The following is a 72,089-nucleotide window of genomic DNA, read 5'->3' on the forward strand; positions in this document are numbered from 1 at the left end:
GTGCAAAATATCTCTGACTACAACACCCTGGCAGTATATCGGGATTTATGAATCCCAAAGTATGACCGAGAGAACAACCTAATTCTAGAAGGTATCGACCCCAATGACCGCACCATCAGGGCTCTACAGGCAAAAACCAGCGATCACGCAGGAAATGACGAGGAAAAGGCGATCGTGGCAGCGTATGGAAATACTTTTGCTATCCCTATTGGCAAAATGTTCGCACTAACTAGAGACTTACCCTTCTATCGAGCAGGCTTACACGACAGACTGCAGTTCGTACTGCACTTCGCACAGCACAGCGATATAATTAAAGATGCTGGTACAGCAGCATCTGGAAGCACAGCGGCAAAGGCCGCGGATTCCTCCTACAAGATCAGCAATATCTGCCTTGAATTTGACAAGTTGGTCAATGAAGACCTGGCCTCCGCGATGATGTTTCGATATAGCCGTTTAGCCCTGCCGTACGAGAGGATCCTCCGCAGAAAAGTAGTGACCATAAAAAAAAGCTGACACCTCCTACAACCTCCAGATCGACACTCCTACCAAGTCTCTGAAAGGCGTCCTACTGTTGTTCGTAGCCCGGGGAAAGTGAAGGCCTATAGCGGGGTCAACGAGGTCTTCTATAACTCTAAGATCGAGAAAATTGGCATCACTATTGAGGGTGAGCCTAACGAACTGTATAGTCACGCCATTCTCCCGAAAGATCACATGGAAAACGTCGTTGAACTTTTTGGTAGCCACGATTCGGATATGACCATTGGGCAGTTCTTCATGCAAGATAAGCGTTATTTATGGATAGCAGTCCGGATCACAGCCTACATGGTTCTGGCAGACCCCTACAAAGATTAAGCGATGGTATTACGGTTCATATGACGAAAAAAGCTGACGGGACCGGTGATATACGGTGTTACGTCTATCTATTAATGGATGCGCAATTGAATATCCTCGACGGTAGGTTTCATTCAGTAGAATATTAAGAGCATTAACATTGTTTTTGTAGGCCTTTGGTCTACAAAATAAACATGGAAAACATAGTAGTACTCGCAGGTGGAGCCATTATAAACGCATTGGCATTTTCAGGCTCAAATTATCTATTCAGCAAACTTAGTGGACATGGCGAGGCAGAACGTAAGAGGCATGATTTAGCGGTTGAGAAATCACAAGCTGCTCAAGCCCAATGGGTACGTGACAGACAGAGCAAAATTGACTGGTATAACCAGCAAAGAGAGCTTAAACGTCAAGCTGGGGAGAGTCTCAAGGAGCTCGACGAGGGTATAAGGGAATACTATATCGCGATGATTCACAAGGCCCCAAAATTGTCAGACTTCTATACCCCATGCAAACAGCAACAAGACGGGGAGCTGACGTTCATCGTAGGGTCCTTGGCCCTGCTGGGTTTTGCTGTGTACAAGTATATGTAAGGAATATTTTTGATAGGTATAATAAACATGTCAAAATCAAAGCATGTTGTTACTCCCGAGGAAGCAGGAAAGATAAGTCAAATCTACTACCAGCCCGAACATCTCTGGACCGGGAGAAAAGCGATCAAACTACTCAGCGAGCAGAGTAGTCTCTCCAAAAAGAAAGTTATTCACTGGCTATCGCGTCAACTCTTGTGGCTCATACATATTCGAGGGCCAAAACGTATTAACTACCCGCATTTCACCATTTCACCATCATCAAATGCATCAATTCGACCTCCTGTATATGCCACTTGACAAGCTGTATGGTAATACGTACAAATATATCCTGACAGGCATTGACGTGGCCTCAAGATATAAGGTAGCGAGGCTCCTAAGAACTAAGAGAGCTAGCGAGGTTGCAGACATGATCAAAGACATCTACAAGGCAGGACCTCTACGATATCAGAGCATATTCCAATGTGATAACGGCTCAGAATTCAAATCAAATGTGAGTACCCTGTTAGAATCCAAGGGTGTGGAAATCAAGCGGGAAACAACCAAATACCATCATACTTTCACGGCGTTTGTGGAGTCCTACAACAAAATGTTAGCGGAAAGACTCTTCAAGCCTCAAGATGCGCAGGAGCTGGTCAGTGACGAACAGAGTACCACCTGGGTGAAACACTTATACAATATTGTGAAAACCATGAACAACACCAAAACTACCATGATTGGTATGAAACCTTCAAAGGTCATTAAACTCGATGAAGTACCACTTGCGAAAAGCGAGGAATATCCCGAGGAAAAGCCTTTGCCTGACGATGGATTATACTTGTATCTGCTACAACTCGGCGAGGGACACAACGATGCTCGGAGACGCGCAACAGATGCCTATTGGAGCAAGAAAACGTACAGGTTGGATCATATCGTAACTGGTACGAGGTGGCTATACTACTTGACAGATGGGCCCGATCGATCTTTCGTATCAGAGCAGCTTATGCTAGTACCAGAGGGTGTTGAACTACCTCCCGAGCATGTGAAAGAATGGTAATATTTCTCGATTTTTGTATGTTCATAACATACAAAAACCATAAAAGTAATTATAACATATCAATATCATACAACCCTTCGAATAACTCACGCGTGGCGTCATCTGGTAAACTAAAATGATTGCGCCATGAATTCGCTACACCGAGATTATTATCCCTGAACCTTTCCCTTGTATGTACGGCATTTGGATCATCACATATTGGATGTCTCTCGATCATATCTGGATACATATCCCGTAGGGTACGGAGTTGATCATTTAATAAAGATCTACGTTGACAACGAATAATGTAATGAGGGTGTTGGCCCTTTTTTCCACATTCATTAGGATTGTTCTTGTCAATCACGCATATCTCATTATCATAGGGATAGCCGGTAGGAACATATCTATCACGAAGCTCCGCAATTTCAAATGTTCTTAGGTCGAGTTGATTTTCTCGCTCTTGAAGGTCATCGTTAAGCATCGCCAGGGCTTGACGATATTCATCGATTTCATTTTGTAATTTTTTGATACCCTTCATCGCAAGCCGTTTCATATTCTCAGGAGCCCTTGGTTTTCTAGATCTATGTACAATCTCCAATGAATCATCCAGGGTCACGAAAGCATCGTCTCCGGTTACTTCCTTGGACCATGCGTCTAACGCATGGTCTATGATCTGATTACGAGGCGTGGTTTTTACGTCTCTGTATGTTGCTCTTATATCAGCAATACCCAAAAACCTTCCCAAATCAGCACGCTTAAACATGGGTTGACCCTGGTTGTTTAATAATATCTCAATAGCTGTATCCAAAACTCGTAATGACATTTTATTTTAAATAATGGTTCCAACCAGGGTCCATATCATTAGGACAGATATGAAAAAATACCTATGGATTCTTTCTCTCTCCAGAACATCACGAAGCTCTTCTTGGAGAGCTTCCAGACTCCGCTCCAAATGTGGGATCCTATCCATTTCTTTATGGCAAGCAGCCAGCTGATTTTCCAATGTTCTGATATATGACATATTTATTTTAGAACACTCCAGGCTCTGGGAATTCTAATCTAATATACAAACACGCGTGCTTGGACCCCTTCAACTGAGCCTTAATAGGCTCCCAATCGCTAATCATATTCGTCTCTTGATCCAGCAAAACAAGATCACTTCTCTCGTGCGGATACCACATAAACAGCTGCTTTTTCTGTCTCCTCAGATTTTTGGGAATCGCGGTATACGATTGAGTAAGGAGCCAGAGGCTGTGCTTTCGATGTCTACCACTGATCGCTAATTCCAATAGCGGTTGTCGACGCTTATCCATTGATTCATCAGCGATCATATCGTTGACGATGAATAATGTTTCTTCACCTGCCAGCAGAGACGACATTTTCTCGATCCATTCAAATAACTGGTCCTTCCGTTCTATCAAAAACACATAATCATCCTTCCAAAGCGATGATTTTTCCAGATAAGTCTTGTTCCTCCGCAGGGTGGGGCAAAGGATTATAATATTATGAAAGCGACCCCTATATTCATTTTCCAGAAGGTCCAGGATTCGCTGCGTTTTTCCACATCCCGTGGGCCCACTAAAAATTGCCGTATGGGATTCCTTGATAATATCTAGCATTTTATTCTTCGTATATACCACGGGTATATATACGAAATTTACATGGTTTTGGGACTATACTCGCGGGCAACCACCCCTTGCTTACAGCCATCTCACGACTGCCTCGCCCTGCGGTGAAATATGCGATCATCTTCATAACGTCGGTCGTATCTAGCTTAGTACTAGGGCTCGAGATTCCTAAAAATCGCGTAAGCGAAAGTGAATCCAAGGTCTACAACACTTTCGTACACCATGTCTATAATCTCCTTTTGCTGAGGGGTAACATTCGAACTCATGGTTTATTATATGTCTATCGCATGTGGAAAATATCAATATCTGGCTTAGGCTCCTGCCTATCGCTTGGTTGCTGAGCCACTGCAGCAGGCTGCTGGGTAACCGCTGGTCTCTTATGGATAAAATAGTAGGCACCCGCGATACATGCGATCGCGAGTAGGCTTCCACTAATGTATACGCCACTTCCCATGGACTTGGAGATACCTGTGGTAGGTTCATGACTCTCTTGTGAAGTGCCTTTGTCCATGTTCTTCTTCAAGTCGGCCTTGTTCGTACGATTCCATTCCACAAGTCTCTTACCAGCAGCAACACGTCCTTCGTTTTTCTTAGTGATTACTTGATTAGTTTCCTCGGTCATTTCTTATACGTCTAAGACGTATAAGATTCACTTCTTTTTTACATTAAGATAGGGGGACTTCAATGGACTTTGAGAGCTGGGTGTGATTAATCGTATGGGCAGCTACCAACAGAGGCGCGAGGAATCGACCAAAGGCTGTGTACAGGACTATACCCAGGTCAGCCATGGATTCTTTTATACTAGATCCTGGCGTATACAAGGTTGCTGATGGTTTTAGTATACACACTTATCGCATGAGTACTGAGAGCTCTGGCAGTCTTGGCTACTTTCTCATGGAGGTCTCGTTCGACTACCTCTGCATGTATTTTCTCAATAACCTCGGGTGATGCTTTGTCCAAAAATGCCTCGGTACATTTTTTTCCTAAGAGGTGTGGCTTGTTTTTGCGGATATCCTTCAAAGCCTGGCGTTTGTCTATTTTTTGATCAACAGCCTCTAATGGTGTATCGACAACATCATCGAATATTTCTGCTAAGTTGTGAGCCATATTTATTAAACATCGATATTTCAAATAACCGATAATGATCACGATGTATGGGAGCAATATCGAGATCAGTAGTAATAACTCCATTGTTTTTATTTCTCCTTCAACCGATAGTGGCCTCGGGAAAGCGTTGTTATTTGATCCGCCTGAACGATCCGCTTATCATCAGCGGCATTAAGGGCAATTTTATTCACTTCCTGAGTGTATACATTATGACCTTTGTTATTAATACAACGCCAACTCTTGGAAATATCAATACGTTCCTCCAAACATCGTTGGTAATCTTCGGAAGTTATACATTTTTTGGTAACAGCACGTTTTACACCCTTGGCCTTACGATCACCCCCCTCTTTTGTAAGACTCCTGTATGCATAAGCTTTCGGTCTCAATGTGATGAATGAAGTCCTAATCTTACCGCCTAGCTCATCTTTAAATAAGCCGACTACTTTTTTGTTCTTCCCGATAGGGAGAGGTTGTCATCTTTCGTATAGGCACTGGTATCGAAGCGTGCCTCCACATCATCGGCAATATCCCGATAAAAATTATGGGTTCGAATGTGGTATACGAACGAGTCCGTGTCCATATATTGAAGCCTCAGTTTGCTAACATATTTTGGCTGCATGTAATTGTAGTGAAATTTGTACATGACAGGTTTCGACTGATCCAGAATGGCCTGGCCAATATACACCGGTTTATTCATTTTGATACTAACCTTACCCATCTCCACGCCTATGAGGTGACTGCTAAAGTACTTTCCACCCTTGAAATTTGGCTTCATTACGAGCTTCGTATATGTGGCTTCATTGGTGACTAGCTTGGAATTGCGATGGTTCCTGATATTCTCCATTGTCTTACCGAATACGCTTAAATTCATTAGCTTGTAGAAGTCCTTCTCGACCTCGTTCTTGGCGGCAGTCCTAAGCTTGGTGTTGTGATCAATATAACCTCGGAGCCATGCGCTTTGTTTAAATTGAATAACAAGGTGGACTTTCTTAAGCTCGAGCCCATGTTTCAGGGCTTGATGTAAGGCTGCGATGTGTACCACGTATTTCTTCTTATGTTCGAGATTTGGAATGAGCTTCTCAACTCTGTGAATCATCCTACGGTCCGGCAGGAATGGGAGCTCATTATGTTTATCGTGGAGCTCCTTCGGGTAATCAGCGTCAACCTCCAGCAAGTACCCATGTTTATTACCAGATACCAATTTCTCGATCTTCTTTTCATTTATTATCTCAATATTCGATACTCATTTAAAACCATGAGTGGGTAAAGGCTGTTGCATTGCACATCCGTACAGGTTGTTAGCATCGAGATACTGCAAATATGACGACTCTTTATCAGGATCATATTGATCGCCCATGTATTTGTTATTCGCTCTCGCGTACCGGTGTACAGCCTGGGTTATACCACCTCGAATACCCTTCTTAAACATTTATAACATATCAGGGTCCGTAAGGAGCTCCAGTTTAATTTCTGTGTACTTGAGTGCTGCCTTCCATGCGAGACCAGGTGCGCTGTAGAAGTGAGCAGGATCAAGCTTATAGTTCGCGTGGCTAGTGCTGCGAAAGTTCTGAAAGATATCGGTCAATAGCACTACATCCGTCACCAAATATACATCGTGGTAGTCACCCATGATAGTCTCTGGACCATTTAGAGTAATAGCATTCCACACTTTTTGAACGTGCTCGTATTCTTCATCATTAATCCCATTCATGTCTAACTTGCTATAGAAAGCCTCCAAAGGAGGTAGCTCAGTCTCCTCGAATTGTTGCCAGCTATTCATGTATGCATACGGATAAACACCTTTTTTACGCATGAGTTTAAAGATGTCATCCTCATTGAAATACCAACGGAGATTTTTGCATTGTTCATCATCGAGATTATTAACTAATTTCTCCAAGCTTGATGCCATAAATCGACAACTATCAATAAATCTGATCTCTATCTTCTTGTACGTTTCGCCGTCGCCATGCTCCATGCCTGCAATGGGTACTTTGATTTTTACATTGAACGATATATATTTTTCTGTATTCTCCGCGATGTAAGAAATATCCTGAGTATCATACTTTTCCCCCAATTCTCGAATGAATAAGTGGGCATCGTACCCTGATAGGTTGTGGAAGATCACAGGCACATGGCTTGGTATATTATATCTGCGGTTGCAGATCGCGTGCGCTGCACCCCTGTATAACCCCGTGTAGTGACAGTGGTCTCGAACTTTACGGCTATATCCATCGTTGTAAAATGATTTCATGCAAATATGACAACTCGTAGCGGAGTCGTGCTCCTTTTTTAGTATTTCCGTTAGTGGTAACACGTTCTGTTGATGGTAGGTGCAATAGAGTCGCTTTACCTCATTCTCTAGATGATCGACGAACTTCTGTACACAGTCTTCACCCCTGTAGACTTTCAGTGGATCTGGCACTTCTCCATAAGCAAAGGTGGAATACGTACACCACCCGCATGGTACATGCTTATTCAGCGTCTTGGTCTTAGTATCCCGAGCATTCTCTTTCATCGGGATCAGTAGTGATTCGAAGTCCGCATAGATGACGAAGGGTACTTTGAATTGCTGTTGACCATCTTGATAATATAACCATTTTTCATTTTCGCTGGGCATCGTGATCTTTACAGCTTCATTATCTTTGCAATATGCATAGTGTTTATCGCGGGATTCTATCGTTTGAAACCCCTGAAGGCAATTCAGACAAAAACTCATTTTTCCATGGTTCTTCGATATCTCGCTTTTTAGTAGTCTGGATAGATTTTTGATGGCCACGTAGTGGCTCTTCTTATCATCTGTTAGTAATAGCAAATTAGTCTGATTCTCACGTTCGTTAAATGCCGATCGCCGTAAGATATTAAAGCTCTTCCCTGTTGCAAAAAAGACGTTCACGGCAATGTCGGGATTATTCCGCTCGAATTTTGTGATATCTTTGATGGATGTTGGGAACTCAATACCCTGCCAGTTATACTGATCCACATAGGGTCGCAGCTTGCTGATTCTTTGATGGTTTGTACCTATCTCTTCTTGATGTATGGCGGCGATAATCGCATATTTGAAGAACTCCTCGTCATTATTTATAGGATTTATGATAGTTTTTTTCATCGACATCCATCCGGGTGTTTCGATATATGATGAACCTCTCGTCAACTTCAATTTAAGAAAATCTATATCAATGTTATTTATTCTACCGATGCTAAAGCCATTCTTGGGTAATGCAGGATTCTCCACATGCGTTTTAATTTGAGCAAACTTCGTATCTATCACTTCATCCACGTTTGTGCCCTGGAATATAGATGCCATGTTGTTGTGAAAGACCTTGTCTACTTCGATAAACTCGTTAGTACCATCAATTTCTTTTTCCCTAGTATCCATAGAGAGCACTGTATCTTTGCAGACCCCATTTCCTCTACCTGATTCTCTATCAAATTTTTTACATGTGATCGTATCATACCAAAATATCCATGGATATCTGTTCCATCTATGGCAGCTATGCGGTAACTCCTGAATGTTTAATGTAATGCATGGTTATGCTCCTGAGGCGTAAAATCTTGATTAGATTGCTCTGAATTATGATCTTCCCTTGCCTCTTGCTCAACCTCATCGTGAAGCGTTGCACCCGTGGTATAGTTTCATCACATTGTTTTTGAACGTGTTATATACGCTATTGACACCCTTCTTTATAGACTCCAGCACATAGTCCACTAGCCAATCAGACCACTCCCGCAGTTTACTTTTTACCACTGGACGAGTCCTCACCATCTCTTGGAGCTCGAAGATGTCCATGGCCTCTGGTGTTGGTAGAATAGTCACTGGTCTGACTGGGTTTCGTCGCTCGGCCCTCCTGAGTGGTCTCTGTGGTACATCCTCTGTGGAAGTTGGTGCTGGAGTGGCTTCTAATAAAGAAACAAGGTCTGCTTTGCGTAATTTTGAATAGCCCGTAAGCAGTCAGGGAAATCCTCTTAATTAAGCTGTACAGCTTAATTTGGATGTCAGCTTAATTAGGATGTGTCATACAGCTTAATTAGGTGACATACATCTAAATTAGGAGGTAGAAAAAGTTTTTCCCCGATTTCTCGAAAAATGTAAATTTTAGCAGAATCACCGCCGCAGCTCTTTCATCATCAGTTTGACCACTACATTATAAAAAAAGAATGGTATCTCCAGCACCCCGTGTTCAGAAGATATGGATAAAGAATGTTAGAAATCGCGAGTCCGGCGTCAAATAACGCGCCGGTCATGTAGTTTCATTTTAACTTGTTCGAATTCATAATGGCAGCAACCTGAAAAAAACCGTGTACCGCATCCTAGTTAGGATGCACGTCACGTGATACAGCCTATTTAAGCGGACATTTTTAAAACTTTAAATTTAGCGGATCTCCGGGGTGTTCCAAAAAACTAATGTATTGGAGATGTTTATATGCACGTAAATATTGGATTTATTGAGTTAGATAGATGCTAAAATTCAGTTAAATGTGTGTTTTCGACGATCAAAGTTTTGTACATCTTAATTAAGCTGTAGAGCGCCTAATTAGACTGTATGATACATCCTAATTAAGCTGACATCCAAATTAAGCTGTACAGCTTAATTAAGAGGATTTCCCTGACTGGTAAGCCCACGTGTTTTCGCAATTACGTGTAATTGTTTTACAGTATTTGAATTTAAATCCATCTCCTTTATTATATATATTTTTTTCAAACAGCAAAATTTCTAGCACGGTCATGATAATTTTTACTTATATTCTGTATAATAGCATATTGCGCAAGACGTCATATGATTTCGTTTATATGATTTTGTGTTAGTATTTAATATATCTATCATTTAATATTATTGGCAGATGATGTCATGTATCTTACATTTATATATTATTATGTGTTGGTTATTGGCAGATGATATCATTTCATATTATTTTGTGTTGGTTACTAACATTATTAGGAATTTCCCTTTGGTCGACGTCGACTGTGCCAGAACGAACATTTCTCTATCTCTATCGGCTCAAAAATGGCGGATTTATGCCCAAAATGAGCAAAAACGATCCTGAAATATGGCATACTATATTCCTCACAGCTGGATTATTACTATCTCGCTTGCGAGGATAGTATTGCTTTTCAACTCCTCACTATCTGCGACCTCTGGGTTCACGTTATGACGCCTTATCCAACTGAGCCATTACGCCTTGAGAAAAAATACTTAATTTGACGACTTTTATGTTAATCATTTGTAAAAGCGGATCGCGAAATAATGCAAAACAAGAAGCCCAGGGGCTTAAAGATTTCCGCCATTAGCCTAAAAGATTTTAAAATTTGAAGTTGATCTTGAAAACGGAGAATTATGGGGTAAACAAATCATTGAATATTCTCAATTATTAATGTAAATAACCTGCAATGTTAAAATACAACCAATAAATAAAATAAAATTCATGAATAATTAATTAGTTCTGCTGAATATAGCTTTAGTCTACGTGCTTGCAAAATTGTACAGAAAGAAATGACGTAACATCAACATTATAGGACGATCTTCATGCACGAGCTTTAACTTTCGATAGCATATAAACTTTAAAATAAAGTATTGTTCATTGGATAATAAAACAATCTGTTGCACTTATAGGATTCTTATTGGCTTAAAACTCATTTTAGCCTCGTTCTCAGAAAAAATCTTTAGCCTGGATAAGTTTCGGGCGTCCAGCCTAACTGCGCTGTCTCTATCTCTCTATCTATCTCCTCAGGCGATTTTAAAGATTCCGCCTTCGCTGGCGGAAATCAATGATTTATTGATGCGAAATACAAAAGTTTTTTAGATTATTTTTTTGCGAATTGATTCCTCTCAACAAAACAAAGATGTGTTGTGACTTTTAAGTTCTAAGAATAATCCTAATGAATTCCTCCATTATAAGGATTTCATAAGAATCTTTAAGCGTTAATTTCGAGAAATGGCCAAAAGCTCTCAGGGGTATGGAACCTAAAAATTTCACATGCAGGTGTCTAATAGATAAATATAAAAAGTCAGTAGTATCATAGCCATGCATCATATCCCTTATGCCGGGAACAGCTGTAAATCAATTTGTAGGTTTTGTGGAATCACCCCGTTAATATATTTCAAATAATATATTTTTTAACATTGATATAGGAGTTTTTGCAGCCCCTGCATCTTGTTAGTTAGAAACAGAAATGACGTCATTTTGCTAATTCAATATTTTCTTTAAATCTGGTCTGTATTTTCTTCCTAGTATCAAACACCTGGTAACCAACATTCTCTTTGTGTTTCTACCACAATAGTTGTTTCCAAATATGCTTTAAAACATGGGTAATTCTCGAATGTTTTTAACTGGAAAAACCCATTCTGCTTTTGTTTAAAAAAAAGGAAATAGAAATCTATAGTAGCAAGTATTTAAAAATTTAAATAGATTTACAGGATTTTCTCACATGATAAACCATGGTGGAGGTAGTATAAAATCAGGACCCAACACTGCTTGTAGGATTTGGTTTCCAGCGTTCCTAAATTCCTATTTTATTTTATTTGATTTAGCATATAACAAAGAATATAAAATTTGTCAGGAAGTTAATTTGTGGAAAAGGAAAAAGAAATAACTTTGATACGAATTTAATTTGTCTGATGACAAAAATTTTGTTGGACGTTTTTTTAAAATCGAGCAACAGAATAATTAGTTTCTTAATAGAATCACCGTAAACAAGGTAAGAAAGCCACTTAAACCTTGGTTTTATTTTCTAATAGAGACATGAAATAACTCCTGATATTTTGCATGGACATTTGGATGCAATGTTCATTGAAAGAAAAAAAACAAGAATATCAATTAGATGAAGGTACGTAGGCTTCTTTCTTTTATTGTTAGAATTATCTATGAGATAAATATAACAAGAGATAAATATTTTCCAGTTTTTACATAATTTTGCATGAGAAAACACCAAAAATTCCCCGAAAATCCGGTTTTTCACGATTTTCGGGTAAAACCCGAATAAATCTGAAAATCCGGCTAATCACGTTTCCAACATTTACAGAATTGTTCCCTATGATGAAGAAAAAGTTGTGTTGTAACTTCTAAGTTGTAAGTTCTAAGGATAAAAAATTATCGAAAGTTATTATACTTCATAGGGGTAGTTTTGAGTAATAGCCAATATCTACGGCTTCTAACAATTTAATATGCAGGTCCCTAATAGGTAAATACAAAAACTTAGTAAGTATCATAGCCATGCAGCATGGCAAAGAAGTTATTAAATAAACCGTCAACTATTTGAAATATGTAACCCCAACCGAATAGAGTTTAACTACACCTTGATCAACTATTTGAAATATGTGATTACCACGTTTACAAAACTTCTCAAAATGATAATGTATTAACTTCTAAAAAATTGGCATAAACCCATCTCTTTTACAGAATATGATCAGTTACGTAGTGGTACTTCACTGAGGTCATAAGTTTTATTACCGCTCAAGTTGAAATAAAAGGATTATTGAGTTGTCGAAGAAAACCCTGCCTTAAATGGCGCCCTTGAACAGCAAGTAATTTAAAGCGTAATTTGTCAGAAATCTATTTAATTTTTCCTTTGTAGGTATGCAAGTAAATAATCACGGAAGAGAAATGAATCATGTTGTAGCTGCATTAAAATACAAATCACAGCAGCCTGCTTTTTATACCTATGCAAAAGACCTGCTGCGCTACTTTGGTCAAAAAATTGTAAAGGCGAGAGTAATAATAATGTCTTTCGTAAACAAAATAAAAGAAACGAAAGTACACCAAGAAACGAAAATAGATTAATGGATAAAAGTTATACATTGAGTGAACATAGTGGTGAGAGCATCTCGTCTGTAAGTGTAGTATCTGTTTAACAATATTAAGTGTAGTGATGAGTTTGTTACACCATACAAGTGTAGAAAAGGTGTACATGTGTTACAAACACATGTACACCTTTTCTACACTTATGTATGTACACTTTTTCACACTTATGTATGTACACATTTTCACACTTTTGTATGTACACCTTTTCACACTTAATGTATGTAGTATGTACACCTTTTCACACTTAGGTATGTACACCTTTTTGCACTTATGTATATACACCTTTTTACACTTATGTATGTACACCTTTTCACACTTATGTATGTACACCTTTTCAGACTTATGTATACACACATTTTTACACTTATGTATAACTTTTCCCACTTAGGTATTCAAACATTCTCTTCCATCGCCGTCAGTCAAGAGAGAATGTGCGAAAAAATCTCGACAAGAATTAGAAATATTAAATGCTATTGTATGTTGTTTTTTGGATTATTTGTTAGCATAGTATGTAATATATACTTGATACACTTTCCATATCGTTTTTGCACACATTAAATCAATTTCAGCGGATTTGCTTTAGTTTTTCAAAATTATTGAAGCCGTTGGCGGGCGATGGTGTGCATCGCAACATAGACGAGCTAAAAAAAAATTGGGCAAATTTAGTCTAATTTAGCCATACATTTTTTATCGAAAATGGGAAAATGAAAGTTACACTAAGTCATTGTGAATTTGTGGGCAGTGTGAAGTTATGTAGCTAGTGCGGGATACCTTTTTAGAAAGCTAAAAGAACAATCTAACAGGTAAAGAAAAAATTAAGTTTGTGTCAGTACTTCTGAAAAATTACTGTTTTGACAAACTTTTGGTAAAAAATGTGCTGAAAGTGTAAAAAAGTGCTTTCTCTTTTGGAATGTAATGGACTTAATTCTTAATTTATTAGTATTGTTATTTACTGGTAGGGTCAAATATGCTGGGTATTTAAACCAAAAGGCGCCATAATGATATAACTTTACTTTTAATGTAAAAAATTGCTCGTTTTTAGTCTAAAATTTTCTGCAAAATATTTGTTTGTAATACCGTACGCAATGCCTCTTTTAGATAATCTTGTGTAGCTGCTGGGCTGAATGGGTAATATATACAAAAGTGCAAAAGTGGACAAACATGGATGGAATAGATAGCTATATACCTTAATATATACCTAGTAAGTAGGACAACCTATTGCTCCAACATTCACAAGCTAGGTAGTATTCATACGCAGAGTTCAAACAATTTTTCTGCCACAGTTATAGGTTATTTTTATTCTTTTTGTGATTTTGTTCAAACCTTTTAACTAGCTCTACATAGTTTGCTAGCTAGATGCTGCAATGGGACCACCATGGCTGGCTAAAGAAAGTTCCTAGACTAACTTTTATATGTTGTATAACTAGATGTAAAAATCAAGAAGGAGTTTGCTTGTGATATTTCTTTGAGAAAAAATATGTACAATTGAGATTGTTTATATTAAAATGTTTAAAAAGTAATCAATTCTTGCCTTTTTGTCTTATTGTGTGTTCCATTACATTATTTAATTTGATTTGGTGTTTTTGTTAGTTTTTTATCCTTTTATTTCACTTCAATAGGTTAGAACATTTGCATACGAGATGGAACAACCTGTTGCCGTGGAATTTTAATATTTCGACGATACTTCGAATGTATTTCACATCTTTATCAAGTCAGTAAAAAATATTTTACAAGTTCACGTTTATATAGGCTGCGGGAATTACAATGAAAATTAATTACGCAAGGGTACATTCAAACTAAGGGTGACAATTCTATAATAAGAGTTGGTAAAGGCTATTGATGTAACTTAAAATAGGTATGAATAATTAAAATAATACTGGTGCGTAGCGCATATATAATTACAATTTTTAATAAAATCTGTGAAAGTATATACATATTTACAAAAGTTTTTAAAAAAGGACGTAAAGAATAATAAATTGAAAAGTTCTCTGCGCGGTCGAACTATTACAAATACAATTAAATTATACTGACAGTTATAAATTATTGTATCCCGCTCCCTTCTTAGTAATCAAAGCGGAGACACTACATCACAAATACAAACAGTTGAATTAATTTAGATACATACGGGACATAGGTACTCTAACAGATAAATAGTTTACAAAATAAAACTGGAAAATCTCTCAGTAAAATTAACATAAAAGTAGGTTTTCCTACAATATGTCCAAAGCAATTAAGCTTGGTATATACTACCTAAAAATTAGGGTTTCAACACCGCGGTGGAGACCTAAGTACAAATTATCCGAAACACCCGTAAAATAAAAATAAATAAATAAATGCAATTAAAAGAAAAATCAATTTATTTAAAAACAATACGAAACATAAACGATACACTGGACTGAACGTTAGTAATAATCATTCACATTTCGATCATTAAGGCCATAGGGCGCAAAACTTTCAAGCTTATTTTGCCAATGCTGTTGCGCCTCAATGAATTCACAGTGTCAGCTCGGTCAATAATCTTGGCAACCATTGTGACCATCTGAAGCCAAATGTGAATGGAAAGATTGTTGTGGTACAGAAGAACCTGAACTATGCTTCCGAAAGCAACTTTTGTAATTATTAAAACGAAGGCGAAACTTGGTACTTGCGCTACCTACATATTGTATATCGCAGGTTTTGCATTCTACCAAGTAAACAACCATTTCGGAGTTACAGTTCAGGTCCCCCTTCCTTATATCAAATTTCTTGGACTTGCTTTTGTCACCAAAAGAAGAAGTAGTGTTTATGTAGTTACATACATCGCAGCGTTTAGCACAACATTTTCTACACCCGTTGGCTTTCTCCCTGATCTCAGGTAACTTTGCCCGCACAAGAAAGTCTTGCAAACTTTTCCCCTTTTTAAACCCCACAATAGGTACATTGCGAAAAACTTTGCGATGTTCTTCATTTGGTGTCAAAAGCAAGTGAATTTTAGATAACGTTCGCCTAATATTCATAAATGCTGGGTGGTAAGTAATGTTAAAAGGTGAATTTATTATCATTATTCCTAGTTTTGATAGTATTCAGCAAGTCATCTCGTCTGAATTTTCGAGCCCTAAGTACTTGCTTTCTCACCATCTTACTACTGTGACCTCTATCCTGCAACCATGATTCCAGCTAATTGCACCTCTTATCGAAAAGAGTTTAGGAAATTTTCGAGTCGCCAAGTTTGGGAGTTGGGGGCTGCAAGTCAGGGGCCAGGGATGTGCAAAAGTGTACGATCACCGATTTATTTGTCCGACAAATTCGATTTCTTTGGCCAATTTCACGCTGAAAAAATTTAGGAATTTCAAAGCAACTTAACTGCGAAAAGGCAACCATCCGTCAGTTTTTCCAATGCGCTGTGACCATGCTGTTTCATTCCAATTTGCAATCCGAAGAGTAAAGGTAATTGACAAAGTATTTTTTGTTGGTGGCAAGTTTTCATGTTCAAATGGGCAACAGGTGAAGAAAGTAACCACATGAAGTTAGCCTAGCAAAATTGTGCGTGATATATACCCTAGTTGTGTTAAATTTATATTCATATATTTAAGCTGTTTTATATTTATTTATAATAGTATAATATATTGGGGCTTTTAGTCTAAAACATAACTTTTTAAAAATGGTAATTTTTTACAGCTTTTTGGCCATTTTAGCTGTCTGAGAAGTTCTTAGCTCATTAGGACACTGTACACAGGGTAAGGCCACCCTCAAAATTGTAATTGGTTAGTGTCACCCAACCGACTTACTTTGAAAGGCGAAAGTCGAGTCGGGGAGTCGGTAAATTTGTAAAGAATAAACCAAACAATCCCCGAACAATCTTCGACATGCAACAAAATCCACCATTTACCTTTTCAGGAATTACGATTGTTACGTCCGAATGCTATTTCGATAGGGGACTAAACTCTGTTACACAGTGCTTATATTCCTGCTTCGCATTTATACGACAATACAAGCGAAAACCATGGGAAAGACGTTGACTGAGAAAAATGGTACTTGGAACGGAGGCTAAAAATACTAAAAGTACATTTAAAATGAATAACAAAATATGGCTGCGAAATATAGTATTTTTGTAATTTTTTCGGGAAATTTTTTTATCCAACCGACCGACTCACTTTTGTAATTAGAAATGACGCTAACCAAACATATTTTCGACCGTGACCTAATAACAGGCTGTTTACGGTCTGTTTATTTGAATCAAAGTGAGGATAGTTTTTTGGTATTATGCCTATACATTTGTGCGACACAGTATACCTGTACTAAACATTACGTTTGAAAAATATATATACACCCAAAACACCTTAATGCTGTGTGTGTGCATGACACGATTTACGATGTATATACTGCATACTTTTATTAACGGGCTTTACATGAATGTGTGGTACAATTTACAATTCGTATTAATCGCTCCGTCAGAAAAAAAGTTAAGTATGTTATGTGTGCAGTAAATCCACAAGCATATATAATATGCACCTGTAAAGTCATATTATATTTATACCCCTTTGGTCTAATGGCTATGACACTCATGCAAATGAGATATCCAGGTTCAAATCCTGGACAGGGCTAGAAAAAACATAATTATCTACAACAAACAGATAATAATAATGATTGTAAGGATAGTTGGTATTCTTTGAATTGTAGGGGGCAGTGTTAAATACATTCATCACTTTTATTTATAGAGCACAAAAACTCAATTGAGGGATATATCCATACAATCATTAACTGGGTTGTCATTTTGTCTAAAAAACAAAAAGTTTTTTAAACACATTTTTTATCTCAAATCTTACATACAGCGTGATGTTTACTTTTATTTCTGTACGTGATTTTTATTTCTAGATTTCTAGATCTGTGTGTATGGTGTGGAGGGTGAATATTAAAAACTGTCTAAGCAGCACAAGTGTTAATTTTTATGCTTGAAATGTTTTTACGAAAAGCTTCGTTAATAAAATCTTGTATATTGATGTGTGTTGATTTTTTACATTTATTCGACTTTTACTTGACGTATATTTTTTATAGGAAACGAATACATGTTTTTATTAGAAACTTCGCCTTGGCTAACTTAAAGGCAATGTTCAGCGTAATTACCCCAACCTCGTTAATTAACCCCTATGTTGCAGCTTTCAACGATTCGGTGATTTACGGTACCTGAACGCTAGTTTCTTGTAAAACAAAGTGTACGTAGGAATCCTACACAATACAATATTTACTTACTTTTCAATTTTTGTATTTTTCAGTGGTGACTTGGCGGTATCAGATAACGATTCGTCGTCTGACAAAATGATCAAGGTATCCTAAATGTTACCGGAAAATAGTATGTTGCATCCAAAGGTCCTGTCAAAACTTTGGCTAAATACATCCCATTTGCTTATCATTTAATTAAGCCGACAATTGCAAGCTTACCTTGTTCTCCTCATTTGTTTAATCAATAAAAGATTAGTCGATGTGTAAATTATTAAACTGCGTGTTGGTCTGGGGTCTTAACCCCTCAAGAAATCGATTGATCGAAAAGGAAAAACACGAGTACAGGAGATGCATTTCGTTCTGGATGATTTGAATCGGAGCTTTTTCAATCCAATTTAGTTTCCCAGATCTTACCAATCATGACATGACCCCAATTTGAGACCAAAATAAGTAAAAAAGACACTGGGGAGGAGGTTGATTTGCTCTACGCTAGATTGTGGACCCCGGGTTACTCAAAGCTAGAATTGACCTTATTTTTCCGGATCCCGTCGGCAAACCGGTGAATTAAAAAAAACAAAAACAAATTGTAGATGCAACTTCCCAACTCACTGCGTCGCAACTCGCTAACTTCCCAACTTTGCAACTCCCTGCGTAAGTGTAATCCATCGAAAAACTCTCCCTCTGAACAAATCGAATAAATTGTAATAGTTCGACCGCGCAGAGAACTTTTCAATTTATTATTCTTTACGTCCTTTTTTAAAAACTTTTGTAAATATGTATATACTTTCACAGATTTTATTAAAAATTGTAATTATATATGCGATACGCACCAGTATTATTTTAATTATTCATACCTATTTTAAGTTACATCAATAGCCTTTTGAAACCTATTGGGTGTTTTTTGAATACAGGCATAAATATAGATTGGCTGTTTATTTAGGCATTTACCGTTTTCTATCTTTTCAAACTCATAAGTTGGTGCCCCAAAGTTTTTTTATATTTCTTTATTCGCAACAGTTTATGCCTCACAATGCGTTCTTTTCTTTAGCAAAAGTAAAACCACAAAACTTGGTCCTTTTTGGCTTCCAGAAAGTTTGCTTTAATAGTAATAAAAATGCCCCCTAAAATAAAATGTCTAAAAAACTGCCCATTTTACTAAAGCACTGTGAGTACAGAAACATGTTGATTCTGTACTCACTGCTTTATTTCCTGTATACTAGCCTGAAATAATAAAGGGAATAAAATTTGTCGTTACAATAGGATTAAAATGCCTAAGCTTAGTATATTTGGAAGAATTTTCTTGGTTTGCCGGAAAATGTTAAAACATATGTTTACTTTGGCTGAGCATTCTTCTTAAAAAGTTAATTTCAAATCGACTTTACCCTGCTAGCGACAAAATCACTTACATGTCGGCCAAGGTAATTTTTACATATATATAAATAAAGTTTGGTTTAAAAACTTTCCTTGTGTACACAAGAGGTACATATCAGTAGCTAACAACCCAGTTTGTCTCGGGTATTGTGAAGGTCGGTCGACATACTAAAAACAGGTATCCAAGAAATAGTTAAGTGTGGGACAAAATTTTGTTCCCCAACTTTTTTTATGCAAAAAAAAAAAAAAATTTCTGAAGTTCTTTGAACATGTAGAACGTTTTTCCTATCAAGGCTAGGTGAAATTCTATAGTGGCCATGTTGAATTTAACAAAAATTTTTTTTAAAAAACGTGTTTTGTCACAGACCATAATTTTTTCTAAGTACTAATACACTTCAATTTAATGTCTTCTTCTACCTTCAACTACCTCTTTTAACTAAATTTATTTCCAGGATAACTTGAGAGGGCATCTGTTTTCATTAAAAAAGACATAAAATCTAAGCTTGTTGTGGTATCTGATAAACAAATGCAACTTAATAATTTTTTCAAAATTTCATTGATAAATGAATAAATTTTTGTTATCAAATCTCAGTTTTAAGGTTTCAGTGTGTTTAATGGGTATAAAGCTGTATCCAAATAAAAGTTAGCTAGCCTAAAATATGTTTACATTTTAACGGATCTCGCCCCAGTCCTAATTCAAAAAAATGTTTAGACATGCGCAGTCTGAGTTTCCGAAATATTGACCGCTGAAACAGCCGTGAACAGATATCAGATGAAATTATTAAATTTCCATATCCGAATGAAAAAAATATATCAAAATTGCATGTCCGAAAATTCCAGAATGATTTGAATTTATTCGGAGCTAAAGTAAACTTTTTTTCCCTTTTTTTAATAATTTTTGAATAATTTATGAAACAATACACGATAAACTATTTGGTAAATTATTCTAATTTTAGTAACTTTATGAAATACTTTAGCGAATGGTTTAACGTCTATCAGGGCCATTACATGCTCCTATCAAACTGTTCTATTTAGTGTGCGCACGGGATAAGCTGTGTAAAGTACAATCGCGTGCATACATATTGGGCAAATGGATTTTTTTACAAAAACTAACCCCTATATTTACAGACCCCCTCCCCCCTTTCTCAATGTTGAAATACCGTTACGGGGTACCCTGGCTCTCCAACATTGAGAAATAGGGGGAGGGGTGTTTTAAAACAAATTTTAAGCCTAATTTGTCCCAATATATTATGCACACGATTGCCAAAATTTTTCAAAAAATTGAAAATAGGTTCTCCTTGCAAATTGACAAGTCAAATTTTTTTTAGGGGCTAGGAAGCACACATCAACAATAGATTTGCATAAAAATAGTGTAAAAAGAGTCATGCTGTTGACACGCTACCAACACGCTACCAACATGCTACCGTCATCAATATAAGACATTTAACTGTGTATTAGGCAAAATTACACACGCTACTGCACGCTACCATCTAATAATTTAATATAAAAATATGTATTTATCATTTTATAAAAAAATTGATGGTAGCATGTGGTAGCGTGTTATTTTTCCGCAAAAAGCAACAGTAGCGTGTTAGTAGCGTGTTGGTAGCGTGTTAAAATTTTATATAGATTGTATTTTTGAAAGTTTTGTCTTGAGAATAACATAAAGACAGACTTTTCAAGACAATTTTTTGACTCTAAATTGCTTTAACGTCTTGTCACTCAGAGGTATATACACCTTGGCTTTGTATTTTAGTTTGTGTTTTCAACATAAGATAGGTACGCATAGATACTGGTATAAAAAAAACGCGCATTTACATATAAAAAACGCGCATTTACATATATATGTAGCCAAAAACTGTTTAACTAACCGTTTCCCTCTCAACTCCCCCTTGCTGATAAAGCACAGCTATTTCTGCAGAACGTCTTGGTAATATTTTTTGCGAAGCGAAATTGTAGAATACGTTTGCTACACGCGAGGTATGCCAAGAGAATTATTGAGATTCTCAAAAATTCGATAGAAAAAAATCATATAAAATCAGGGTAAAGAAATAAGAATGATATTTTTCACAAAAAGGTAGGTTATTTTTTTGTCTACTACAACAAATAAGTTTGGACCGGGCAGCTCTAATAAAAGTAAGCTAAAAATACCAATAAATAGGCTTTGTACCCCCTGCCCCCGTCTTTTGTACCCCCCCCGTAATTTCCCGATTTTCCGCTTGCCGGGAGCGAAAGACTGGGAAGTACAGTCAAGCAATCAGAAAGTTATCGATTTCGGAAATGAGAAGGCAAACGAAGCAGCTTGTGGGTTGCTTTTTTTCACGTAAAAATAACGGCACTAATTATGAAAACCGATTTCTAGAAGTCACGGTATCTGCTGCAATAAGTTTTGAAAACTCACGGGAAACAATAAACAAAAACAAACAATCTACAGAGACGAAAATAATTTATTAACTTTATCAAGATTTATGAAACAGCTTCAAAGTTTTGACAGAAAAACAATAGCAACGCGGTGTGACGTTTCGCTTTCTTCTTTTTATCTCACGTATTGAAAGATAACATCTCTCCTCGCTCTAATTGTGCGCAATCTAAAAAGAAACAGAAAACATTTTTATATAGTATATTATATTATATATATAGCAAAGTCTCTAAATACATTAAAATCCAGTGCCTTTGAGGGACGATATTTAGAGCTAAATTTCTAAACTACAAATATATATCATTTTTTTGGGACAGAGTGCTCAAAAAGTGTTTACTAGATACAATATGCTTGATATAATTAATAAAGTCATTTTGAGGCTTGTCTTCTTTTGGGGATTGGCAGTTCAGTCGGTAGAGCGTTCACTTCCTATTCATATGGGTTCAATCCCACGTAACAGTTGTTGCTTATTGAACAGAAATTTAAAAGTTTTCTGTAGCGCAAATGGAAGTTTTTTAACACTCTAAAACCGTCTATGTTGTACCTCCTGGAAAAAAATTGACAGGGTAAATTTATTGGAATTAATGAGGCTAGCCACATAAAATATAGATCACTACTTTTGTGGCCAAGACAACAGAATTGAAGGCACTGTTTTTCATTTGGAAAGTACAAATTGTATTTAAAAATTTGCCCAAGCTTGCCCTCATACTTATGGTTTTTTTGGCCAGTTGACACGCACACTAATCTACCATACTGAACACAAAAGTTACGAAAAACACGAAATTTGATTAAGGTCTATTATGTGGTTTCACATTCTTAAAGGGTCATTCAAGAGTATTTTTTACGTATCATAACTTAGCTATACCACATTATTGTAAGCTCATGAAACACAATGCAAACACATAGGGTTGTAAAGAAAATGATGAAGCCCTGAATATTTTTTAAATAATTTTATATATGTCTAAACTTAATGTCCCAAAAACAATAATTACATTAACGGTCACCACCATTATCGAACAAAAGTCCACCTGATCATTTGTGACTTCACACATCGTACATAGCTCACTTCTTGAAAAATTTACAAGGTTCGAGTTTTGAAGAATTTGACAACATGCGAAAGTAGATAAACAAAGTAGAACTTCCAGGTAAAGGCACTGTTTGATAAAATAGTTTAGATTTAGAACATATATCAGTAAAAAGACGCTAGTAGCAACAGTACAAAAGTTCTTAATCACAAATGAGCAAATACCTTAAAGAATGAAGAGGTATATTGAAGAGGGTGCTGATAAGCCGCAAACGCACGCATATACAAGGGCGAGTTCGGACGACTTGTTTGAATAAAATTGGCGGTTGTCCTCCGAAATCGCCCGGATGCAATTTCTTGTAACATACCATCATGCGGACGACAGTTGCAAGGAGGCGCTTGAAGAGAAAGGAGTTAATAAAGTTTATATATAAGTTATTTATAAAGTAAATTTTATCAAAAACCATCAAAAACAGTTCTTTTAAGAACTTCGCCACCACATAGTAAGTTTATTTTAATTTTTATTGTTTTTTGAACCATTAGTGGCTTATCGGCACCCTCGTGTATATTTTCCCCTGTTAGTTTTGGATTGGTGACTTAAATTTATTTCCACGATACAACAAAAAAAGAAGCAACTTGAGTTTTAGGAAATATTTAAAAATTGTATAATAAAATTTAAAAAGAAAGAGTTTTGTTAATACTATATGGATTGAATTTTCTTCTTCTGACTGTAGCTAGAGGTAGTTAAGCTAGGTAATGATTCCATTGAAGGATGACAGCATTTTCCATGGTGGTCACAGGCACCACAAAGTAATTTAGTTAGCTAGCTACATCAAACCAAGGAAAAAACGTAAAAATAACTTTCAAATCATCCATACCTTCGCAACTCACTTTTCTTCTGCTGTGTGAAAAGGATACCAAACATGCCAATTCAAGCTGATAATTTAGTACTTTAAAATCTTCTTTTTGATGAAGCCATAAACATAACATGTGTTTGCGTATTATAAACGTTTAAATTAATATAGTGTGCCTTCAGAGAAAAGGTACAAGCTTTTCAACTCGAATTATTAATAGGAATAGCATGCCAGCTAAGCCAATTATTATCAGGATTTGGTATAATCTACGTATTTGTGTTAGGTCTGTAAAAATACACGATAATTCAAAATAGCCGATATCTGTTTTATGATTGCTTGACTGTACTTCCCAGTCTTTCGCTCCCGGCAAGCGAAAAATCGGGAAATCACTGGGGGGCGGGGGGGGGGGGGGGTACGAAAGACGGGGGCAGGGAGTACAAAGCCTATTTATTGGCATTTTTAGCTAACTTTTATTAGAGCTGCTCGGTCCAAACTTATTTGTTGTAGTAGACAAAAAAATAACCTACCTTTCTGTGAAAAATATCATTCCTATTTCTTTACCCTGATTTTATATGATTTTTTTTCTATTGAAATTTTGAGAATCTCAATAATTCTCTTGGCATACCTCGCGTGTAGCAAACGTGTTCTACAATTTCGCTTCGCTCGCTCAATTGCTTTGCAAAAATTCAGACAATCGTGTGCGTGATTATTGGGACAAATGGATTTTTTTAACAAATCTAACCCTCTATATTTTACAGACCCCCCCTCTTTCTCAATTTTGAAATACCGTTACGGGGGCACCCTGGCTCTCCAAAATTGAGAAATGGGGGAGGGGTGTTTTAAAACAAATTTTAAGCCTAATTTGTCCCAATATATTATGCACAGGATTGTAGCTCCGTAATTTCATATTCCGATTGAAAAAAATATCAAAACTGCATGTTCGAAAATTTCAGAATGATTTGATTTTATTTAGAACTAAAGTAAACTATTTTTTTTTCTTCTTTTAATAATTTTTGAATAATTCATGATACACGATAAACTATTTGGTAAATTATTCTAGTTTTAGTAACAATAGTAGCTTTTTCTTTTACCGATCAATCATTGGATTGAGATTTTTCTCGATACATGGAATTTCTAAAAATTTAGCAGTGAAATCTGTCAGACAGACGATCGATACTTCTAGAGTCCATCAAAACATAGCTTTTGAAGACCGTAGAAGTAAACGACGAATTTGTTAATTTTGTTGGTATTTTTTTCGAGGTGAGATTAGAATTCCATCGAAAGTACGTCAATATTAAGCAGATATTCAGCAAGGTAAAATCGGATATCCGTAATTATTCAGTGGAGCTTGTGATATTCGACGACGCGCAGCGGAGTCGAATATAAACAAAGCGAGATTTAATAATTACGACATCCTATTTTACCGCGCTGAATATCTGTTTTATCATGCACCATTGGAGAGGAATCATTTATCTAAAGTAGCGAACCTCTCCATATTTTGTTTTTGTCTTTTTCGTTATTCTTGTTTGTTGTTTTAAAACGTTCGCGCTTCAGTTTTTTTCAGTTCTCCATCTGATTGCTTATCCCTTGTGTGCGACTATCGAGAACAATAAAAGATGAAGTGCGACATAATACATCCTTTGTTTGATAACTTTTTTATTTATAATTAGTTTTAACTCTCCATCTGATTGACATGCATTTTTTAAAGGAACTATATGTATAAAAGAAATATAAGTACCGGAGAGACTATTGGATATCTCCAGCAGATATTCGATATCGAATATCTGCTGAGATATTCGACTCTCAGCTAACGACTGCACGAATATCCAAAAATATTCTGTCAGACGCTCCCGCCTGAGGTGCATGATAAATTTCGTTATTTGACCTTTGAGTTTAAAACATTTCTTTAGAATCTTATAAAATAACAGTTTGAATATAACAAATCTCAACTAAAAACATATACACCCCTGCCAAGCCAGTGATTCACTGGCCTGATTAATTTATTATTCATAATTATGGAATTCTGTGATTCTGAAATATCCCTTCCGAATAAATTAAGGAATTACAATTATTCGAAAAAATAACTACTTTATTCGGAGAAACAACAAGTTTTTTGGAAAAATTTTCGCGAATCTACAAATTTAAAAATTTCCGCGAGATAAACTTTCGCGAAATCTGAAATTGGAAAGTTTTGGAGAGATAAACTTTCGCGATTCGTGATTTTTTATGTTCTTATAAAAAAAGTGGCCTATATTTCTTATGATAGAAAAGTGTTTTTTAACGATGTAATTTTCTTTCTAATGGTATGTAAAAACTTCTATTTACAAACTGGCTTTATCGTCAAAATCACAAAACAGATTAAACACATTTCTTTTTGCCAGTAACTCGGTTATAAGCCATACATATACATTTGAAACATCATCGCTTTTGTTTATTTCTAAGTTTATTCCAATCTCGTTCCCAGCGCCAGTTGTCTCTTTTTTATCGGGAGGGCGAGCCAAGTGAGGGCGAGTCAAGAAATAACTTTTAAAACCAGCGAATTTCTTTTAAATTTTAGTGGATAAACTTTCGCAAATCGACAATTTAGAAAGTTTGTACTGAATAAACTTTCGCGAATGGCCATTTTTGAAAGTTTCGCGAGACAAAGTTTCGCGAAAAAGGCCAAAAAACGAAATTCGCGAAAGTTTCTCTCGCAAAAGTTTCTCCGAAAAAAGTATGTTATGTTGAATTTTTTTCACAGGAATTTCAAAAATTTGACAAAAACAGAAACCTGTCAATCATAGCGGTATAACCATAGCTAACTTGCCATTTCGTCTTCTATTGTTCGTGTAATCCTAAAAAACGTTTTTCTGGAAAATTAAGAAAAATGTCCTAGAACGTTCAGGAATTTCTTCGTATATGAATTTGTATTCTCTGAAGTCACCATCAAGTCATTAAATGTAACCTACTATTTTGTCCCCTATTGATATACCATTTACGATATTTGATTTATTTTATTGATTCAAAATATATTCTGGAACAAAATTTTAATGCACTTGTATGTTTTATGTCACTGGAAGTTAAATTTTACTGACTACCCAAACAAAATAAGAAAAATGTGCACATAAACGTAACAATGTTTTATAAATCTTATGTAACTCTTTTAAATATGAAGGCTACATAAGGGCTTGGAGGAAAGAATACGGAAGGAGAAACAACTCTTTTAATTCTATTGAAACACTGCGTGAGGTTCTAGCAGGTGTCTGTATAGAAACTTAATTTGAAATTTTGGCGGTTGTGTGACTAAATTATTCGTGAATAACAATTCGCAACTATGATTGGTTATAAAAACAATAAGTTAATTTGATGATGAATTTGATAATATTATCAAAACAAGAAGCCATATTGAAATCGGTAAAATTTCTTTTGTTTTTATGTTAACATAATTAGAGAAGAAGCACATGCTCGACACTTTTGTAAACAAAAAGAAAAAGTTTATATCTCGTTTTAAAACAACGTTCTGTTATAAGAAGTTATTTCTTTAGTTAGAATAAACATTAATCCAGCACACATTTTGTCGGCACACGTCCGGCGCATATCTATCTATATTGTTTTTCATGATCAAAGTGGTATACTCAAGCCTGCAAAAATAGGTTAATATCATGGTTAAACGCTTATTTCCAAACGTAATGTTGAAGTTTTTAACAGCAATGTTTACCGACTTATATTAGGCACACTTTCCATACAATAATCTTGTGCCTGCAGCGTGTTACAGTCAGATTTCAATAGAAAAAAATTAGCCTCTATTAAAGGAGAATATGGAATTTGATCATTTTTTTGCGAAAAAGACTCGGTCGAGCACCTCACGCACTGATTCTTTTGAAATTAAAAACAATAGAAAATTCAATACATTTAAAGCGTACAGAAATGAAGTTGTTTCTCCTTCCGTATTCTTTCCTCCAAGATAAGGGTTATGAACCTTTTAGTCTTGATTGATTAAAAAAAATGGTCCTGTGCACCTCTGGTTTGCTCAGTCTGTCACTATAAAGTAATCTTCTCCAATTTCCTCTACAACTTCGTCATAAGAAGGTGGCAAATCGAATTCATTTTCTGGTATGTATTCTCCAGGATAATTAAGGTTTTGATTCCATTCCATATTCTCTTCATCGAATTCACTGTACGATGGCGCAGTTGGTTCGAGATACGTTTGCAATGCGTACTCAGGAAGGTTTGATTCGTTATATACTAAAAGCAAATTAGTATATTATTTTGATGCCCTACCTTAATGCAAAATCATTTGTTTTCACATGGGAGTTTGACCATAAACATTAAAGAAGGATGCGGCGCCGCTGCTGATTGATAGTTCGTGGTGTCAGAGTTTATTTTTTTAATATGGTCTGCTTGGTGAAAGAACTTCTTATTCAATTTTTACAAATACTTAATCAGTGTTCCGTGTATAGCTAGCATGACAAGTGAAATAATGTCCTTTGAACATGGTTTAGCGATATTTTTATAAAGTTTACGTAAAAAATAGTTTTGAAGTTGTAATTAAAACTCGATCAGTCTGCTATGAAATAGTATTGTTTTACTTTATTGAGTGTTGAATATCGTTTACAGTTCAGCATCTGTATAATAATAGCCGAACCCAGGGCCTGTAGCGTTTTTGATATGAAGATGAAACGCGTACGAGGCCCTGGTACAACAGACTTGAAATTCGCCCAAATTTAAGCATGCAGAGAAAGGTAATGTATGCGTGACGTTTCGGTCAAAGATGGCGTTTTGGTGGCGTGAATTTGTAAAGTGTTTTGCTGGGTTTTTGTAGCTTGAGGCACCTAGCTATACACCGTACTATTCCAGACTAGATACAACCCTTGTGACTTTCTAGTCATTTTGTGGTGTATCATACATGTAGTAAAAACTACAGCACTTATAAATATTGTAGAATAATTTACACCTGCTGCAAAAATAACAGATGAGAGTATGAGCAATGTTGGAGAAAATTCAGAGATCTTTAGAGGGCCGAAATGTTCCTGACCATAACAATTCAAATGTCAATAGTTTGAGGACAAGGACGTGATTGGAGTTTAATCAAAAGCATATGGAAAATCTTTAATTTTTTCAACTGTTAGCTAGCTAGCCACCAAATGCAATTATTAAAGATCAAGTAATATTTCTTGAAGATGTAGGAATGACTTAATACATTTTACGTGGTGTAATCTTTGAGAAGAATGCTGAAACAGATGTTGTTTAAGGATCTTTGTCTTAACAATAAAATGGAAGATGTGTTGTCATCATTTGTATTGGATGGTCATATGACCATTACTTGACCATGTATGACCAATACTTATACTTACTTATAATTAAGAATATCTATAACAACCAGATAACGGGAAAAACATTGACTAGAATAAAACATATATATATATATATATATATATATATATATATATATATATATATATATATATATATATATATATATATATATATATATATATATATATATATATATATATATATATATATATATATATATATATATATATATATATATATATATATATATATATATATATATATATATATATATATATATATATATATATATATATATATATATATATATATATATATATATATATATATATATATATATATATATATATATATATATATATATATATATATATATATATATATATATATATATATATATATATATATATATATATATATATATATATATATATATATATATATATATATATATATATATATATATATATATATATATATATATATATATATATATATATATATATATATATATATATATAGCAAACGCATTTTGCAGAATAGGCAGTGACCAACCAAAAGGGTGCATATATGTTTTATTCTGTAGTGCTACATCCAACATACATGTTGTATAATACAAAAGTTAGTTTCGACAATTTACTTATTTCCTGGGATAATTATTTTTAGCTCTTAAAGTCACTGGAGATTTGTTTGTACAGCTACATGTCATAGATACATGTTGGTGACAATACACTGGTTGACGTGCTGCAACATTCCATCATTAGGGTTTTTCCTTCACCCTGAGGTATATATATATAGTAAGAATTCTGTTTTACTTTCTTGCTAAGAAGAACATTAAGGTAAGTCATCTATGTATTCCATTTTACATATGATGATCACGTTTTGTACAATTAAACTTGTGTAACACAATAGAATTTGTGGGGAATGAAGCTGTTTTTACTTGTACTATCAGGCTTGGTTTAGTTTGTTTTGATAGACTAGTTGCGAACAGAAAATTTTTGCCACCTTTCGCCAACCAGTGGTAAGAAAAATTATGCTGTGCCTCCAGACTGTACAGATACATCAAAAATCAAAAACCAAATTTATTATTTTCTTAACTGTGGTGCAAAGTGCAAAGTTGAACCTGTATTTACATCATTAAATGCTAAAAATACTTATGCTCAAGCTCATATTCTGTTTTGTCTGCAAGGTGTTCATGAAGGATGTGATGATAATATTAAAGCCAACCATTTTTGTAATTCTGGTTAAAACAATTCAGTATCCCCTAGTTAAGCCTACTTTAGCATATAGCAGACTGTGCATGTCTGGAATAGCTAACATTACGCTATTAGCCATTTCCTAGACATGCTGACGAGCCCTGATATTAAGCGAAACAGTCTTAAAATATTTGAATTTAAACTGTTGTTTTTAATTTTCATACACTTTTTTGAAGCCCTTTAAAAGATGGTTTGTTATTTTCTTGTCCATTCAAAACTTTAGAGCAAAAAACGTCTCTAACAAAGCTAATAATTTGGACATTATTTAGGTCGTTTTTAATGCGTAGAGGCTTAAAATAGCGAAAGCCCATAACCCCAGCTGTTTTGGGCGCAGCAAATTGCTGCGCTTTTTTTGCTTCGCAAAAAATGTGACTAACATGTTAAAAATGTTGGATCCGCCCCTACGAAGTTTCTTTACTTTTTAGCATATGAAACAAAAATAAATTTTTTAGTTTTTTTAAGATTAAGTATTGTGTCCCAACAAAAGTTGAGAGTACCTGTTACTTTCTTTCGCAGGACAGAATGTTCGTCGCACTTTTCCATTTTAGTTGTCAGCTGCCTTTTTCACCATCAGTGAGGAAACAAAAGTAATGTTTAAAACTTTTGATAAATTTTATAAACTTGTAAACGATGCAAGGAAGTCAATGATAACGTGATTATAAATATTTTCTACGTAAACAAGTAACCAAAATCTTCGTAATTCTCATCGCCATATTTATTGTTGATAAAAAATTGCGGTGCTTGCAAAAAAAACTTCTGCATTAATTATCTTTTTAACATAACTTAGAAAGCCGTACACGCAATCTCATTGGTTGATCAAGTTTGTTGTACCAGGGCATCGTACGCGTTTCATCTTCATATCAAAAAACGCTACAGGCCCTGGGTTCGAGGTTTGTCGTCTGTCTGTTACGGAAACACGAAATGCGATATATATAAAGGACGGGAGACCCCGTTGATGTTTCCTCGGGTTGACGACTAGTCTCTATATTTTGTCTGTCTGTCCGCAAGAGAAGTGTTGTACAACGGGCACACGAGATAGCGTGTAATTAAAAGACGAGCTATCCCTTGAATTGCTCCACGCGTTAACCACTAGTTATCTTATAATCTAATCCCTATAGCCATCGTCTGTCTGTTTGTCGGTCTGTTACAGAAACACGAAATGCGATATATAAAAGACGGGCGACGCGTGGATTTTTCCACGGGTTGACGACTAGTCTCTATAATAATAGTCATATTTTGTCTGTTTGTCACCAAGAAAAGTGTCGTGTCGTGTAATTTAAAGACATACGACCCCTTGAATTTTACCCGTATGGTCTGTCACCCAAAATGGTATGTAGCAAGACACACGAATTAGTGTAAATAAAGGACGGGCGAACTCGTGGATTTGTACACGGACCACCGACTTGTTTTCCAAAACGAGCGACTAAAAACAATAAAAATCTCGTTGTCAATGATTACACACTTTTTGTTGAATATAAATGATGTTTACCGGTAAGTCCTTCTGAAATTCGAAATCTATTTTTATCCCATATAACCATGAAAATTATCTAAAAATGTTGCCAGGAAGATATAGATATTTAGTTACGTCACATAGTTTATGGTAGTTATTTTTTTTACTTAGTTGATTTTAGGATTTAAAAATCTATTATTTTTTACAATTTACATCGTTGATGCCACAAAATAGTTTTGTGTTCAAAATTTACAAAATGATTTTCCCTTGATGAAATAAAGCTGTGTCGTGAGATTCAAGTTGAGTGATAAGGTTCTGAGGACCTAAACATTTGGACATGATGGTGTCTAATAGATAAATATAAAAACTCAGTAAATATCATAACTATGCAGCATAGCAAAAAAAATCACCTTATTCTAGGAAGAATCATCCTTGCTTTATTGAAAAAGAACCCACGGAAAGAAAAATTTCGCGATTTAGACCTTCTTTCGTGAAAATCGTTATTTCCCTTTACTCGCAAAATTTTGGGCAGGTAACGAAAAATTTTAACCAACGAAATAAAAGTCCGAAAAGTATTTTTATCGGACGTATATTCTTACCCGATTAAACTTTTAGCCAAATTATTTTTTCCTGGAAATTTAACCGATCTCAAGTGAAATTTAAAACCACATTCACATCTATGAACATTCGACCCCTATGTGAAAAATACATAGATGTGAATGCAGCTTAACCGAGTTTTATTGCAGGTCCATCATAAACTTGTAATGCACCTATCTAAAAAGAGCTTATCGAGTATTCTTGTGGAAAAGTATTACGATTTACCTCCTATCCCTTCCTGTCTGTCTTCTTCAGGTGCGCTGGGTGTTTTCAATGGTATTGTTCCGATAGTAATTGGAAATTTAGCTTCTGGATATCCGTCAATTTTCAGATGAATTGAGTAATTAAGTTTTAAAGCTTTTGTCAACAAATTTGTTGCTTGCGTTTTTTCAGGAACAGGTATCAATACAATTTTTTGATAGACCCGGCCCGTCAGTCGTTTTTCGTCTGTAATGTAAAAACATGTATTTATCCACAATCATTCGTACATTTATTCAATATAAAAACATGATCCACAATCATTCGTACATTTATTCAATCGCTCGTTGTTATTTCAAAATCAGACTTACCATTAACAACAGTGATTAAAGTTTTGGTTGAATGTCTTCTTCCGTTTACTTTCGGATTAAACAAAACATATTTAATCATTCTGGTTTTGATATTACCCATTTCTCTCGCCACGACATCTCTGTATTTTATAGTTATTTGGATATTTTCCCCGGGACAGTAGACTTTCCTGTGTATCGTCAGGAGGAGTGATCGTCAGGAGGAGTGCTAAAAACGAACGGGAACAGAGATGAAGATATCATTACTCTTGTTTCGTTTTTTCACTCGCACCCTTCGTACTGGGTACAAAAGTGAAATATTGTTGACGAACTGCAGTTTGAATAAAAATCTTAAACCACTCTAAGCTGACATACCTTCTTTGCGCCCACTTTTTTTAGCGAAGAAACCTCCCATTTTCCAAAGTCCTTGCTGAAGTGGAACGGTGCTGTTAACCGCATTGGCATCAATTACTTCCTTGATAAAAATTGGTTTCGTCACTGTCATTTCTTTAGGTGTCAAAATTTTCAATCCTTTTAGCACTATCTGCGCTGAAGAGGAAATAAGTAACAATATAATCTTTAAAGGGAGGTAAATCTGCTAGTGGGCATTTCTCCGCGGCTCTCTTTGGCATTTAAGAAGACATTTTAACAACAACCTCCATCAGTCTGATGATAAACTTAACATAAATGTTGTCTGTGTCAATTAAAAATGCCTCGAATGATGACTGCCAGGAATAATTGTCCTGGCGTCAGCATTTTTATTAGAAGATCTATTTAACTTTGATGTTTTAAAAGATTTTCTAACAATTCAGCTTTAAACTAGCAATTTACCTCGTCGCCAGAGTCTTGTGGCCCCTAATCCGTTATTATATTACGGAGTGGCCAACAATGACCTTGGGACAGGCTGGTCATGTAATACAAAATGCCCAGTTATATGTACGCATTAAGGTTACTGTAAAGGAAAAAACTCACTTGATGAGTAGTCTCAGAAAAACCCTTATAATTTATCAATAATTTATTGTTTCTGAATGTTTGATGAAAGACTTTTTTGATGGTGTTATTTTCGTGAGATGTTAATTTTCCAAAAAGAAAATATAATGAATTAAACACACACCATTTTTTTTTCACCGTATTTTTTAAAATGACTTCTTTTTCCAAATGCGTGGTCGCAGACTTCTCGTTTTTGCATTATTACATTCAGCATAAATTAAATTCAAAAAGGTTCCCCTTTTTTTGGTAACAACGTCGTTATGAAATTATTTGTAATTATATATAATCATTCAAAAAAAATGCATATTATTTTCCTTCTATCGTCATAATTCGCTAATCAGTAACTTATACAAAAAAAATCCGGGAACCTTTTGTGCATAATTTATTCAGCTTTCCATTACCGAAAATTTCAATGAGCCAATAGGAAGCTTTCGGAAAAAGAGACCTCAAACGTAAAGGCATGTATGCAAAAATTTACTAACGAGATATTTGTTTTTAAAGATTTTCGTAGGTGTTATGAAAACTTTTTCTTTATGCTGAATATGCGTGCACGCGTTCAGAATTATTAACAGATAGAATTCAGGGTTACTCCTTAACTTTGATTTTTTTTAATGATTTTTCATACGACAACATTTATATATATAGACTTATTTAGACTTATATAGACTTATATAGATATATAGAGATATATAGATATATATAGACGCAGACTACTTTCCAGGCATTTGGCCTGGAAAGTAGTCTGCGAAAAATAAAATTTCCACAACAATACTTAAGAGGAAAACGAAGACGCTCCACCATATATAAATAAAAACAAGAACGAAATTCTTTTTGCTACGCTAATGACACGCCAGCGTAGAAAAATATGGTTTCGGAAACACTCCGAAAGAACGTAAATTTCCCGATTCCGTTTGTTGTTAATTGTCTCCGCGCCAAAAGTGCACAGGAGGTTGCCGTTTCTGGTAATAATTTTTTTTAACTGCAGCTATTTCTTTTTTCGAAGAATTAGATTTACTCATACATTATTTTTTTTATTTTGCTTTTTCTCACTGAGTGACTTTCTTATCCCCCGTTTTTTTTTGTTTTCTTTTTTTTTTTTTTTTTGTTTGTTTTTTTTTTTGTTTTTTTTTTTTTTTTGGGGGGGGGGGGGGTACTGAATTACTGAATTTCGCAAATTTTAGGTGGGGCTTGTGGTTTTTCTTCTTTCTGTCAGTTAGTTTACCCCAGACTGACCCATCGAAAATTGACTTTTTCGAGGAATTTTCCATTCAAAAAGATCTCACAAATCAATTTTGAAAAATAATTGCGTAGTGCGTAACAAATATTATTGCCTATCTGAATAGCAAAATGTCGTGTCTAACTTCGTAACTTAACAATTTAATAGACAGCTTCTTGTAAACTTTATTCGCGAGGTTGTTTACGTATATCATACGTCTTGTTTAATATGGGCAAAAGGCCTATATTAAACAATATATTTGTTTCTCTTAAAATTTATGAGCTGTAGCTAGCTAGCTGCGCTGTGTACTATATAGGTACCTAGCTAACGTGACATCCTGAGACAGCTTTACTTAAATTGCTCAATTCTGAAATCTATATCTATATAGAAATCTATATAAAAGTATAGCTATAACAACATCATTCTTTATGTCTAGATTAGAAAAGATTTCTGACGGTAAAACTTTAGAAATTTTTCGTCCGAAATTTTTGTCTGCCGAAAGTTTTTTGTCCGAAAATTTTGTTTTTTCTAATTTTTTTAAAAAAGGACCAGTGCATAGAAATTATATATAGGGTAATTAGAAAATCGTTAAAAACTGTATTTTTTGAACTTGTTATTTTCGTTATTTTCACATTTGGCTGAGGTTCTATCTATAAGTTGAATCCTGATGACCCTTTTTTAGATCTTGATTGAATATATGTACACTATAATTCCTTCTTTTTGTGTCATTTCCAGTACTCATTAATTGTGAAATTTGGTTAAAATTTGCTCAAAAGACTTACCTATACATTACCCATACAGGACACGCAATAATAGCAGTAATTTATTAGTGAAGTGTACATCTTGTGTAAATATTCATGATAAATAATAAATAAATAAAGGAATAAAATTTGTGATATGACAAATTTATGAGAGCTTTCTTCATTTAAAGGCAATGCCAAAAAAGCGCAATAGAGTTTACATTTTAGTGCCTCAATTAATGCACATTCCATGCGCCTGGTTAGAGTACGTCAAATAAGCTCATCGTATTTAGCTACCAACACGAGTTTCTATGTTTACGTTTCTACAAGATTCTTGCACATTCCCGGAAAATATCAACAAAATCGACAGCCAAAAAAATGCAGACCTCGAAAAAAGTCAAATTATGGTTAAAAACTTGTGTACTGTAGCTACTAGCAAATTTTCACTAATATGAGTTCTAAATCTAAACTACATGCAAGTTATATATTTTAATTTCAAGTTCAAAATATGCCTCCACCTGAAAATAAAGTTTAAAATTGACTGCTTCACGGCTTACCGCCTGCATTATTTTGCCTGACGATTTGTGCAAGAGGGTTGGGGATTATAATCAACACACGTAACAATGAAATTCAGCTGCATGGTTTTTAGTTAACAAAATGTGACAGATAATTTAGCTAATTTGCCTGCATAAGATTTAAAGAAAACACAGCCAGTTTCTCACCAATATATTTATAAAAATAGACTCAAACATTGACTAACAACATTTAGTTTTGTACCCAAGTAGGATAATGGATTTAACAACATCGATATATATATGGCTACTAGCTATTAATTAAGATGTTCACGTAATTTGGACGGTACACGCTAACTACCACTTCTGCAGGGGAAAACAAAAACCTCACATATATCAATTTAATTATCGAAATAAACTTGCTATATATCATGCAGAAAGGCATATCTTTTTCAACATATTTCTCAAACGAGCCTCCCTTAAGTTGATGGAAAACTTTAGCTAGTCTTTTTAACCACTCCACAAAAATAAATCGACTGGCATATTTGCTTTATTCTTGTTTATATAAAAACTCCTGCGCGGGGCAGAAATTGTTTTTACAGGGCAAAAACTGTTTATAAATTATTTTTTGGGTATCATTATCATAAATTATAAGCCATCATATGACCAGCCTGTTCCAGGGCCTTTTCGCCGCTATTAACCTAATATCACCAAGGCAAAATGCCCGGGGAACGAGGTTGCTAGCAACTTATTAAGGCGCCAATTAAAATTCATATATACGCCTTTATTGGTGCTTTTTTGATAAGAAAGATAGCTTTTTATCAATTTCATAGGGCGATAAACAAAAAAGAAAAGGCAAAAAACAAAAATTAAAAAAATAAAAATTCGAAAAATTGTGAAGCGTAAATGGGCGTAACTACTCCAAGAAAATATTAATGCCCCGAACGTGAATCAGTGGTTAAAGCAAAGGCTGAAAACTATTTCAACTATTTATCACCACCTGCAAACCACAGATATAAAACTTCAAGAAAAAAAGCAATAATATATATCGATATTCAAAAAACATGTTTGAAATTTTTTCCAAACAACATTTTTCTTTGATTTCTGTCGCCGCTACGCGGGGCGGAATCTTTAAAATCGCCTGATGGAAGATAGATATATAGATATACATCTAGAGACAGCACAGAGCCTGGACGCTGCTAAGTTTGTGTCCAGGCTAAAACCTTGAAAAATTTTCATATTTTCGAAAGCCAATGAAGATGCTTTATTTTAATCTATGTCAATTTAATGACCAATCTGAACAGAGATTGTGTACTCTTCGTGTGGCAAGAACATTTTGTGTACGGCCATGACTAAAAGTGCTTACATTTTGTTGGTCACCCCGTTGCCACTTGCTGGTCTCTGATGGTTTGGTCGTAGCTGGGGAGCTAAGCACATTTTTTAAAATCGTGTATTTTATCAGGTAAGAATTATTTTATATTAAGTGAGAAAGGTGTGCTGGCTAGCTAGCTATCTCAATTTTCGGTGCTGACATACCCCTTTTAATAGTCGTGAAATTACTTATATACTCACTATTGTATAATAACATCGTATAGAGCCAGATAGCTAGCTAGCTACACAAAATAGTGCTTTGATTAGAGTTCCTATTTTCTTAAAGAGCCAGCAACAAAAAGCCTTTGTCCTGCTTTGCGTAATTTTTCCATTACTGGAAACCCGACTCACCCGACTCCTGTTCTTATGGGGAAAAGGGGGGCTAAGAAAAACTTCCAAGCATTACTTTGTGGGGCTACTTCTGTCAGATAAAAAGGTATATTCGCACAGGATTTTTTTTATATGTTTTGCAGAAAAGTTCTAGAAACATGACAAAAGTTTATTGTTGCTGCACCGAACAGTCAGGGTGAACTGATGATTAACCTGTAACAATATATATATATATTTAGCTGATACAGGATTAGACGCCACGCATAGTATAATTAGCCGTTAAAAGCTTCCTCGTGTTCTTTACAGCTAACTGTTGAAGAGTCCTAGAGTATTTAATGCTCATTTTGAGCTACGCAGACTCAATTAGGGTCTGCGCTCTGCCAGACAACTCCCTGCAACATTCAACAGCCCACACAGTGTGCCATCTCCCTTATTTCCCTCACATGGGTGGTTAACGTAGGGCTATCGTAGCATTCACTCGCCCATATTGAATTGCTGTCAAGGGGAATCGAACCCCATTCTCCCGCACAAAGTGCCAGAGTTAGAACCACTAAGCTACGGTGCCATTGAAAACGGCTAATTATTCTGTTACTGGCTAATATTCAGTTCTCCTTGAGTGCCTAATTTTCTTGAAAATCTTTCTTGAACTCACTCAAAGTATCACAAAATATTTTTCTAAGATTTCTTAGAAAAGACTTGATTTTTAAAAATCTCACGAAAAGGACCATCGATTTATCAAATCCGCAAGTTTATTGTGTGTTTACCCTTTTTTGTTTCAACTTGTTGAATTTAAAAAAAATTTCAGAAGTATTCAAAAAAAATTTCAGAAGTATTTCCAGAAAAATGCAACTAATCAGACTCTCCGAAAAGAAATTCAAATTTGAGAATTCGAATCAAAAAATTCAATAAATTCAATTAAATTTTGTTGAATTCAATAAATTGATTTCAACAAAATAAATCCTGTATTGTCCACAGGTTTCAAAATCATGGATCGCTGCTTAATATGTTACTTGTTTAACATAAATATCAAAAACCAGCTTGATTAAATTTATATACATATATTTATATATATAAAATATACCTTGTGCATCACATGGCATTGATTTGTATCTTTTTAATAAATTTCCTTTTCAAATCAAAGAGGCAAAGAGAGGTTAAAGAGGCAATAATTAAACAACCTAATGACATTTCAGTTCATGGCAAAATTGTATTCTTGTTTCTCATTTTTAAAACGTACTTTCTTTTTCAGATCAGCTGTTATCAAACCATGCACCATCAGCATTTAAATAAATCTTCAACAGGAGAGTAAATTCTGAAGGCCTAAATACTAAAATATTTAAATGCTAATATGTATTTATTGCTGAATTAATTAACAATGAACTACTTCCTTCATTCAAATGGAGCTCGTTCCAAAGTTATTATATTCGAATCGTCAAGTTTATACATAACAAGATTTGTATTGAAATTTCCAGAATTTCCTGATCAGTTTTAAAAATATCCAGTTAAAGTTTTAACTGTTATTTTAGAATACTTCATATAGCTATGTAAAAATTTTATTTTATTTTTTATTTGTTAGATTGTATTTTAACATTGCAGGTTAGTTACAATAGTAATTGAGAATTGGTATACTCAGTGATTTGTTTACCCCATAATTCTCCGTTTTCAAGGTCCACTTCAAATTTCAATATCTTTCAGGCTATTGACGGAAATCTTCAAGCCGCCGGGCTTCTTGTTTCATATTAAAATCAGCTAACAAAAGTTTCAGGGGCATTTGGCAACCGTTCTAAGGTTATTACTGAAAGTGTGCCAGGTAGGGCGTTCTGTCCCTGCCCCGTCCTGAATAAGGTTAACCAGTTTGGTCCTTCAGAAAAAATTGCGTAAATTTAAATTACCTTGAATCTTAAATAATATGCCAATGCGGCGTGTGTAGGACGTCTAAGCGGGTTTCAAAAAATTGTTGTTCTTCTAATTAAAATTAAAAATTCATTCATCATCATTCAAGAATCACAAAATTTAACGGAAAAGCAAGGTAACACAATAATACAGACTTTTGGTGTTACTTACTTATTTAAATAGTAAAGAAGATGGTTTGACATGATTAGAAATCTAAGGGAGAGCAAAACATGTTATCATTTTTTTTAACGCGTGTTTAAATAAATGGTATACAACACGTTACTTAGAATTTGCGATGACACGCTTTATTAAACGAGAAAAAAGCTTAACCAACAGCCTATCTAGCCCACAAACAATTAAAAAACTAAATGACAATAAATTCTTCACAACCACCTGAATGACCATCAAACACCAACAACCAAACTACATTCACTTTTTTTAATAAGAAACTTGTTTACAAGAAATCTACATGTAGAACCTCAAAAAATTAAGAAACTTTTACGACTCATGGTTAAACATTATGAACGTCTACATTTTAGCTCAGTCTGGTTGTTCTTATTTTTTCACACTTTTTCAGCCTCAAATGTCTGTTTTATGTGCTCTTCCAAAAAATAGGGAAATTATATGATCAGACTTACGAATTTTGGTGTTGGAAAAAATATTTGTTTATAATAAATGGAAAATTTAGTCTGGGTACTTTCTTAATGCGTCCATAACTTTAGATTGTAGATGACGGCTGATAGTCGATGTTATTAGGAAAGGTACGCAGTCGATTGCACCATTAACATTGTTTGAGAAAGCTACTATCAAAAAACATATAACTAAGGGTAGTATGCTTATTGTCAAATTGGGTTGCGCCGGTAATCATGAAGTGACTTGGAGATCACAACTTTACTTAAATCGAATTGCGGAAGGAACGATAAGGTTGTCTGCTGGAATATTGTTCAACGGGTTAACATTTCAAGGTGTGGAAGAAGCATTTGAAACTGCCAATGTTAACTTTATAAGTAGGTTGCAGTTCCATGAACTTCAGCGAAGATTTTTATTCCCAGCAATTAATAGTATTATTACGCATTATCAGGAAGCCACACTTGTTAGACTCGTTACACTTGAGAGTGTCGATTTAATTGGATGGTCGCTGTGACTCACCTGGATTTAGTGCGAAATAAGGTACATACAGCCTCATGACAAATGAAGTGGTGAACTTTTTCATTTCACACGTTCGTTTAGCAGGGAACTCGACACGCATGGAAAAACATGGACTTGCTGCGTGCTTGGAATTTATCGACGAGGCCGATTTTCGTGGACACTTTCTTTTTTTTTATTTCTTGCACTTCGTCCCAAACATTGTTTAGCTACTTAGGAAGCTAATCAGGCAAATTGTTTATTGTCAAAGTATTTATTTCATTAAACTATTATTTATCACTTATTCGCCGCAAACAAATTGTTTAGTAATTTGGACAATTTTGGGGGCGATTGTTTAAAGTTGAGATTGTTAAAAACAAGTGTAGGTCACTAAAGTCAAAAATCAACGACCTATTTTGAAGCCCTTTTAATCAAGGATTTAAGTTATTTTAGATCATTTAAATTATTTTTAAAATTATTATTATTACTATTATTCACCAAAGATAGCCTCTTTAGTTCCTAATGGTACTGTTATTAATGAGGGTCCTGCGAACCAGGTTCTAGGTGCATTCAAAGCTCCGACTTGAGCTACAGAAGGCGTTTTTTCACTTTCATAGTCGCTGGTATAAGTCGGCCAGGGTTCGAACCTAAGTCCTTCCGCACTGGAGGCGAACGCTCTACCACGAAGCCACCAGTTTGATAAATTTTAAGCACAAAAACTTTGAAATGTTTAATTGCATAATAGCATTATTCTTAGACCTTTCTTAAATTTTGGAAGTTGAGCCTCTCTGATTCTTCTTGCATTAGATGTTCTTACCTTATGTAAATAGAAAAGAAGATGAAAATAAAAAATTTAAGAGATATATAAATATATGCGAAATTTTAGTGTGCATTATAAAATGCGCGAAATAAAACTCACAAAAATCTCATAAATAAAGTTAGCTGACAATGAAGTTAGCTGAAAAATTGCTGTTAACAAACATAGTACCTGTTATATTATATTTAATGTCACCATTTTTTTCAATCACTGATGATGGCAGTTGTTCTGGGAGTTGAGAACTGAATGCGTACTTGTACTTTCCAGCAGGATGCTCCACATTACTATTCCCACGACTTCTCGGATTTCCAAATAAAGTAATCTCGTTGTTGTATACTTGATCTTTGCATGTGTCTCCACTCGTACATCGAGCCTTTCCTAAACAATGCAACAACAATAATCTTAATGCTGCATAGTTAGAAAGGCGCAAAACCTAGTTGCAAATGTTAATTTATACAGAATGGGGAGGGCGGTGCCCCTTTTTCCTAAAAATGTGATGATACACATTCTATAGCAAAGCATACAATTAATAAGTGCACCTGTCTCTACATTAATAAGAGCTGTATATTTGTAATACTCGTGTGTTCTTCCTGCAATGTTTTAGAAACCAGAGGGGTTAAAATAGCATTATTTTAAAGGGACTACAAAACAATCTGTTGGCTTTTGAATTTAGTAACTTCCACGACAGTCGAGCTTATGACAAGGAGAAGTTTAACGAGCAATGAGAAGACCAAACAGCATCTTAAATCTGAATAAAACTGAAAACGACAGAAAATAATTTACTCTATATAAACACTTCCATTGCTTTTAAATCAATTTTTTGGGTAAAAGAATCTTTGGACTTTTTTGATCTGGCTAGCTAGCTATTTTCTTTTAAATTCTGCACAGAATGATACTATATTCTTGCATATAAAGCCAGTTGAGGAAACAACAATGATAGATCTTTTTTGAGGCATTAATTACAAAACAGCCAAATAGTCCCTCGTGTTGACTTTGCTTCCGCATCAAAATTAACCTTTGACTAACAGTTTTGTATTACATTTATATATATATATATATATATATATATATATATATATATATATATATATATATATATATATATATATATATATATATATATATATATATATATATATATATATATATATATATATATATATATATATATATATATATATATATATATATATATATATATATATATATATATATATATATATATATATATATATATATATATATATATATATATATATATATATATATATATATATATATATGATTAATATAACTAGATACAAAGCAATTTTGCAAATATTTTGTTAATCTCAAGCTAAATTCAGCAAATTTGATAACGATTTTTTTTGACGTTGTTGGTTTATGTTAATTGAACAACAAATTAAGAACTTACAGAGGGGTTCGAATCAGCCATCCCCCAGCATTGAGGAGTCCCCAAATGGCATGAATAAGGTTAACACGCCATTTCGAATATGAGCCCTGTAATATTAATCACTAGTCGATGAGGCCCATGGAGAAATCCACTTAGGCAGGACAATGAAAAAATAATTTTTTTGGTTTTTTGCTGACGTCAGCAGTGCAGATACAAAAAAATTGATGCAATTTCGTTGCCTGTCTGTGATGTGTAGAGGTTAAAACGCTGAAAAAAAATTTGTAGAGGATCATATGTTTTCGACAAACGCCTAAGGGGATATAAGGTTTTGAAAATTTTGCTGACATCAGCAATGGCCCGTCAAAACCCAAAAATTTTTTTTAGAAATTTGTATACCTGTTGCCTTTATCGTATAGATCTTGAAACGCTGATCAAGAAAATGTATAGGATCGTGTACATTAGCACTTTTGACAAATGGTTGCAAGGATATCAGGGTTAAAAGGTTTTTTGATGACGTCATCAACCGGTCCATTCCGAAACGGATTTTGGGACCCAGGTTTGGAAAACTTAGACATAAGTTTTTCGGCGATATCAAAGGAAAATGACGATATCCACTTTGCCTGTTACAAACAGACACAGTCTCTGTATTATTATAACAGATTAAATAAGCTCACGAGTTACAAATAACTAATGCGACATAGTTTTAACTTTTTTGTTTTGACCACTCACGCGTATTAAAGCAATCACGATGCTTGATTTTGTTAAAAATCAACCCAAGATTATATATTTTAACGTTTTTTAGCCATGTACAAATCTTAAACATAATAATTTTAGGATTTTAGCTACGAACGTAGATTTTAAGGGAGCATCCTAAACCCAGCTGACTAACTAGCTGTATTTATTTCCATTCTTTTAAGGTTATTTTTCAATTTGATAGAAGCGCTTTTTCCTATCCTTTATTTTGGTGTTCTCTTTATTGATCTGATTTTACTCAGCTGCAACTGGAGTTGTCAGCTACATCTGACTAAGTGAAAGTAGGCAAACACAGTTGGCTGCAAAAAGATTTTCAAAAAATCTTATGCTAAATGCAGTTACTTAACTGCATTCAGCTACACCTTTTACTGTGATATAATTTATTTCAGCTAAAGGTGCGGAAAGGTTATATTTGAAAAATATATTATACCACAAACGCTGTGAATGCGTCACTGGATTTCCTACACATCGTATACCTGCCCTAAAGCGCTCCATCTGGATGCTCTGCAGGGTTTACCTGCACTCAAACACTCATACACGCAATGCGAATCAAATACGAAATGATGAAGACGTGCTTTTAAAGCTAATCCGCCGCACTGACTAAGATTGTAGGGACAATTTGTGTCGAAAATTGAAGTCTACGATAACAGAAGTTGCGAAGTTTTAGATTTCTTTGAAAGCACTTTGGAAAAAAGGTTAAAGTGTCAAATGAAAGGCTACCTGCTACGACCGGAGAATATGGAGAGCGAAATCTATGAACGCTAGAAACACAAGAAACCAAATGAAGTGGCAAACGTCCATATACAAGCAATTATGTCCCTGCCTACCATTTATTAACTCAACTCAACTCGTTTATACTCCATTTGATAGTACAGAGTGTTCTATTTGATTTAACGTGCTTATTTTTCCTGCGTAGACTTTACTTCAGTTGTGAAATTTTATTTCTAGCCTGTTAGTTTCATAAACAGACATTTGCTGTTTATTCTTTCTCAAAATCTGGCAGTTTTAGCTAATTTTATTTTTATTGCTTATATAATATATATTCTTACCTTACTATACTTTAATTTTTATTTTTAAAGACAGGACGTTTGTTAATAGCAATATTATATATATTGAAAATCTATATCCTGTATAATACTAATACTAATAATACTAATAATACTAATACTAATAATACTAATAATACTAATAATACTAATAATACTAATAATACTAATAATACTAATAATACTAATAATACTAATAATACTAATAATACTAATAATACTAATAATACTAATAATACCAATAATACTAATAATACTACTACTAATAATAATAATAATAATTAAAAAATGTCATTAAAATGTCATTGATAACGAAACAATATTCTGTCATCTATCCTGCTGTCAGAGTACTGGTCAATGGTGTAGAATGTTGAGTTATACTGGATACATGACACGTACTTTCTATGCGACGCTATCTTGATTAAGCGACTCCACATAAAACCTACGAGCACTTAACTAAAAAGGATAGAGATGGTGTTACATACTTACACCTTCAAAATTAAAATATGAAGTTTAAATGAAACAAACAGCGAGTAAAAGTGACAAATCGGCGTGGTTGTCAATTCACAACCCAGACAATGAAAATCTGCAGAGAATTGGAAGATAATTCTAGCAAAAATAAATTATTCACTTGAATATAGATATTTCAGATTATGCGATAACCAAAGTAAAACCGCACCAAAAATCAGGCTAACTCGAAATTGGGGTGGACGATCATACCGTCGGAAAGAGAATTTGATCATACGAATCTATACTTGATAACAGAAGTTCTAGTAAAGTTTACGAACGTCTATGTGCAATAGATGTTCTTGGATTAGAAGAAAATGAGAGCATTGTTACATCAAGCGAAGTCTACGTTAAATTTAAAAATTAACTTCAGAAATCACTTGAGGGCTGGTATGAAACAGGTCTTTTTGGAAATCCAAATAACAGAGACAAACAAAATAGGTGCCTGGGTAGACGTAGATAATTAATTTGCTACGGAGGTAAAGAGGAATCCAGAATTACTACAACAATACAACAAGATCATGAAGAAATATCTAAAAAAGGGAAATTGGTCTCTGCAGCTGCAGTAATTGAGAATAAGTTTTACATTCCCCACCGACCAGTTTCTTGAGAAAATTCCGAGACAACTAGAGTCTCGCATTGTTTATGATATTTTTGAAAGAAACATTGATTGAAGATTGGTCCGCAGCTACAAACTGTATTTGGAACATCATTGTAACCGATTCCACATACTGAGGCTTTTGATTTTATTGGGTCATTGATGAAATGAGCATAGTGAAAACGTTAACGTTTTGTCCTTACGCAAGAACAGAGTTACGCTAACCAGAATCTGAGAATTCTAGACAATGACTGTTGAAGTTACAAAACGAGGCATACTGAAGATGGAACGCTGGATCGATTTACTTTTGGCTTCCACGGTCAAATTTCAGATTCGAGCAGTCCTTCAATAAGGTTAATCTTCCTGTTTTCGGAGATGCAGTTGGTGATGAATTGTCTGCAGCACTTTACGCATTGGTTTACGAACAATCAGGAGTTATCCGAAGGGTTGCTTACTTATGAATGTCGTTCGTCTAAGAAAGGTACTCCATTTAGAGAGAATAGAATCTCATAAAGAAGCAAATCTGTTGAAAAGTACTAAATACGCGTGAAATACATTGCCATAACAGAATTCATTGAATAGACAGATAACGTATTTGTATTACATTATTGGATGAGAGAAAGTAGATGCTATAAGTAATTTGTGAGTAATCAAGTTCCGAAAATCAGAAAAAAGCAAAAACATAGCCTACAGGCATGTACTAATAGACGAGAGTTCTCCTGATTTGGGCAGTGTCATGTGTAGGTAATGGTTTTGTTTGAAAACTACTAGGTTATATGGGAAAGGGCGCAAGAATTTGTCTAATCTTAGAGGAAGGTCAAATCAATGATCTTCAAATCTTCATAACGAACAGAAAACGATCAAACATTAAACGACCCCTCTTCAAAAATAGGATAAATAAGAGTGACTTCTTTTTATCTTATACTTTAACGTGTAAAAGGTGGCCCTAACAACACGAGACGCATTTTAGATGACATTGTGGTCACAGAGGTGTATATTAACATACCTTTGGCAAATACTATCAACCTAACCATTTGAATCGGTGATGCTAATTTTAGCTTTACATGCCCGCTAATCATTTCGCCAGCAAAATATGTATCTTTATTTCCATCAAGTTTTACGATAAATTTTTTTAATTTTCCCATCGTCTTTTCGACTAAAACAGAAACAAAAATTGTTAAAAAAATGTCAGATGTGGATAACCGTGACTCAAACTATTATTCAAAACTCGTTCTCATTTCCTGTCTCGAAAAAACAAAAATAAAAAACAAAATAAAAGAGCTAAAGTCACCACGGTAATAATATTTTAATCATCCATTTAAAAACAACGCTGTTTTATGCTAAAAACGTCAAATTACCGCCACACCCGGTAAAATTGTTTTTATTAACAATAAAATTGATAAAGTAGTCGAGTGAACAAGTAAACTTTTAATTTATTTTTAAGTTTATGCTGCTTTGATCTACAATTTGTGGATTTACCTGGTTTGTTATTTAAATTAAAAGTTTTTTATTACTGCAACTTAGTAACTGAAAAAAATTTATGAAGTGTTGCGAAACAAAACGTTTTTTAATTATTCCGTTCCTATTTACGAGAAGGAGTTAAACTTTTTTCCGAAAAAAGACAATGTTCATTTAGCTTTCTGAAGGTAACATTAGCCTCTTCTTTATACAACAAAATGTTATCGCAAGTTTTCTCTTCTCGTTCATTATTTGTACAGTAAATGAAAATAAAAACAAAGAAACATACCTAAAATTATAGTCTTACGTTTACTTACGCGACAATTACTTATCACTGTGCTTCTACAAAATAAAAACAGAATGAACGATTGGTATTTGTCGAAAATTTCAACGATGGAGTGCTCTAATGATATATAAACACGCTTTCACGTGAAACGTCATAATTTGCTAAAAGAAAGCAAATTGGCAGATTAATAGCTCAGCACTTTTGTTACGTAAGAATTGATAATCGTAGAGAATGGGACGATATAATAACCCCTATTAATTTACTTGTTTCCCTGAAGCTTAATGCTCACTAGGCGTCTAATGGCGTTTAGTTGAGTCCAGCATGTTCTAGACGCAAATAGATAGACACATGCAAAAAAAGTTGTTTATCAAGAATACAAATTTGGTGAAAATGGAGTCTGAGTGGGTTATGCGATTTAGAAAATGTATTTTTTTTTCTACTTAAGAGAGACACGAAAACTAAAAAAGGAAAAAAGGAGAAAGGAGAACGACAAAATAAACTTTTTTGGATATGAAAAAGGCAGTTTCTTGGGATAATTCCTTCACTTTACAGGACAGAGAATAACTCCTAACTTTTTGAGAAACTGTTTTCAATTGTCCAAGAACATATAACTTAGAAGAACGCATTTTAAACATGCTTTCTCTTGTTTACGATGCGGTAAACTTTGATCATTAGACGCAAAGAATTCAACGTGTCTAGTACCGTCTAGAAGTCAAACTCGCTAGGCATCTAGTCGTGTCTCGATCAGTCTATATAATAATGTAGCTATGTCATACCTCGACAGTTAACCCTATTCGGTCCGGGGTTTTTCGAACATATTATAACAAGGGGAGAGCGAATTCCGCCCCCACTCAATAACTTTTATAAGCTTGTCCAAATTTAATCAAACTCTGCACACTTATAGTACGTCACGAAAGGCACAAAATGGTAGCAAAATCTTTTGCTTATGTCAGCACGTTTTCTGTAATGTTATCAAAAGTTTGAAATTTGATCAAAATACGAAAATCCGTTTTTCGGAATTTTCGGGTGAAATCCGAAAAAGTTTCGGGTAGTAGGGACTCTTAGGAAGTAGAACAGGTGTAACTTTGCATTTCACTCGTAAGCCAAAATAAAATCGAGAAAGCGTTGTGGTGAATTAGATAGTTTTTTAATTCACAGCTAATGATAAGATTTTAAAAAAGTTCCCTGTTACTCATTAAGTTATTTGACATACATTCAGAATCAGTATTTGTTTGCCAACCACTTTTTCTGACATACTCATTTTAAAAATAACACGATTTATGACAAAAATTTACTGATCATGCAATACTTTAATTTTGACATTTGACTCGGCGTTTCAGATTATTTTTATAAAATACTCAAAACAAACATGTCTGAATATATATTTTAAACCCTTTATCGCTCATTTAATGTCCCTGTTTTATAAATCGCACTATTAATGCCCCTTCCCCCTCTAATCAAAAAGGAATTTTTCAATTCAGGAAAATTCTCTTAATACATGGCTGTTATTTAATTTCATTTCATAATTTCATTCAGTGGTCTCTACAATAAAACACATATCGCAAGTGAGTAACTGTTTTTTGTCGGTAGATGCTTGTTTGCAAAACATTGTAACATTTTTTCTTCTGGATCCTGGATAAAAAGACACTTACTAAACATTTTTTGTGTTATGTCGTAGATAAAAAGGGTGAATTTTTTTGCTTAATTCACCATAATTAACCGTTTTTACTGAAAAATTACCTTTGTACAAGCTAACACGTTCAAATATTTTAGTTCACTGATCCGATTTTACATTTAGCGAATAGCTAAAATTTCAAGTCGTGAAGTTGGGTAGTTAGTACGGTGGCCCATGCTTGCCACTATTGTCGAGCAGCAGAAATAAATCACTACTGCGCAGTAAAAACAATTCTACTGCGCAGTAGTCATACTTCTACTGCGCAGTAGAAAACATTCCAGTGCGCAGTGCAGACAAAACACTTTGTTACGTCGATTATACGGAACAGCAGAAAGCCTGATGACAAAGAAGATATTTTTACATATATGCGACAGAAATTTTATATACTTTGTTTGTAAATGTTCATGAAGACTAAATATCATTGTTTCAAACACCCAAACAATTTATTTCATGTGTTTTGAATGCGTTTAGATGCGATATGGATGTAGCAGTCGAAAAAGTAAGGTTTATCTCTTTATAATTATAATCTGATTATATTCTAATATATTTTGATAGCAGAATTTAATGATTCACACATTTAAATGTTTAGGTATGTGAATTTCTTGCTTCTCGGGGCATAAATGAAAGCATTATTACCGTGGCCGATAAGTGCATAAAAAAATCTTTGTTGCATAAATTTAAAAAAGGCGTAAAAATAATGTTATATGCATAAAAATAATGTTAAATGCATAAAAATAATGTTAAATGTGTAAAAATAATGTTATATACGTAAAAATAATGTTAAATGTGTAAAAATAATGTTAAATGCATAAAAATAATGTTAAATGTGTAAAAATAATGTTAAATGCATAAAAATAATGTTATATGCATAAAAATAATGTTAAATGCATAAAAATAATGTTAAATGTGTAAAAATAATGTTATATGCATAAAAATAATGTTAAATGCATAAAAATAATGTTAAATGTGTAAAAATAATGTTAAATGCGTAAAAATAATGTTATATGCATAAAAATAATGTTAAATGCATAAAAATAATGTTAAATGTGTAAAAATAATGTTATATACGTAAAAATAATGTTAAATGTGTAAAAATAATGTTAAATGCATAAAAATAATGTTAAATGTGTAAAAATAATGTTAAATGCATAAAAATAATGTTATATGCATAAAAATAATGTTATATACGTAAAAATAATGTTAAATGTGTAAAAATAATGTTAAATGCATAAAAATAATGTTAAATGTGTAAAAATAATGTTAAATGCGTAAAAATAATGCTTCGCAACCACTTCTTAAATTGCGAGTGGCTACGTCTGAAGCGGCTGGACGTACTGCAACCTCGTCCCCAGGACTTGACTATTTTTTTAATAATGAATCAAGACCCGTGCAAAGACAAGAACTCTAAACTGTTTAAGCGAAAAGACGCTGATACACATACTCCTTGTTTTAATTTTTTTTAAACGTGTACAGAACATTGACAAAAGTTGATAGACCAATAAGAACTCGTTGCAATGGTCTATGGCTTGGTTCCGAAACAAAGAAGACGTGCGTTTACAACGTTCTATGGAGACAAATGAAGAGTAACGCGTTTCAAACGAAGATAATGCTATCTTTAGATAACACGAGTTATCTTAAGTTAGCAAAAATATCGTCAAATTGTATTATTAACAGCTCTAATCTCAAGATAACTACAACGTAAAGATATAAATATAACATTAATATGTTATCTTAAGATTACTCGAGTTAATTACAATCAGGATATTAATGTGAATACGCACGCATTCCAAAGTCACATTAATAGAGTTATCTTAAGATAACGTTTGTTATCTTAAGATAACTGTATTAATGTGACTTTGGAATGCCATACTTTCTCCGTATTATTATAGAGATTTTAATAACAAGATCATGGCAGACGAAAACTGGATATAAGATTTTTTTACGGAATGAGATTATTTTTATGTATATAACATTTTTTACACATATTACATTTTTTCTACGTATATAACATTTTTTTTTACGCATGTAAGATTTTTTTTACATATATAACATTTTTTTTACGCATTTTTAAAATTTACGCAACAAAGATTTTTTTTATGCACTTGTCGGCCACGGTACATTATAGACAATTTCAAAATAAATAAGGTAAAATAAATTCAATTTTTGTTTATTGCTAAATAATGCTATCGTTTTTTTGTTTGTTTATCTTTTTACCTACATATAATCAGTTTCAGCCTATTGACACCCCTTGTTCAATGTTTTTGAAAAAGGTGTAGGTACAAATCTCATACATATATTATTCAATTGTTTATTTTGCTTCTAGATGAATGGAGAAGCAGTGCTCATTTCTTCCGACGACAACCTACGGAATGATTTGGGTTTGAAAGCCATGGGTGACATTTATTTTGTGATGAAAAGTAACAGTGGTGAATCAACAAGTCACAGAAATGAGTTAGTGCGAAACATTACGGAGTTTCATACCGCGCAAGTCTGGGCGCTAGCAAAGCGCTTTGTAGGGACAAATTTTTGTCATGTTTTCATTTGTCTCGATAGCCCAAATAATTTTCATGGTCAGTTTTTCACAACTATTCTGGTTAGTGCTGCGAAAAGAGGCAGAAATGCAAAATCCTGCCTTATGGTTCTTCAAATAACTTTTTACTTTAACTGACGTTTTGCTTTTTTATTAACACGTTAAAATGGTGTTGCTAACCCTCTTTGTGGTATATTGACATGGGTAAGATGTTGGAATCGGAGAAAACTTAATTTACTGACTTTTAAAGAGACGCAAGAGAAGACATATTGTTGATGTTGGTTTTAGGGGTTAGCTTTCTGAAGTTGCAAGCTACATATACCATACATTTTGTGTTGTGGGGAATAAAGTAATGGTTAAAACGAAACACTATTCTATCATTATCAGTGTACTTTGGCAAGAAGAAATAAAAATTACAGCTAGCTATAGAAAGACTTAAAGGAAGTTTTTTTACAGTAAGCTATAGCTAGCTAGCTATATATGGATCTGCAAGTTTGACATGGATTAACGTGGAAAAGCATTTGATAAAGGAATTATTTGCAAAGTATAGCTAACTAGTTATATAAAAAAGAGCATAGATGAAATCGACTGAAAATAAAATGCACACTTCAATGATATAATGACTGGCTTTGACTTTTCGTTAGAAATTATTGTATATAAATATTACATAGCTAGCTAGGAAGGGATATATATATAATAGCATGTTACACTATATTACTGTGTTCTTAATTTTGGTAAAATGCAAGAATAAATTTAGGCAAGGTCCACTTTTACAATTTTGTGATAGCTATAGTAATTTTGGTACATTGACATAAGAAAAATGTGGCAACCAAAAATATTTGACGAAAAAAGTTAAAGTCACTAAATTTGTTTAAAAAGTTGTTTTCCATTAGATGTGTTTATTTTAACCACAGTACGTTATTTTATTTTATATTTCGCAGCGGTCAAAACTTTGTACTTTACAGATTAAAATTATTCCAATGCAAGCGTAGCAATTTTTAAGGCTAAGTTGGTGTTTGAACTGCACTGTTAAGTTGAGTGATATTAGAAATTAGTTTTTATGATCCTATTTTTAGCATCTGGGCACTTACCAACCTATATATCTGATTACTGTATGAATAAGGCTACGATATATATGAGTGGCCCAGTGTGACCCCTAGCTAACAAAAACTACAACGAGACAGATACAGCCAGCTTTTTGACAATTTTTAATTTGGTTTATAAAAAATATAGGGAACTCCGCCCTGGTTAGTTAAATAAAGTTTCTAGCAAACACAAAATAAGAAATTTTGGAATTGTTTTTTAATATTATAGCTAGCTAGGTATCTGTTTAATGAGCATGAAACTATTACTTTAGAAAAAAAACCCATTGTTTTCTTTACTGTGTTTAATGAGCTACATTATTTTGGCTGTACTACTATCTATATAAATCTTGAATGACATGCTAGCAATGCCTCTTTGATCAACACTGTGATATTTTTAAGACAATATTAAAACTTGTGATGTAACTAGCTACCAAAATAAGGTTTCTTTCTCTTTTGACTGCCAACTTTTCATGATGAGTGTACCCCACAACTTGAAGCAATTATAATAACCAAGTTTAGGTCTTGAACTTTCATAATATACAATCTTATGTCAATACTGAGTATTCTTCCTTTTAAATAATTGTAAAATCAATATATCGCGCCAGTTTAAAAAGTAAAAATACAAAAGAAAAAGTGAATAATTCTCTTCGTACTGCATGTTTTTCTTAGCAAATGCCTTACGCTCTGCGAGGGATATAAAAATTTGTCCCTACAAGCGCTTCGCTAGTGCCCAGAGCTGCGCGGTATGAAACTCCGTAATCAGAGCTGTTTCCGCCCCATCATCAAAAAGGGTGAAAAGCACACGGTTATTACATTTAGGTTGGCAAATTTTAGGTTTCATCCAGAAAAAAAAAAGTATGCAAGTGTCAAAAAAGCTGGTGGAGCTCGAAGTTTAGAAATGCAGAAAGATGCAAGTGTTCTTGATATTATTACTATTGCCAAGAAACATTTCTTTCCAAATGGAACAAGTGTCCTTGGACTTGAAAATAAATTTGTGTTCAAATTAGGGAATTTCAGTTGTGACATAATTAATGATGTTGATGAAAATTCTCAGCAGCAGTTTACATTGGAAGGCTATATTGAAAAACTGACACATACACGACTGTATTTACTTTCAAAGGAAAAAAACTTTAGTGACTTAGTTGGTACCAGTGATGATGGATATGATTTTTTTTATCAACCGAAAAAAACTTGTAACAAATGTTATACCAAGTACCGCTATATCTGCCTTAACTGCTCATTTGATGAAGATATGACCGTGACTGATGAAAAAAACACCCTTTGTAAGTGTGGTCGAACCATGGTAGATGGATATTGCTTGCCGTGTCAACAGGATTTGGAATATCAACGTTCATTGGAAATTGATCAAGCCAAAGTTAATCTTCAAGACTCAAGTTCCGCCAATGTAGTTGAGTTTGAAGATTCCAGTGATGAAAATGTTCCTGAGCTAACAAATGCTGACCTACGAAATGCAAGAGTTCGCAGATTTACCAAGGCACCAATTAGATATAGACACTCAATTAGATCACCTCCTACGCCATCAGCTCACACAACACCACCAGAATCATCAGGATAAGGTCCTTCTACACCATCATCGCCCGGAAAAGCAAACCATGACAAGGATGAACATGAATTTGGAGATGAGGAAATCAATAGGTTTTTCGAAGAGTACACTGTGCCAGAAGACCTTTCTGAACCTGAGCAGTCAGGTGACAGTTTTTTATTAGAGGCACGAGCATTATATAAAGAGGACCAGGGTAGACAACAGAGAGTTGTAGTTGTTCAACGTGCAAAAGGACGTTTTTGGAACATTTTGTTGCAACAAAACTTTAACTTATAATGAAATTTATTATGAAAAACATACACATTATATTTGTTCTGTTCTATCTTGGAGAATTTTTGGAAAAGATATTACAGGTATTTTCTTTTGTTTTGAAAGCTATTAGAGAAGGTATATACTGTACCCAATCTATTTAAGCTCGATCTTAAGTGTTTGAGAGAAGTTTTATTGAAGAAAGTTAATATTGTATTGCTTTATTTTGTTCAAAGAAGAATATCATATTAAACAATTTTTTTATATTTTATACTTATGCTGCATTTTTCTTCACACGTAACTGTTTTATTAAATGTTATCGGTTAAACGTATCAATTTCATGTACAAAATATCGGCTTCATCAAATGTCTTAGGATATTCAAGTTATTTTCATTCATCAAGATGGCTGCAAGCTCCGCGAATTCCGTCAAACAAGCGAAAGAGTTTGGGCTTTTAGCGTATATTGTAGAGATATTGTGAAGATCATGTGCAGTAACTTTCTTCCCATAATCCTGAACTCCAACTGTAGCGGACAATCGATACAAAACATTTGGGCAACCAGCTGGTGCTTCGCTCAATCGATTGTTCCGTATGTAGTGATTATTCCAATACTGCTTGGTGTGATCGAGACCTTCTTGTAAAACTCCAATGAAACAAAATCGCAAAGCCTCAACATGCATTTTGTTAGAATCATCATAGAGACCTTGATCGCGGAGGTCACGGAAATAATTTATCCAGAAACTGTCTTGTTTTAAAATTGACCACCATGCTTCGATTCTCTGGTTGCTTGTCGAACGGCCATATTGGAAGCTCTTTTCTCCACCAAAACTATCCATATCATTACGGCGTAGATATTTTTGCACCGTGCATACATTTCCATTTTCTGTTCCACGATCAGCTAAAAATATGCAAAAGTATTTTTCAAAGGAGTGAGTAAGAGCCACGCTTGATACAGGAGAAAAAGATCATACCTCTTATACGCCTCGGAATTATTTTCCTGTCTTTAACAAACGTTGTGAAATAATGTGCGACAACCTTAGGATCTTTGTTCGTGTAACTGATTCTCAGCCATAGCATTTTTCTGCTGTAACCGTCAATTCCACCATGAATGTAAAATCCGAATGACTTTAATTTGTCATTCCCATCAATGTGCCATACATCATTAGGCCCACGGTTTATGTACTTTCTTCTTTTTAATTTGTGGCGGGACCTGCGATCACATCCTTTAGGATCTATAATGGATAAGGATTTTGTACAACAGATCGTTGGACTTGTATTCCACGTTGTAAAAGACGTTGTTGGTAGTTACGATAGCCACGATTCTCTCCCCCATTTTCAAGTATTTCCCTCATAGAAGTAATAAGCATATTTGGGTCGACTGTGACGCCTCTCCTTTTAAGGCCAAGTCGTCGCAAATTCCGATGTAGCGTTCTCATGCTCAATTCCTTTTTATAACGTTGAAAAATCAATCTTAGGATGTCATCATAAGGCAACCCATGATAAAAATAACTAGAAATGTCTCTTTCAATATCCATCTCTGAAATGACAGAACACAACGAAAGTCAAACTAAAAGTAGCGAAGGAGCAATCAAATTAAAATATGATTTTTTATAAAAGGAAGCACATACCAAACTTTTGATTTCAAATTTTCCTATATTCTTCTTCGTGTACTCTCGCATTTCAAATATCTTGTCAGCCATCATGGAATGCCGGAAAAATTGTCTTCACATAACTCAAAGCCCCATATTACACTGCGCAATAGTTGAAGTTCTACTGCGCAGTAGCACATATTCTACTGCGCAGTAGAACTTTTGACTACTGCGCAGTAGAACAATGACTACTGCGCAGTAGAACTATGACTAATGCTAGAACTTTGACTACTGCGCAGTAGAACTTTGACTACTGCGCAGTAGAAATTTGTCTACTGCGCAGTAGTCAAAGTTCTACTGCGCTGTAGCACATGTTCTATTGCGCAGTAGATGTATTTCTACTGCGCAGTGAAATTACCACTACTGCGCAGTAGAACATTTTCTACTGCGCAGTGCACTAAGTATTCTATTGTTCCTTCATGCTTACTGCGCACTAAACAAAGTTTTAATGCGCAGTAGAACGTTGACTACTGCGCAGTGAAAACTCGTCTACTGTGCAGTAGTCACAGTTTTACTGCGCAGTAGAAATGTGACTACTGCGCAGTAGAAATCTAATTCTACTGGTCAACAATAAATGGCAGATATGGGCTTCCGTAAGTTAGGTAGTTGCCGAGGGAAGAGTGGGAGAGTTGCTAAATTTCACTGTAACGAGGTTAAAAGTCATAGTTGCTCTGTTCCGTCGGGGATAATACAACACTAAATCATTCTCAATTCTCAAGAAATCAATATAGAAAGTGTTGCGGAGAGGTTGCCAAGGCAAATGCATTAAGCACGGCCAAGGAAAGGGCCAGGCAAGGAAACAGGAAGAGGAATCAACACGGCAGGGGTGGGCAATGTAGGGGTAGGCAAGGCAAGGGTAGGCAAGGCATGGTAGGCCAGGCAGGGGTAGGCAAGGCATGGGAGGCTTAGGCAAGGCATGGTAGGCAGGCACCAGAAAAGGCATAGGAAGAGTAGGCCAAGGAACGGTCAGCGCCGGCAAGGCCGGGGAACGGTAAGGCAGGGGCAGGTACCTTAATAGAAAATCTCCCCCCTACAACTCAAAGATTGTGTATACTCAATATGTCTAAGCTATGTATCATATTAGGGCAGGAGTATAGAACATATTGAGGTGCCAATATTTCAATTTCAATGGCTCATAAAAAAGGTCTCAAATTTATATCAGGTCAATATACAGTGAATCATGTTAGCAGAATTATATGCCAATACAAATATTTAAACAGTCGGTCATAACGCTGAAAAAACCATCATTTTTTGATAAATCTGAGATTAAAAATTAACTTGGTTCCAATGACAACAACAATAAAAAGTCAAGAATTAGAAATAATAAGAGAAGTCCAGGAGAAAGGCAAAATGTTTTTAGTAAAGAACGCTTTTTTTGGTTTCTTGTGCCTAGCAGGTTTATCAGCACAAATCTTTTTACCATAAAGTGATAGCTCTATTAAAAAAACAAAGTATTTTTGGGCTCTATAAATGAAAGTGATGAATGTGCGCAATTACGCCCTCTACAACTCAAAGATTAGCTATTATACTCAATAGGTAATATCATATACTTATGAATACCTGCTTGTTGTAGATGCAAGATAATTATATTTTTCCTAGCCCTGTCCAGGATTTGAACCTGGATCTCTCATTTGCATGAGTGTCATAGCTATTAGACCAACAGGGCATGAATATACATATATGAAACACTTTACATCTGCATCTTTTATATGCTGACATAGCCTTTTTACTAACTAGACAGCGGGACCTGGGGTTGTAATGTCTGGTTTAGTCACAAGTAACTGTAACATCCGGCGCTTCATTTCAAAAAACTTAAAGTCTACGTTTAAGGAAAGATATCGAAATCACAAACGAGATATAAAATCATCGGGGTATAGAAAAGGTACCGCATTGTCAAGCTACGTTTGGAACTTGAAAGATCAAAACAAAGAGCCAATTATCAGTTGGAAAATTATCAAAACCACGAACGCTAAAGCCAGATTGAATTATTGCAAATTATGTCTAACAGAGAAAATTGTGATTTTGAACTCCCTTGACGACCCGAAATTACTTAACTCAAAAAACGAATTTATCAGTAAATGTCGTCATTAAAACAAATACTTGTTAAAGAACGTTAAGAGAATCGGTGTGGGTTAAATATAAGAGTTCAAGATTTTAAGATATGTTTATGATTAAAAAATGGTTAAAAAAGTTTATTTCCAGATGTGCGTACAATATAGCTAGCTAGCTAGCTACAATCGTCCACGAAAATATGGTTCTCCATTTCCCCTGAATGTTAAGAACTGCCCTTTTGTGGCTATGCAACGTAAACAATTACACGTGACGTTCCTGTATATACACATTGATCACGAGTGCGAACAGAACGTACTATCTGCAATATATCCAGCTTGCTATGTTCTTTTGCTGACTTTGCTAAACCTTTTGGTTCTTGGTTTATGGTATAAAATTGCCAGAGACAACAAATTGTGCGGACGATTGTAGCTAGAACAAGCTATTGGTGGGACATTCCTACAGAGTAGAATTATCTCACTCACTGTGTAGTATATATGTATAATAGCTAGCTAGCTATAGCTAGAAAATCTGCCTGAAAGAATATTTCTATTAGCAAGCTATTTTGCTGATTTTATGCCAGATAAAATAGCTAATTTTATGCTAGATATATTGGTAGTTTTACCCTAACTAAGTAGTTAATTTTATGCTAGCCTTGCAGCTAGTTTTGTGCAAACCATAAGGTACTGTTTGCTCTTTTTTATGCTAGCTAGCTAAATGCTATCTAAGTTCTATTATTATTGTATCTAAATCTGCAGTTTTAAGCTAGCTAGCTTTAGGTGTGAGTGAGAATAAGTAAGGGTTCATTACTTGTAAAAAAGTAGTGATATACTAGGTAGATTAACATACCCTTTCTTTCTTCGTTTTCCTGAACATAACAAGTCACAACAATGTTCGGGACATCACCACAAATACGCTTTCACAAGTTTGTGAAGATGTCGAATCGGAACCAATGTTGATGCCTCTCACTGGTGAAAAGTTTGACAAACGATCAGTGAAAACGTCGCAGGAAGCTCGTTTAGACCTAAGAGCTCGAGGATTTTGGGAAAAAGGACAAAATGCATTTTATGATATAAGGGTCTTTGTTCCAAACGCATCGCGTTTTTTTAACCAAAACCTAAAGCAATGTTATGTTAGGAACGAGGCTGAGAAGAAGAATCAATACAACGAAAGAGTATTGGAAGTTGAGAACGGATGCTTCACACCGTTGGTATTCTCGATTTATGGCGGAATGGGTCGAGAGTGCCAAACATTCTACCATCGATAGGCTGAAGACATTGCAGCGAAAAAAAAGCAAAACCTGGGCAATGTAATATCGGGGATCCGGACGAAACTGAGTTTTTCACTGCTGAGATTGTTCCTGTTATGTATTAGAGGCTCCCGTACGGCAAATGTCAGATCAGAGTGCAGTAGATTGGTTGCTGAAGACATTGATGTCGATCATCAACTAGCTAAAATTTAGATTTTTTCCTTGTAATGTAATCTTTTCTATGTTCTGTTATCCTTCCACGTATAATGTCTCCAGTCGAATTTATATGAATTTAATGTAATTTTTTTCAATGTATTTTTTTTTTATATCGGTATATCTTCGTTGGACACCGGTAAAATATATGTATTTAAATGTAAAAAAAACAAACATAACAAGCCCTTCCGTCAGTTGCGATATGACTTATATTGAGTTTGAGGCGCTATGTGTCAGAGAAAAGGTCATGTGATATTAGTAAAAGTGATTTATGTATCACATGGCTAAAAAGTGTAGGCAGATTTAACCTAAACTGGAAACGGCACCATTTACGCTTGGTACCTTATTTAAAAAACAATAAAAACTCCATCGCCGTGCTGAAAACATGTTGTCTCGCTTACTAAAAACTATACTAGAGAATGACCATATTAAATTGCTGAATTGCACTGGTTTTCGGCCAAAATTGTAAATTTTAGATGTATAAGGACAAAATTGTAAAGAAATGCTATATACTCTCCACCGTCCTTCCTTTTCTCTTATATTTGGCTTATTTAAAGAGGAAATTGGCTCCGCTACTCTCCGCAATCAATATAGAAAGTGTTGCGGAGAGGTTGCCAAGGCAAAGGCATTAAGCACGGCAAGGAAAGGGCAAAGGCAGGCAAGGAAATAGGAAGAGGAATCAGGAAGGCAGGGGTAGGCAAGGCATGGGAGCCACAGGCAAGGACATAGTAGGCAGGCACCAGAAAAGACATAGAAAGGGTAGGCAAAGAAAGGCACGGTCAGTGCTGGCAAGGTGATGGAACGGCAAGGCAGGGGTGCATGACTTTAATAGAAAATCTCCACCTTACAACTCAAAGATTGCGTATACTCAATATGTCTAAGTTAAGTATCATATTAGTCCAGGAGTATAGAAAAGATTGAGGTGCAAATATTTCAAATTCAATATCTCAAAAAAAAGTCTCAAATTTATCTCAGGTCAATATACAGTGAATCATAGCAGAATTATGTGCCATTACAAGTATTTAAACAGTTGGTCATAACGACATATCATTTTTTGATAAATCTGAGATTAACTTGGTTCCAATGACAACAACATTAAAAAGTCAAGATATAGAAATAATAAGAGAAGTCTTCGAGAAATGCAAAAAAAACTATTAAAAAACGTCTTTTTAGTTTCTTGTGACTACCAGGTATATCAACACAAAACTTTAAAGTAGATCTATTACAAAAAACAAAGCACTTTTGGACTCAATAAATGAAAGTGATAAATGTATGCAACTCCCCCCTCTACGACTAAAAGAGTACCTATTATATGAAAACCTGGTTGTTGTAGGTGCAAGATAATTATGTTTTTCCTAGCCCTGTCCAGGATTTGAACCTGGATCTCTCATTTGCATGAGTGTCATAGCCATTAGACCAGCAGGGCATAAACATAAATAAATATACAAAACTTTACAGGTGAATATTATATACACTGAATTTACGCTGGTTAAGCCACAAGTAACTGTGTTACCTGGCGTTAAACGCTTGATGGAACAATTAATACAAATTTTAAACTGTACCACACATTCAGGTGGCTCGCTTTAGTACAGGTGTGCAGTATATCATAAATCGAGTGAAACACACAACATTTAAGGTGTGTCGGGTGTATAATAATATTTTTCAGATTCACAAAATATATATTTCCTTCAACTTTAGCTTGAATAAAAACACAATTTAAATATCGCACCATTCCCAGTAAAACTTAAAATATATATGTACTTTAATCTGTGGTGCGCCATTAGTATAGGTAAACAAACCCTTTCAAAAAAACTTTAGCACAACTTCTATTAAATAGAAACACAGGTAATAGCTTGTCGTTAACACTAGGCTGAGTGATTAGTACAAATATACTGTGGCGCACATCCAAAAAACTTTGGTTCAAATAAAGAGACAGTAAACACCCTGTTGTTATCCTACACAGCTAAAACAATCATTCAGCAATTTTATTTTGCGGAAAAGTTTTTGTAACATTTAAAAATAAAACACTGTTCAAAACCTGTTTTTACGCTCCTAAAGAATCCTGCAATATTTTATGGGAAATATTTCTGTGCTAGATCAAAAATTATCCATCCATCCATCCATCCATCCATCCATCCATCCATCCATCCATCCATCCATCCATCCATCCATCCATCCATCCATCCATCCATCCATCCATCCATCCATCCATCCATCCATCCATCCATCCATCCATCCATCCATCCATCCATCCATCCATCCATCCATCCATCCATCCATCCATCCATCCATCCATCCATCCATCCATCCATCCATCCATCCATCCATCCATCCATCCATCCATCCATCCATCCATCCATCCATCCATCCATCCATCCATCCATCCATCCATCCATCCATCCATCCATCCATCCATCCATCCATCCATCCATCCATCCATCCATCCATCCATCCATCCATCCATCCATCCATCCATCCATCCATCCATCCATCCATCCATCCATCCATCCATCCATCCATCCATCCATCCATCCATCCATCCATCCATCCATCCATCCATCCATCCATCCATCCATCCATCCATCCATCCATCCATCCATCCATCCATCCATCCATCCATCCATCCATCCATCCATCCATCCATCCATCCATCCATCCATCCATCCATCCATCCATCCATCCATCCATCCATCCATCCATCCATCCATCCATCCATCCATCCATCCATCCATCCATCCATCCATCCATCCATCCATCCATCCATCCATCCATCCATCCATCCATCCATCCATCCATCCATCCATCCATCCATCCATCCATCCATCCATCCATCCATCCATCCATCCATCCATCCATCCATCCATCCATCCATCCATCCATCCATCCATCCATCCATCCATCCATCCATCCATCCATCCATCCATCCATCCATCCATCCATCCATCCATCCATCCATCCATCCATCCATCCATCCATCCATCCATCCATCCATCCATCCATCCATCCATCCATCCATCCATCCATCCATCCATCCATCCATCCATCCATCCATCCATCCATCCATCCATCCATCCATCCATCCATCCATCCATCCATCCATCCATCCATCCATCCATCCATCCATCCATCCATCCATCCATCCATCCATCCATCCATCCATCCATCCATCCATCCATCCATCCATCCATCCATCCATCCATCCATCCATCCATCCATCCATCCATCCATCCATCCATCCATCCATCCATCCATCCATCCATCCATCCATCCATCCATCCATCCATCCATCCATCCATCCATCCATCCATCCATCCATCCATCCATCCATCCATCCATCCATCCATCCATCCATCCATCCATCCATCCATCCATCCATCCATCCATCCATCCATCCATCCATCCATCCATCCATCCATCCATCCATCCATCCATCCATCCATCCATCCATCCATCCATCCATCCATCCATCCATCCATCCATCCATCCATCCATCCATCCATCCATCCATCCATCCATCCATCCATCCATCCATCCATCCATCTTCTTAGGCCGCAAAAAACGTTTTCCAATCTTTGAAACCCTGTGCACGTTCTTGAGGGTGTTCCATGGCTATGGCGGAATGGTAAACGACTTGAGATGTCGTAGGCAATGGAAAGTGGAAAGACTTGAACCTTTACCGTCTGTCTAGCGTCGTAGTAGCACGTATTTTACGTGTAAGGACCTTATTAAGCTGCGCAATGCCGTATTACAATCTTTAGAAGCCTGTACACGTAGTTGACGCTGTTCTATTGCTATGGTGACAAGGAAAACGACTTGAGGGATTGCAATCTATTAAGAGTGAAAGGACTAAACCTACTGCCACCTAAGCTCGTGGAAGCACGTGATTTACGTGTAAGTCCTTTATTAGGCTGCAAAAGGCCGTATTCCAACCTTTAGAAAACTGTGCACGTACTTGACGGTGTTCTATTGCCATGGCGGAAAGAAAAACGTCTTGAGGTGTTGTAATCTATTGAAAGTGAACGGACTAGACCGATCCCTGCCTGTCTAGGCTTGTAGCAGCACGTAGTTTACGTGTAAGCCCCTTATTAGGCTGCACAATGTCGTATTACAATCTTTAGAAGGCTGTGCACGTAGTTGACGCTGTTCTATTGCTATGGTGGAGAGGAAAACGACTTGAGGCGTCGTAGTCCAATAAGAGTGGAAAGAGTAGACCGATCCCAGCCAGTCTAGGCTCGTGGCAGCACATGATTTACGTGTAAGGCCCTTATTAAGCTGCACAATGTCGTAATACAATCATTGGAAGCCAGTGCACGCACTTGACTGTTTTCTATTGCCATGGCGGAAAAGAAAACGTTGAGGTGTGGTTCCTCATTGAGAGTGGAAAGACTAGACCGATGCCCAGCTCTCTTGGCTCATAGAAACACGTTATTAAGTGTAACGCCCTTATTAAGCCGCAAAAGGCCGTACTACAACATTTAGAAGACTGTGCACGCACTTGATGGTGTTTAAAGGCTATTACAGAATGGAAAACGTTTTGAGGCGACGTAGTCCATTGAGAGTGGAAGGACTAAATTGACCATCACCTGCGTAGGCTCGTGGAAGCACGTGATTTACGTGTAAGGTCTTTATTAGGCTGCAAAAGCCGTATCACAACCTTTTGAAGAATGTGCACGTACTTGACAGTGTTCTATGGCTATTGCGGAAAGGAAAAAGACTTGAGTCATCGTACGCCATTGAGAGTGGAATGGCTAGACCGATCCCAGCCTGTCTAAGCTCGTAGAAGCACGTTGTTTACGTGTAAAGCCCTTGTTAGGCTGCACAATGTCATATTACAATCTTTAGAAGCCTGTGCACGTAGTTGACGGTGTTCTATTGCTATGGCGGAAAGGAAAACGACTTAAGGCGTTGTAATCTATTGAGAGTGAAAGGACTAGAGCCATCGTCAACTGTCTAGAATCGTGGAAGCACGTTATTTACGTGTAAAGCCCTTGTTTGGCCGCAAAAAGCTTTGTTAGAACCTTTAGAAGACAGTGCACGGACTTGAGGTTGTACCATGGCTATTGCGGAGTGGAAAACGTCTTCAGGCGACGTAGTCCATTGAGAGTGGAAAGACTAGACCGATCACTACCTGTCTAGTTTCATGGAAACACGTGATTTACGTGTAGGGCCCTTCTCAGGCTGCAAAAGACCGTACTACAATTTTTAGACGCCTGTGGACGCAGTTGACAGTGTTCTAAGGCCATGGTGGAAAGGATAATGACTTGAGATGTCGTAGTCCATTGAGAGTGGAAAGTCTAGAGGGATGCCCACCTGTGTTGGCTCGTAGAAGCACGTTATTAAGTGTAAGGCCCTCATTAAGACGCAAAAGGCCGTACCACAACCTTTAGATGACTGTGCACGTACTTGTCGGTGTTCTATTGCCATGGCGGGAAAAAATGTCTCGAGCCGTTGCAATCTATTAAAAGTGAAAGGACTAGAGCGATCTTCAACTGTCTAGACTCGTGGAAGCACGTGATTTACGTGTAAGGCCCTCATTAGGCCGCAAAAGGCCGTATTCCAATGTTTGGAAAACTGTGCACGTACTTGACTGTATTCTATTGCCATCGCGGAAAAAAAAACGACTCTAGGCGTGGTAATTTATTAAGAGTTAAAGGACTAGACCTATCGTCAACTATCTAGGCTCGTGGAAGCACGTGATTTAAGTATAAGGCCCTTATTAGGCTACAAAAAACGTATAACAACCTTGAGCAGAATGTGCCCGTACTTGACGGTGTTCTATGGCCATTGCGTATTCGAAAACGGTTTGAGGTGTCGGTGTCGATTGAGAGTGGAAGGACTAGACCGTTCTCAATCAGTCTAGGCTCCTGGAAGGACGTGAATTACATGTAAGGCCTTTGTTATGCTGCAAAAGGCCGTTTTACAAACCTTGAGAACAATGTGCCCATACTTGACGGTGTTCTATGGCCATTGCGGGCTCGAAAATGGTTTGACGCGCCGTAGTCCATTGAGAGTGGAAGTACTAGACCGTTCTTAATCGGTCTAGGCTCTTGAAGGCATATGATTTACGTGCAAGGCCCTTATTAGGCTGCAAAAGGCCGTATTCCAACCTTTAGAAAACTGTGCACGTACTTGACGGTGTTCTATTGCCATGGCGGAAAGAAAAACGTCTTGAGGTATTGTAATCTATTGAAAGTGAACGGACTAGACCGATCCCTGCCTGTCTAGGCTTGTAGCAGCACGTAGTTTACGTGTAAGCCCCTTATTAGGCTGCACAATGTCGTATTACAATCTTTAGAAGGCTGTGCACGTAGTTGACGCTGTTCTATTGCTATGGTGGAGAGGAAAACGACTTGAGGCGTCGTAGTCCAATAAGAGTGGAAAGAGTAGACCGATCCCAGCCTGTCTAGGCTCGTGGAAGCACGTGATTCACGTGTAAGACCCTTATTAGGCTGCAAAAGCCGTATTACGATCTTTAGATAACTGTGCACGTACTTGACTGTGTTCTATTGCTATTGCAGATTCGAAAATGGTTTGAGGCGTCGTAGTCCATTGAGAGTGGAAAGTCTAGACCGATGCCCACCTGTCTTGGCTCGTAGAAGCACGTTACTAAGTGTAAGGCCCTCATTAAGACGCAAAAGGCCGTACCACAACCTTTAGATGACTGTGCACGCACTTGATGGTGTTTAAAGGTTATTGCAGAATGGAAAACTTCTTGAGGCGACGTACTCCATTGAGAGTGGAATGACTAGATCGATACCAGCCTGTCTAGGCTCGTGGAACCACGTGATTTACGTGTAAGACCCTTATTAGGCTGCACAGTATCACATTATAATCTTTAAAAGCCTGTGCACGTAGTTGACGGTGTTCTTTTGCTATGGCGGCAAGGAAAACGACTTAAGGCGTGTTGTAATCTATTGAGAGTGAAAGGACTAGAGCCATCGTCAAATGTCTAGACTCGTGGAAGCACGTCATTTACGTGGAAAGCCCTTATTTGGCCGCAAAAAGCTTTGTTAGAACCTTTAGAAGACAGTGCACGTACTTGAGGTTGTTCCATGGCTATTGTGGAGTGGAAAACGTCTTCAGGCGACGTAGTCCATTGAGAGTAAAAGGACTAAACCGACCACCACTTGTCTAGGCTCGTTGAATCACGTGATTTACGTGTAAGGCCTGTATTATGCTGCAGAAACCGTATTACAATCATTAAAAGACTGTGCACGTACTTGACAGTGTTCTATTGCCATGGCGGAAAAGAAAACGTCTCGAGGCATTGCAATCTATTAAGAGTGAAAGGACTAAACCGACAACCACCCATGCTCGTGGAAGCACGTGATTTACGTGTAAGGCCCTTATTAGGCTGCAAAAGGCCGTATTCCAACCTTTAAAAGCCTGTGCACATAGCTGACGGTGTTCTATTGCTATGATGGAAAGGAAAACGACTTGAGACGTCGTAGTCCATTAAAAGTGGAAAAACTAGACCGATGCCCACCTGTCTTGGCTCGTAGAAGCACGTTTTTTACGTGTAAAGCCATTATTAGGCCGCAAAAGACCGTACTACAACCTTTAGAAGACTATGCACGCTCTTGATGCTGTTTAATGGCTATTGCAGAATGGAAATCGTCTTGAGGCTACGTAGTCTATTGAGATTGGAAAGACTAGAACGATCACTACATGTCTAGTTTCGTGGAAGCACGTGATTTACGTGTAAGGCCCTTATTGAGCTGCAAAAGACCGTACTACAATTTTTAGACGCCTGTGGACGTAGTTGAGAGTATTCTAAGGCCATGGTGGAAAGGAAAATGACTTGAGACGTCGTAGTCCATTGAAAGTGGAAAGGCTAGACAGATGCCCACCTGTCTTGGCTCGTAGAAGCACGTCATTAAGTGTAAGGCCCTTATTTAGCCGCAAAAGGCCGTACTACAACCTTTAGAAGACTGTCCACGAACTTGATGGTGTTAAATGGATATTGCAGAATGGAAAACGTCTTCAGGTGACGTAGTCCTTTGAGCGTGGAAGGACTAAACCAACCACAACGTGTCTAGGCTCGTGGACGCACGTGATTCACGTATAAGGTCTTTATTAGGCTGCAAAATCCGAATTACAATCTTTAAAAGCCTGTGCACGTACTTGAGCGTGTTCCTTGGCTATTGCGGAATGGTAAACGAATTGAGATGTCGTAGCCAATGGAGAGTGGAAAGACTTGACCCTTCCCCGTCTGTCTAGGGTCGTAGAAGCACGTAGTTTTCGTGTAAGGCCCTTATTAAGCTACACAATGTCCTTTTACAATCAAGAATGTGCACGTACTTGACGGTGTTCTATTGCCATTGCGGATTTAAAAACGGTTTCAGGCCTCGTAGTCCATTGAGAGTGGAAGTACTAGACCGTTGTCAATCGGTCTAGGCTCCTGGAAGCCCGTGATTTAAAGTCGTATTACAGACTTTAAAAGCCTGTGCACGTATTTGAGGGTGTTTCATGGCTATTGTGGAATGGTAAACGACTTGAGATGTCGTAGTCCATGGAGAGGGGAAAGACTAGACAAATCACCGCCTCTCTAGGCTCGTAGAAGCACGTAGTTAACGTGTAAGGCCCTTATTAGGCTGCAAAAAGCCGTGCTACAATTTCTAGAAGACTGTGCACGCACTTGATGGTGTTTAATGGCTACTGCAGAATGGAAAAGGTCTTAAGGCGACGTAGTCCATTGGAAATGGAAAGACTAAACCGACCACCACCTGTCTAGATTCTTGAAAGCCCGTCATTTACGTGTAAGGTTTTTTTTAGGCTGCAAAAGGCCGTATTACAACCTTAAGAAAAATGTGCCCATATTTGACTGTGCTCTATTGCCATGGCGGAAAGGAAAATGACTTGAGGCGACGTAGTGCATTGACAGTGGAAGAAATAGACCGTTCTCAACCTGTCTAGGCTCATGCAAGCGCGCGACTTACGCTTAAGGCCCTTATTAGGCTGCAAAAGGCCGTACTACAATCTTTAGAAGACTGTGCACGTAGTTGACGGTGTTCTATTGCCATGGCGGAAAGTCCATTGAGAGTGGAAGGACTGAACGGACCACCACCTGTCTAGGCTCGGGCAAGTACGTGATTTACATGTAAGGCCTTTGTTAGGCTGCAAAAGGCCGTATTACAATCTTTAAAAAACTGTGCACGTAGTTCACGGTGTTCTATGGCCATGGTGGAAAGTAAAGTGACTTGAGACGTCGTAGTTCATTAAGAGTGGAAAGGGTAGACCGATTCCTCCCACCTGTCTAACCTCGTCGAAGCACGTGATTTACGTATCTTATCAGGCTGTACAATGTGGTATTACAATTTTCAGAATCCTGTGCAATTAGTTGACGGTGTTCTATTGCCTTCCCGGAAAGGAAAGCGAATTGAAATGTCGAAGTCCATCACTGTGCACGCACTTGATGGTGTTTAATGGCTACTGCGGAATGGAAAACGTCTTGAGGTGACATAGTCCATTGGGAGTGGAAGGACTAAACGGACCACCACCTGTCTAGACTCTTCAAAGCCCGTGATTTACGTGTAAGGTTTTTTTTAGGCTGCAAAAGCCGTATTACAGACTTTAAAGGACTGTGCACGTAGTTGACGGTGTTCTGTTGCCATGGCGGAAAGGAAAACGTCTTGAGGCGTTGTAATCTATTCACAGTGAAAGGACTAGACCGATCTCCGCCACTTTAGACTCGTAGAAGCTCGTAGTTTACGTGTAAGGTCCTTATTAGGCCTGCAAAGGGCGTATTACAACCTCTAAAAAACTGTGCACGTAGTTGACGGTGCTCTATGGCCATGGTGGAAAGTAAAATGACTTGAGACGTCGTAGTCCATTGAGAGTGGAAAGGCTGGACCTACTCCCACCTGTCTAATCTCGTCGAAGCACGTGATTTACGTGTAAAGCCTTTACTAGTCTTCAAAAGTCTGTATTACAATCTGTAAAAGTCTGTGCACGTATTTGACGGTGTTGTGTGGCCATTCCGGATCTAAAAATGACTTGAGGCGCCGTAGTCCATTGAGAGTGGAAGGACTAGACCGTTTTTAACCGGTCTAGGCTCGTGGAAGGACGTGAACTACGTGTAAGGTCCTTTTTAGGCTGCAAAAGACCGTATTACAATCTTTAAAAGCCTGTGCACGTAGTTGACGGTGTTCTATTGCCATGGCGGAAAGGAAATCAACTTGAGGCGTTGTAATCTATTAAGAATGGAAGGACTAGACCGTTCTCAATCGGTCTAGGCTCGTAGAAGCACGTGATTTACGTTTAAGGCCTTTATTAGGCCGTAAAACGCCCTATTACAATCTTTAGAAGTATATGCACCTAGTTGACGGTGTTCTAATGACATGGCGGATTTGAAAACGATTTAAGGCGTTGTAGTCTATTGAGAATATAAGGACTAGACCGTTCTCAATCGGTCCAGGCTCGTAAAAGCACGTGATTTACGTGTAAGGCCTTTACTAGTCTTCAAAAGTCTGTATTACAATCTGAAAAAGCCTGTGCACGTATTTGACGGTGTTGTGTGGCCATTCCGGATTTAAAAACGACTTGAGGCGCCGTAGTCCGTTGAGAGTGGAAGGACTAGACCGTTCTCAATCGGTCTAGCCTCGTAGAAGCACGTGAATTACGTGTAAGACCCTTATTAGGCCGCAAAAAGCCGTGCTACAATTTTTATGAGACTGTGCACGCACTTGATGGTGTTTAATGGCTACTGCGGAATGGAAAACATCTTGAGGTGACATAGTCCATTGGGAGTGGAAGGACTAAACCGACCACCACCTGTCTAGACTCTTCAAAGCCCGTGATTTACGTGTAAGGTTTTTTTCTAGGCTGCAAAAGCCGTATTACAGACTTTAAAAATCTGTGCACGTAGTTGACGGTGTTCTGTTGCCATGGCGGAAAGGAAAACGTCTTGAGGCGTTGTAATCTATTCACAGTGAAAGGACTAGACCGATCTCCGCCACTTTAGACTCGTAGAAGCTCGTAGTTTACGTGTAAGGTCTTTATTAGGCCGCAAAAGGCCGTATTACAACCTTGAGAAGAACGTGCCCATATTTGACTGTTTTCTATGGCAATCGCGAATTCGAAAAGGGTTTGAGGCGTCGTAGTCCATTGAAAGTGGAAGGACTAGACCGATCCCAACCTGTCTAGGCTCGTTGAAGCACGTGAATTACTAGAAAGGCCCTTACTACTCTCCAAAAGGCCGTATTGCAACCTTAAGAAGAATGTGTCCATGTTTGACTGTGTTCTATGGCCATTGCGGATTCGAAAACGGTTTGAGGAGTCGTAGTCCATTGTGAGTGGAAAAGCTAGACCGATTTCCAGCTGTGTAACCTCGTCGAAGCCCTTAGGCCCTTATTAGGCCGCAAAAGGCCGTATTATAATCTTTAAAAGTCTGTGCACGGAGTTGACGGTGTTTTATTGCCATGGCGGAAAGGAAAACGCTTTAAGGCGTTGTAATCTATTGAGAGTGAAAGGACTAGACCGTTCTCAATCGGTCTAGGCTCGTAGAAGCACGTGATTTTTGTGTAAGGTCCTTATTAGGCCTGCAAAGGGCGTATTACAACCTCTAAAAAACTGTGCACGTAGTTGACGGTGTTCTATGTCTATTGCGGAATGGAAAACGACTTGAGGAGTCGTAGTCCATTGAGAGTGGAAGGACTAGGCTTGTGGAATCACGTGATTTACGTGTAAGACCCGTTTTAGGCCCCAAGAGGCTGTATTCCAAATTTTAAAAGACTGTGCACGTAGTTGACGGTGTTCTATTGCCATGGCGGAAAGGAAGTCAACTTGAGGCGTTGCAATCCATTGAGAATGGA

General features: G+C 36.2%; 2 protein-coding genes across 2 annotated transcripts; both read right to left on the minus strand.

Annotated features, from left to right (window-relative positions):
- Positions 1 to 6,600: 6,600 nt before the first annotated feature.
- On the minus strand, positions 6,601 to 19,278 carry LOC130642280 (uncharacterized). Its single transcript, XM_057449368.1, has 2 exons — positions 18,198 to 19,278; positions 6,601 to 9,068 (listed from the first exon to the last, which is right to left on the minus strand). The coding sequence occupies exon 2, from the start codon at positions 8,545 to 8,547 to the stop codon at positions 6,601 to 6,603; it is 1,947 nt and encodes a 648-aa protein (XP_057305351.1). The 5' UTR covers positions 8,548 to 9,068; positions 18,198 to 19,278.
- Positions 19,279 to 27,668: 8,390 nt separating this feature from the next.
- On the minus strand, positions 27,669 to 50,110 carry LOC130642281 (arrestin domain-containing protein 3-like). The gene is made up of 11 exons (XM_057449369.1): positions 50,076 to 50,110; positions 49,942 to 50,024; positions 49,754 to 49,764; positions 49,588 to 49,645; positions 48,017 to 48,130; positions 47,276 to 47,425; positions 42,144 to 42,350; positions 33,354 to 33,527; positions 33,003 to 33,191; positions 32,659 to 32,880; positions 27,669 to 28,059 (listed from the first exon to the last, which is right to left on the minus strand). Exons 1-11 carry the CDS (start codon positions 50,108 to 50,110, stop codon positions 27,845 to 27,847), a joined length of 1,458 nt encoding a protein of 485 aa, XP_057305352.1. The 3' UTR covers positions 27,669 to 27,844.
- Between the last annotated feature and the right edge of the window lie 21,979 nt (positions 50,111 to 72,089).

The sequence above is a fragment of the Hydractinia symbiolongicarpus genome, chromosome 4, assembly GCF_029227915.1.
Source record: "Hydractinia symbiolongicarpus strain clone_291-10 chromosome 4, HSymV2.1, whole genome shotgun sequence".
Classification (NCBI taxonomy): Eukaryota; Metazoa; Cnidaria; class Hydrozoa; order Anthoathecata; family Hydractiniidae; genus Hydractinia; species Hydractinia symbiolongicarpus.

Excerpts from the sequence above, each read along its gene's own strand:
- LOC130642280 (XM_057449368.1), bottom strand. The coding sequence starts at position 8,547 with ATGGATACTAGGGAAAAAGAAATTGATGGTACTAACGAGTTTATCGAA.
- LOC130642281 (XM_057449369.1), bottom strand. The coding sequence starts at position 50,110 with ATGATATTTAGTCTTCATGAACATTTACAAACAAA. Across the intron at positions 47,426-48,016 it reads ACGTAAGACTATAATTTTAG|TCGAAAAGACGATGGGAAAA; the intron begins GTATGTTTCTTT and ends TTTCTGTTTTAG. Across the intron at positions 33,192-33,353 it reads AAAAAGTGGGCGCAAAGAAG|CACTCCTCCTGACGATACAC; the intron begins GTATGTCAGCTT and ends CCTCCTGACGAT.